Genomic DNA, 62,858 nt, shown 5'->3' with positions numbered 1-62,858 from the left:
ATGTGGTGTTTGGATTCGTGTGAATCAGAAATCGTGTTGTAAACTTACGACTAAATGCGCTTCGAACCGTTTTCACGCCTCTTCACAGCGCTCCAACATAGTATAGCTATAAATATAGTGTGTGAATAAAGTGCCTCTCTCACATTTGTCTACACTTCAGACTGAAAGCAACCATTGGACCATCCTGATGTCGGTCTCACGCCTCCCTGGGTCCTCCGCTCATCACACACTCATGTCTTCAGCAGCTCAACACCACTGGTGTGGAAGGTTCTCTGCTCACGACCCTCGTCCCCTCGGTCCTGCTCGTCATCCTTATCTGAGCCTGCTGTCCCCACTGCCGAGTTTTCAGCACCTGGGACAGTTCCCAGAGCAGCTCGCTCTCCCTCCGTGGCAGTCCAGGACCTTGGAGAGAGGCACGCCAAAAAGGCAGCAGCTGATCTGAATCAGCCATCAAGCAGCACCACGGGACTTCAAAACAGGAGCACAGCCAGTGTTGCCAGATGTACGATAATTATCGTATTTGTACCATAATTTTGGGCTCTGTACGATCAATAGTTTCAAAAATCCTCAAATGTACGATAATTTCACATTGCACCTTGTAACACCGTCTTTTGCTGTGGCTTTCCCAAGTCGATTACATAATTTTAAACTGTTCTGAAGTCAGATTTCACCTCAGTGCTTACAGGTATATGCTACTGTGTCTATTACAAATACTGACTCTGGGTCTGTACAATAAATAGCCCAATCACATCGATAGGGCCTACTCTCGCGAGAAACTGTGAGGTTATATAATGTGGCAGTGGCCCGCCAGTTTTTGCTGTTTTCCCGCGAGCGCGCCGAGTTAAGTCTAAGCTAGGAGGACAGAGCGACGAGACAATGGCTTCTGATCTTAAAAGAAAAACCAGAGAAGGGACGGATTAAACAGGGCAATATAAAACACCTTCTTTGTTATATTATATTGGAGTGAGAAGTCGTTTATAGAACGTTATTATCAAATTTATAATGAACGATAATTTGTACTGAAAAACGATAATTTAAGCTTCTCTGTACGATATTGTGGAATTTTGGATCTGGCAACACTGAGCACAGCAGACATTCGAGGAGGTCCAGAACTAGTCTAAAGCCTGGTTTATGCTTCTCCGTCAGCTCCGCAAGGGACAGACACGCACGGATTGACGGAAGCGTTTTGCGCTTTTACTTCTCCGTCTCCTGGGGAGTGTTGCAAAGCAATTGCCTGACAGGACCACAGAGGGCGTAGCGCTGTTCTGTGGTATCCTGTCATGTATCGGTCCAAGATCGTGTTTATATTGTGTTTTTTGTGTATATAAGAGACTTTTAACACGGACGTATTTGTCTCTCATTCTCCCACCGCTTCATGCGCTCCCCACCTCTAAACCCACGTTTCCTGTCATTTCCATCCACAAATAAAACGCTTGCTGCGCATCTTTTCACTCCTCCAGTCACGGGAGAATTAAACGTTCATATTTTTAGAGTTTTTTTCGCGAGGTATTCTTCAAGCTTCTCCGTGTCTGCCGCTAGTTATCCTCGGCTCTCTTTGCAATGGCGGCGCTGTAAACAACAGCGGCGTCCTGACCAATCACAAGCTTGCGTAATCCGTCTCGTTCGACGGATGTTTAAAAAAGTGGGCTCGACTCCGTACGTACTTGCGTGCCTGCCGGAGCCCTACGCAAGGACGGATAATGGCGTTGCGTGTCTCCGCACTGACGCAGACGGAGAAGCATAAATCAGGCTTAAGATCCTCCTGCGCCGGTGTACTAGTTTATTCTAGTCCGAGCTACTGCTAGGCCTGGACCTCTCTCCCCCTGAGTCTGAGATCAGTGGACTCAGTGGTCTCCTTTAAACTCACCTGTTCAGGCTTTGGTGGGACCTTCATCACCACCCTCTCCTTGTTCTGCCCTTATTCCGCCTTTCCTGGGATCCACCGATTTCCCTCTTTCCCTTTCCTCATATTTTTAAAATAACAAAAATTTATCACATTCTTATGATATTTTAAAAATATTTCTTAAAATCTCATTTTTTTATGTTGTTTTTGTGGAGCACCTTGTGATTTTTATCTTGGAGGCGCTGTATAAAATGAATTAGATGCTTCTGTTTGGTCCAAAGAACAATTATATGTTACGGTGGAACAATTTTAAACAAGAAAAGTGTAGTTTCACTCATTTTTTTTCTAGATGTTTTGATTTATTTCCCACAAGAATCCAGCTGGATCTAAATGACGTTTCAAGCACAGATGAAAGTGTTTGAAAACAACCGTGAAAAGAGAGTTCTTACTTCTTCATCTGTAAACTTTTCTCTTCGTGAAGCTGATTCCTGAGGCTGCTGGGGTCTCCTCATTCATGAAGCAACACTGGCTCATTCCCGGAGCTGCTGGTCAAAAACAACACACACACACACACACACACACACACACACACACACACACACACACACACACACACACACACACACACACACACACACACACACACACACACACACACACACACACACACACACACACCGGGATTCCTCGTGTCCATAACTCAGGCGCCACCGCCGTGAGCGTGGAGGACGACAGGAGGCGCACCGCACCGCACCGCACCGCGCGCGCCGCGCCGCACAGCAGCGGCTCGACACTGCCACTGCAGCCGCTGCTGCGGAGGACACCGGTGGCTCTCTCCACATCCCACATAGAGGAATGGCTTCGGATCAGACCTCATGGGCTCTACTCACGCGCACGATGCGCCCCTGAACGTCCGCCTGTCCGTGCGCGTCCGCCAGTCTAGCCGCGGATTGCTGCATTGCTGTTTTTCCAGGTGTTGTGTGTGTGTGTGTGTATGTGTGTGTGTGCGCGCGCGCGTGTTGTAGACTAGTGTAATTCTCTTACGGATCGTTCTGAGCCGAGAACGGAGTCTGATGTCACATGTGCTTCATCGGAGGAGACGGGGCGTCTGCGAGCCGGATTCTGTGGAGGATGCTGCGGCAAGTGATTCACAGAGGGCTCAAGGCTTCCTTCTACTGGCTCGGGCTGTTCGTCAGCAGGCACCCCGTCTTCTTCCTCACCGTGCCCGCCGTGCTCACCATCATCTTCGGTTCCACCGTGCTGAGCCGATTCAAGCCGGAGCGGGACCTGGAGGTGCTGGTGGCCCCGACCCACAGCCTGGCCAAGATCGAGCGCAGCCTGGCCAACAGCCTGTTCCCCATCGACCAGTCCAAGCACAAGCTGTACTCGGATCTGCACACGCCGGGCAGATACGGCAGGCTGATCCTGCTGGCCAAGTCCGGGGGGAACATCTTGGAGCTGGTCGACCAGGTGCTGGAGGTCCACAAGCAGGTGCTGGACCTGCGCGTCAACTACAAGGGGTTCAATTTCACGTTCGCGCACCTGTGCGTGCTGAGCCACCGGGACAAGCGCTGCCTGCTGGATGATATCATCAGCATCTTCGAGGACATCCGGCAGGCTGTGCTGTCTAACAGCAGCTTCCACAAGGTGCCCCTGAGCTACCCCAACACCACGCTAAAGGTGAGCAGCCGCTGCATGCATGCCGGGCTCGTGCGCGCCTCACGCACGCGCGTGAAGGCTTACCGTCAGAGCTTGCCATTATTTGTGAATGAACGGTGTGTGTGTGTGTGTTCGTCGCAGACTGCTGCATCCATCAGACGGGTTCCCACCGCTCCGCCTCCCTATTGCCGCAGGTGGAGCAAGTGGCTGCATGTTGCACCGCACGCGCGCGCACGTACGCACACGCACGCACGCACGCACAGGGACATCCTGGGCTTCTTAACCACCCCCTCCCCCCGCTTGCAGGGTCTCCCTTCCTCTCTCCTGACATGGCCACCGTGCAGCTGCTGTGTATTCTCCCTGATCTGAGACCCGCAGCTTCTCTAGATCGAGGGAGTCAGCAGCAGCTGCTGCTGGGGCACAGATGTGCAGCGGTGCGTCTGATCAGGTGTTTGTGATGGAGGTCTGAACCTGAAAATCCTCCACAAACATGAGTCCCAGCCTGGAGAAGCTGAGGCAGCATGCAGAGGAGGACAAGCTCGGTCTGATGAAATGCTCTGTTAAAGGAATGCATGTCTTTATGTGGTTGTGTTGCAAAACATCTGGTGATCACAAAGATCCCATCCGAAGCTTAAAAATCTTATTTCTCAAGTTTGTGAATGCATCACAGCAAGCAGTGATTCTGCAGATGATGTTTGATGCACCCGTGCTAGTTTTAGTTGTTTTGTTCCAAAAATGTATTTTTTTTCATATTTTAAAATATGTAAAATATTATAAGATCACTTAAAAATGAAGAATCTTGAAGTTAAAGTTAAAACTATTATTGCATATGAGCAGAAGCCAGGAGAGACGTCAGCTGACTGAATACCACGCTGTTTCTGTTTTATTGATCTCCAATGGCTGTTTGTCAGGATCTATAAACACCAGCTGGCGACGTTAAAGGACCCAGCCTTACTTATAAACAGCGTTTCAAATGCTGTTTACAAGCAAGTAGAAAAACGTGACTGGAGGCAGCTCGATGAGGAGTTTGGACCTTTTTGACCACCTGACTGGTGAGCAGAGGTGGGAAGTAACATTTACTTCAGTTACTGTAATTTATTCTTTTTTGTGTTTTTATACTTTTTCAAAACATTTCTTGAGTTTGTAAATTTACTTTTAATTGTGTATTTTAAAGGATTTTTACTTTGATTCCTTTTCAGTCAACACATTGTCACACCCGAGTAAAAAATACATTTAATGGTCTAATAAATGAAAAGTTTTGTGCTGTGGAAAGACATCAACAGGCCAGAATGAGACATCGGCAGGAGGGCGGAAGATGGCGGCATGCCAGCTAGACCTAAACACGGAAGTGCCGAGGTGACGCGGTTAGTTCTAGTAACGCCTGAGTGACCAAAGTGTTTTCTGACAGAATGGTCATTAAAGGGGAAGAGCAAGGAATGCTACTGATTCCAGTTGGAGGATAACGATCTGTAAAGTTGATGTCAGAGGTACAGGCCGGTCTACAGGCTGGTCTAGAGGGTAAATGAAGGAAAAATACTTTGAGATTTATATCTGTTGTATTTTTGCACTGCTCAGAAGAGGCCGCCCTCAAGCTGTCAAAAAGTAACTGAGTAACTTAAACTTTAAGTACATTTAATTTAGGCAACTTTTTTATTTTTACTTGAGTAAATTCTAAGACAGTCACTTGTACTTGAGTAAAAGTATTAGTACTTTTACTTACCAATAAGTAGAACCTTCTAGACTTTTTTCCAGCTCTGCTGAAGAGGAACAACTCAAACTGCGGGAAGAGGAGACGAGTTCCTTGTAGTTTTGTTTTAAATCAAAGTAAAAGTGAAACTAACACCGATGTTTATCTGAGAAACACAGTTTAGCACTTCTGGCCCTCCCAGTGGGAATGTCTGACAAGAATAACTCCCCTTTTCCGTGTTTAAAACACAACATCTGATGGAAATGAGTAAAACGTAGAAAGTCAGAGGTCAGAGGTCACAGGAAGGCAGCAATCCTCTCTGGCTGTGGGTCCATCTGAAAAAATGAATGCTCTCTTCTGATTAGTCTTCTTCCACCTAACCACAGGATTCCAGACCGATGGGGTTTGGCACGGCAGCAATACGCTCTGGTCCTGACTCCTCCCACACCAGCCATTAGCTCATCAGTACTGCAGGATGTAAACTCATGTTCTCTGAGCTGAGGCTGTTCAGGATTCTTCAGCTGTTGTAATTATTTAAAGTTTTCATGTGGAAATATTTTTGAAAATAGCAGAAATATTCTTTTAAAGGGACCATAAGGAAGTTTAACAACCAGAACATGTTTAGAAATGTAAAATGTCTTCCTCATCCATTCTCCTGCAACGCTCCAGTCCTATCGAATGATCCCTGGGATTTTTACTGGGATTGCCTCTGTATTCCTCAAATTGTTAATGGATAGATATAACTGAGTATCGTCAGCATAACAGTGGAAGTTTACCCTATGCTGTCTAATGATTTTACCAATTGGAAGTATATATATATATATATATATATATATACATAATAAAAATAATTGGTCCAAGCACTGAACCCTGTGGTACTCCACAAGTAACCCTGGAGTATGAAGATTTGTCATGTACGTTTACAAAATGAAATCTGTCAGACAGGTAGGATTTAAACCAGCCTAACGCTATTCCTTTGATCCCTACAACATGTTCAAGTCTTTCTAATAGAACATTGTGATCAACTGTGTCAAAGGCAGCACTGAGATCTAACAAGACTAGAACAGACAAGATTCTTATCTGAGGCCATGAGGATATCATTTGTAACTCTCACTAATGCAGTTTCAGTGCTGTGATACTCTCTAAAACCAGACTGAAATTCCTCAAACAGATCATTAGTGTTTAAATGCTCACATACTTGGATGGCCACTATTTTCTCCAGGACTTTGGATAAAAATGGAAGGTTAGATATTGGTCTATAATTCATTGGGTCATCTGGATCCAGAGAAGGCTTCTTAAGTAAAGGTTTGATTACAGCAACCTTAAAATCCTGTGCTACATATCCATTTACTAAGGATAGATTGATTATATCTAGAATGGGGGCAGTAACCAAAGGAAATGCATCTTTAAATAATTTGGTTGGGATTGGATCCAAAATGCAAGTTGAAGGTTTAGATGAAGCTAATATTTTTGATAACTCTGAAAACTCAACTGGATCAAAACGGTTCAAGCACAGATGAGGTTCTACAGTTACCTCTGATGCTGCCTCACTTACTGAGGAAGAATAAATCGCATTAGGGAGGATGCTAAAGATTTTGTTTCTAATAGAATTAATTTTACTCGTGAAAAATCCCATAAAGTCATTGCTACTGAGGGCTAAGGGAATAGATAGTTCAGAGCTATGATTCTGTGTAAGTTTGGCAACTGTACCAAAAAGAAATTTAGGATAATTCTTATTATCCTCAATTAGCGATGAAAAATATGCGGTTCTAGCTTGTCGATGCTTATTTTTATAAAGCACAAGACTATTTTTCCAGGATAAGTAGGACTCCTCCTGGTGGGTAGAGTAACATGTTCTCTCCAATTTTCTAGAGTTTTGTTTTAAAGTTCGTAAATGAGAATTAAACCAGGGAGCCAACCTCCTGTGCTTAATTACCTTCTTTAGTGAAATTTACTTTCATGTCTCGAGAAGTCAGTTATAAAAAAACTCAAAGGTTATCAGAAAGTGGTCCGAGAGGACTGGATAATGTGGAAAGATCATTATTTCATCACACTCTATGCCATAAGTCAGCACAAGGTCTAATGTTGATGCAGGAGTGGGTGGAGCTATGTATTCTTTGAGTAAAATCAATTGAGTCTAAGATATTACTAAAGGCTACATTGAGGCTATCATTTTCAATGTCCACATGAATATTAAAATCCCCCACTACAATGACCTTATCAGTATTTAGCACCAAATCAGATAAAAAATCAGAAATCTGATCTAAAAACTCAGAGTAAGGGCCTGGTGGATGATATAAAACTACAAACAAGAGTGGTTTTACAGTTTTGCTATCTGGATTAGGCCAGAACCGTCACCTTATCATGGTGGAGGAGTTTAAGTGCCCTAATCGTCCTAGGAGCTATGTTGTCTGGGGCACTTTGTGCCCCTGGTAGGGTCTCCCATGACAAAAAGGTCTTAGGTGAAGGGTGAGACAAATAACGGTTCAGAGGATCTTTCATGAATGTAAATTCAAAGAGTCGGAGTACCCGGCCCGAAAGGTTACCAGGGTCCCACCCTGGATCCAGGCCTGAGGTTGGGGCCCGTGAGCGAGCGCCTGGTGGCCGGGCTTTCGCCCATGGGGCCCGGCCGGGCCCAGTCCGAACCGGATATGTGGGCTCATCCAACTATGGACCCACCACCCGCAGGAGGAACATGAAGGGTCCGGTGCAGTGTGGATCGGGTGGCAGACCGAGGCGGGAGTCTTGGCGGTCCGATCCCCGGACAACAAAACTGGTTTTTGGGACATGGAACGTCACCTTGCTGGCGGGAAGGAGCAGGAGCTTGTGGCAGAGGTTGAGCAGCACCGGCTAGATATAGTCGGACTCACCTCGACACATAGCATTGGCTCTGGAACCCAAGTCCTTGAGAGGGGTTGGACACTCTCCTTTGCTGGAGTTGCTCCGGGTGAGAGGCGGAGGGCTGGGGTTGGCTTTTTGTTAGCCCCAAGACTCTCTGCCTGTGTGTTGGGGTTTACCCCGGGGGACGAGAGGGTAGCTTCCCTGCGCCTTCGGGTCGGGGAATGGGTCCTGACTGTTGTTTGTGCTTATGGGCCAAATATCAGTTCAGAGTACCCACCCTATTTGGAGTCCCTGGGACGAGTGCTAGATAGTGCTCCATCAGGGGACTTTATTGTCCTGCTGGGGGACTTCAATGCTCACGTGGGCAATGACAGCTTGACCTGGAAAGGTGTGATTGGGAAGAACGGCCCGCCTGATCTGAACTCGAGTGGTGTTTCGTTATTGGACTTCTGTGCAAGCCACAGTTTGGCCATAACGAACACCATGTTCGAATATAAGGATGCCCATCGGTACACTTGGTACCAGGGCAGCCTAGGTCGCAGGTCGATGATAGACTTTGTAGTCGTATCATCTGACCTGCGGCCGTATGTTTTGGACACCCGAGTGAAGAGAGGAGCTGTCAACTGATCGCCACCTGGTGGTGATTTGGATCAGATGGCAGGGGAACATGCCGCGTAGACCTGGCAGACCCAAACGCATAGTGAGGGTCTGCTGGGAACGCCTGGCAGAAGAACCTGTCAAGACGGTCTTCAACTCCCACCTCCGGCAGAGCTTTGACCACGTCCCGAGAGCAGTGGGGGACATTGACTCCGAGTGGGCCTTGTTCCACTCTGCGATTGTTGAGGCGGCTGTTGCTAGCTGTGGTCGCAAGGGAGCCGGTGCCAGTCGTGGTGGCAACCCCCGTACCCTCTGGTGGACACCAGGGGTTCGGGGAGCCGTGAGGCTGAAGGAGGAGGCTTACAGGGTGTGGCTGGTCTGTGGGTCTCCGGAGGCAGCAGACAGGTACTGGATAGCCAAGCGGGGTGCAGCAGTGGCAGTTGCCGAGGCAAAATCTCGGGCATGGGAGGAGTTTGGTGAGGCCATGGAGAAAGACTATTGATCGGTCCGGGAACGCCTTGGGGTCCTACCGGAGGAGCTGGTGGAGGTGGCCGGGGAGAGGACGGTCTGGAGCTCCCTAGTTGGGATGCTGTCCCCGCGACCCAGACCCGGATAAGCAGAGGAAGTCGACGACGACGGCTATCTGGATTAGGAAAACTAAGAATAAGATGTTCAAAAGAACTGTAACTATTACCTGGTAAGGGATTGATTAATGGGTCTGAATGAAAAATGGTTGCTACTCCTCCTCCTCGCCCTGTATTTCGAGCAATATGATTTAAATAATTAGAAGGAGTTGACTCGTTTAAGCTAACATAGTCCTCTTGCTGCAGCCAGGATTCTGTGAGAGAGAGCAAAGAAATCTGATTATCACAAATCAAGTCATTAACTAACAAAGTCTTGGAAAAAATATACATAATGTTCAATAACCCACATTTAATTTTTCTAGTTTTCTGCTCAGTTGAATTTGTTCTAATATTTATGAGATTTCCATGATTTGCTTTATTAAGCCTGATATTTAATCTTTGTGGTTTTGGCCGTGGGCAGGACACTGTCTCTATGGGGTAGTGGGTGGGTAACAGTACAGAAGCTGCAGAGGGGTGTGTTAAACTACGACTCTGCTTCCTGGTCTGGACCCTGGGTTGTCATGGAGGACTAATAAAACTGGCCATGTTCCTAGAAAGAAGAGCTGCTCCATCCAAAGAGGGATGGATGCCGTCTCTCTGCATCAGACCAGGTTTTCCGCACAAAGTTTTCCAATTATCAATGTAGCCCACGTTGTTTTCAGGACACCACCTAGACAGCCAGCGGTTGAAGGACAGCATGCGGCTAAACATGTCGTCACTGGTCCGATCAGGCAGGGGGACAGAGAAAATTATGGAGTCCGACATTGTTTTGGCAAACTTACACACCGAAGCAACATTAATGTAAGTGACGTCCGATTGGCGTAACCGGGTGTCTTTACCGCCAGCGTGAATAACAATCTTGAGCCCTTTTCAGACAGACATTCTGGAACATTTGCGGACAATTCAATCCGGTTTTTAACCGGAACTGTGCTTTCAGACACACCACTTTTGTACCGGAACTTGTCCTTTCGGCTGAGTTCACACAGCAGGGAAAAGTTCCAGATGTCTGACGGCTGCGGGGGGTGGGGTGGGAATCGGACTTATGTTAAGAAGAAGAAAATATCATTTCTATAGCGCCTCTCAAGATAAAAATCACGAGGCGCTTAAGCATAATTCTGCGCACACGAAGACGCACAAGAGAACTGGATGATGAAGCTCAATGGTTAAAGGAATCACTGAAGCGGTGTGAAGCGCTCCGTCGCGGGTCTAGGCGGTACCGTAGGAGGCGAGCTGCCGTGGTTCGCCGCATGCTACAACAGCGGGCCATCTAGGTGCGCACAGCGTCCCCCGGTCCCCTCCTCCTCCCCCTCCCTCTTGTCCGGAACTTTACCTCACCAGTCTGAAGCAGCCACCCTGTCCGTAACAAGTCCGGACCTGTTACTAGGGGCTTCGTCCGGATAAATTTCGGAACAAGTTATCCGGATGTTTGTATTCAGACAGAAAGGTCTTACGGACAGATTCCGGAACATTTCCGTTTTTCATGGCCTGTCTGAAGGGGGCTTTACTGTATTTACGCTTATCCTTAGCCAGCAGTTTCAGATAAGATTTAATGTCGCCCGCTCTGGCCCCAGGTAAACATTTAACTATGGTTGCTGAAGTCTCTAATGCCAAGCTTCTGACTATGGAGCTGCCAATGATCAGAGTCGGCCTGTCGGTGGGTGCGTCACTGAGCGGGGAAAATCAGTTTTTTTTTCTGTGTCCTGTCTGGTTGCAAAGCAAACAGAATTGATGTCTGAATGCTGGTGACAAGCCTTACAGATTTACTCTCAGGTGGAGCATCAAAGCGTCTGCTTTTAATGTCACGCCTGATACTTAAAACTTTATTGCTATTGTTTTTTGACTGCTTTTTAACACAGAGACAGAGGTGAAAGAGAAAGGAAGAGACAAAGGGGGAGGGGGGGTCCAAAAAAATAAACAATCAATGATGAACAGGAGTCTGCTTCTAGACCTGCAGAAAGAGAAAACAACACACAACAATACAACAGGAGCAAGCTATCATTGCGTCAACCTGATGAGGAAATACAAAATCAACATCGTTTAACTGAACAATCACACGATAATAAATCACGGTGCATTTAGTGCCAACCACAGCCTTTAGACGTGTGTTGAAAATGCCCAAGTCTATACTTATGAGAGCACCATGTGCGTACTTACGCTTGTATATGTAAGGTTTCTCTATAGGAGCGTCCAATAGAGAGTGTGAGGGTCCACCAATCCGCCCCCAAAGATGTGTAGGAGACTTACAAAAATGCATGCCGGACACCCACTCATGCTCCCCATACACACCCTCTTCACTCTGGTCCTGCTGCACAAAGGGTACAACCATTACCAGTTCCCAGAGTAACTAAACATCCGACACAGAGAGCAAGAGATAGGAGACGGAGAAGCAGAGACAGAAGTAGCCGTAGCCGTGCTGAGGCTAAGCTAACTGGGCGAGCAACCCGTTCAACACCAAATAAACTGCCTGCGAACTGAAATGGTTCCCTAAAAGCTAGATGGAACAATAGAAAATGTGTGCTTTAGCATGCTTGTGTGCTACAATAACTCAGACATATCCTAGTACAGAGAAATTTAATCCATTTTAGCGAGCCACAAACACCGAACAGCTACACAGAGTGCAACACTGAAAAAAGGAAGTGACGATGCCAGCAGCAGGTCCCCTGAATCAGAAAAAAACCTTGTTGCCGGTGTTGAAAGGGAGTTTAATGTTCTTGTTGTTTTGCTGGAGGTTGCACTTCCAGAGATTTTTTATCCTAATGGACATCCGTTGGTAAGGGCTTACTCGAACACAAGCGTAGCACACATGCTTCAAATGATTTTGGAATGTACTGCCCCCTATCGCCAGGGAAAATACACACTGTCACTTTAAAGAGACACAAATATTTGGCTGAATGTGCCAGTGTGTGAATGTGTGTGGGTGAATGACTGTGTTGTGAAGCACCTTGGGGGTCTGTGATCAGTTACCATTTTAAAATGTAAATGAATGAAAACTCTCAAACATAAATGGGAACAAACAGGAAAAGCCCAATATCAGTGGCGATCCCGTCATGGTGACTCGGCTGTAGCTGTGTAAGGTCCCTTTAGTTGTTGTGTAAGAGGATCTAAATCCTAGTTAAAGTTTGTGATGAATGTTTATGTTGAAGAGTCTTCTCACCAGATTCACAGACCTCAGTTTTCTCTGGGATGCCGTTGCAGCTGAATGCACATGCTGCTGCTGCTGATGGTCAATAGATGCTTCTGCGTCCTTTAAATTCGCCACTGAACATGATGAGATCCCTAGTTTGCCATTTAGATAGCTCTTAGTGGTTTATGTCTTTTGAAGCCTTGTCAGCTTTAGTGTTGGAGTCCTTGACGTTGTGTCTCCTGCTGTCCTCTCCCTCGGCCTCCTGCCAGTTAGAAACATTTGCTCTCAGAGTTTAAAGAGAGAGGGAGTTTGATCCTGGGGTTCAGTCTGAGGATCACAGGAAGTGGTTGCACTGAAAACTGTTCACACACCAAGTTCTGAGATTAAGCCTGTTGAATGGGCATTGGACTGAGTGTGTGTGTGTGTGTGATAAGGGCTTACTTGTGCCATGGAGAAGCTCAGAGAGCTCGTACGGGGGCTGTTTTCAGTCACTGCCTCAGTGCCAACTCTTGGTCTGTCAGGCCACGCCTACTTTCGGTGCATTTTTCTCACTAGAGAGTAAAAACCTTCACATGGACGTTTTTAACTCCAGAAACTTTCTAATTCAATCATCGATTTAAAAAGTAAACAGTGTTCTGGTGATCACCGCAGCTCAGAGCTGTACAGTAATCAGACATCGCTGTAGGCCTTCAACACCAGAACGGGTGAATCTGGAGTTCACGTCTCTCCAACACCAGTAGTAGTTGTTCCTCCGTGAAGGCTCCGGCATCCTTCCTCCCAAACTCTCCATGTTCCTGAGTCCTCCTCGCCTGCCTATGAGCCGTCGGTACTAGTTAAATTGCCTGATTTCTCACACCTCATCCATGCCTTTGATGCCACAACTGGGATTTATTTCTGCTCTTGTAAAAGAGAAACTTTATACATTAAAGCATTTTTTGCTGAGCTGAACTTTAGTTCTGCTCCTTGGAGAAAATGCTTAAATTATTTTTCTGTTCCTCTGCTTTGTCTGCTGCATTTGAAGTTGTGTGATCTGTATAAGCTGCCAGGTAAATTAAAAATACATCAAAGAACACGGCGAGTGCAGTGAACAGGGCCAACCGTGTTGTGTGAGGCTTGGAAAAGGTGAACGTTATCGGCGTATGAATAATTAGCACAAAAGCACAGTGGTGGTGTCATCATATTTAGAAGAGACTCACTCACATCAGCAGCAGTTGTGTCATTTAATGGAGATTATAATTTATTAGATTACAATAATGTTTACTCACAAGGATCAGACATGAACAGACGGCGGTGCTATAAAAGCAGAGAAGAGCTGCTATGGGAGTCCAAACAGGAAGTCTGTGAATGAAAACCATGTTTTTGCTACTTGTGGATGTTAATAGTGACCTAAATTTAAGGCCAGTGTGACTTTAACAAAAACACATGAAATGGAAGAAGGCACGACCCTTCACAAAATAAACGTTGCTCAGTATACAACCTTCCTGTTGAAATACTATATTTCCGCATTTTCATGGTTGCAAGTGTGCGCCTCATTTTCAAGTCCAACCCTTTCCATTCTGACTCCAGCATTTCCAAACCAAGTTAAGGTACATAAAACGTGGTTTATGCTTGACGCATTCACTTTCCGCTTGGTGATGCGGCTCGCAGATGGAACACGCTTCACAACTCGCAGCGTTTATGGTTCATGCGGCTTGTCTCTGTGGTGAGCCAGTACTCTCCCAAACTGTAGGGGGCAGCATGGAGCTCTATGGCATGCATCCAACACTACACCATAGTAGAAGTAGAAATTACTGTTTACAACATGGCATTCCAGCATTTTTAACAGCGTCCTCATCTTTTCCGACAGTGCGAGCTATTTCTCTCCAAGAATTATTAACAACATGATGATCACGGTGATCTCTGAGAGCTGAATCATACAAATGTCTGTATTTACCAACCTCTGCCATACTAGTTCTTGCCAGTCCGCCATGTTTTTCTGCGTCCGACCGTCCGCGTGGTTGGAAAATTTCCTAGGTGCGCGGTGCGGAAAGTTTGGGCCGTGCGGAGACGCGGTTATTAAAATGACGCAAAATGACGCAACTTTTCCGCGCGGAGCCGTGCGAACCTCGCGGACGCGTCAAGCATAAACCAAGGTTAAGGCAACAGTATACGTTTCTACTACAGTACCACAAAGGTATGTTGTACTTTACATTGAATCAATGAGCTGATTTCTCTGGAAAAGGAAAACCTTTCTATTATGCGTACCTGTTCCCACATTATTAAATATTTGACAGTATGTATGGGCAAGTACAATAGTATATGTAGTATGTATAAAAGTATATGGGAGTACAGCTCAACCCAGTGGAAAGCCCCAACAGCATCAGTGTGCACTTTGGCGAAGGGTGTTACCCACAATCCATTGCTGCGTGGGAATTTTGAGATGATGGCAGCACAATGGCTTGAGTGCCCTTTATGAAAATATGTACTTTCAAGTTTAAGCACTGAGTAAAAAAGGAGTATTTTACAATTGTGTAAATGTATGATTACAATAGAAGAAGAAAAATTATTCGCAATTTTTGCATTTCACGATAAAAATCACGAGGCTCTTCACGAGAACAAAATAAAAATTTTTTTTGAGAAAATAAATAAAAACGAGAAAAAAAGGATACATTTAGATTAAAAATAAACAACAACATGTTTCTCTATTGGAAAGATGTACTACATGTCTGCTGAAAAATATGAACTGATAACAGTGCTGGTGTGTTTTTTTGGATACGACACACCCGTACTTTAAAGGGACCATATGGAAGTTGAACAACCAGAACATGTTTAGAAATGTAAAATGACTTCCTCGTCCATTCTCCTGCAACGCCCCGGTCCTGTACAGCGATCCCTGGAATGTTTTACTGTGGTTGCTTCTGTACTCCTGTAAAATCACAGAAAAAGAGCGTGCTGCTTCCCCAGTGCCTTCCAGAGGCAGCGTAATCCGTGATGATGTCATGCGTATTCACGCTCAGGCATAGCCTGTAGCATTTGCTGTCTGTAGCTTAGCGGCAGAGTGAGGGGCAGCGTTGCCAACTCAGCGACTTTGCCACTGTTCCTTAGCCTGGCCTGCCAGACTCCTCCTCTCTTTAATCCTGCACAGAGAAAGTCTGGGAACTCTCCTATTGAAATAGCCCCACCCCCTGAGAGTTCCAACTAAGCCAATCAGCACTGAGCAGCGTACGTCACACACCATAACGCTGAGTTTGTCATAAACATGGCGACTGAAGCGACGTTCGCTGCGGCTCTTTGCTCTGTTCTACCCAAGTTTCAGGCCCAGTTTTGTGCGTAAGCATGGGGGTGGGGGGTGCGCATGTCCACCTGTGTACTTGACAGTTCTGCATTCCTGACATTGAATGAAAGGCTGTAGTTTTATATATATTTTTTGTAAATAAAGACCCCCCCAGTCCTCATACCGGTTGTGTTCCCCGCACCTCTAAAGCCAAATATATGTCTCTGTGCATAAGGCAAGCTTCATAAAAGAGGCCCTGGTAGGTAATTTTTCATTTATCCCATATTACCTCAAAGGATGACACACACACACAGAGAGTAGATTGATTATTCGTAATTTCCATTACCCCGAATCGTTATGCGAGAGCTGGGCGCTGAAAACCCTTCCATGGAGCCAACCAGAAACCTCCCCCACTCTGCTCCAGACAAAGCCCTCAGCTCACCAGCTCTGCATGCCCGCATTCTCCACCAAAATGTTGGGTAATTTTTTACTTATCAATAACCCTTGAACCTGAAATAAACACACATCACGAAAGGGAGACATTTTACACTGATTTAGCCAAATGAGGGGGAGACCACCAATGACAGTAACCCTCTCCAGAGCTCGATGCCACGCGACTCCCCCTTTCTTCAGAGTTTCCAGTGGCTTTAATCAGCAAAGGATGGAGAAGGCGGGGCCTTCTCAAGTTACAGGTACACCCATCTCCTAGGGTTACCATGGTTACCACATTCCAGAGACTCTCTGGCCTCAGGCATTACAAATTTCACAGGAGCTCCTCAATCTCACAGAAAGAAAGATTCACAGACCAACCAACATGAACATTTAATAAAAATACCTAACAGGCCCCAGCACGGTGAGTTAACCCAGATCAGGAAGTTTTAGAAAACCTGTTTTGATTCAAAACTTTGATGCATAAAGTTAACCAGGAATGGAAAAGTAAGAAAAAACAGGTCCGCTTGCATTCCTTCCGTCTAAGATCTGCGTTCTCTTACGTTTTTGCAGAACGGCCGAGTGTCCTTCATCGGGCATCAGCTGGGTGGCGTGTCCTTCTCGCCCAACAGCCGTGACCAGCAGGTCAAGTTTGCCCGCGCTGTGCAGATCACCTACTACCTCCGTCATCATGGACCGGTGGTGCAGGACACCATTGCAGAGCGCTGGGAGAACGAGTTCTGCGCTCTGGTGAACAGGTTATCCACGGCTGAAGCTCCACATGCAACTGACAAGCTCCACATCCAGTCCCTCACTTCCTTCAGCCTTTGGCGGGACTTCCACCAGACTGGCATACTGGGCAAAGGGGAGGTCCTGGTCAGCCTGGTCCTGGTGCTCCTGGCTGCTACCATCTCCAGCTCCATGAGGGACTGCCTGAGAGGGAAGCCTTTCCTCGGCCTGCTGGGTGTGCTGACCATCTGCATTGCTAATGTGACGGCAGCAGGGATCTTCTTCATATCAGATGGGAAGTTTAACTCCACACTGCTGGGAATCCCGTTCTTTGCCATGGGTGAGTACTGGATGTGATTGACGGTTTGTGTGTTCGTGGTTGGGTGAGGGTCTGTCAGAGACTGACTCACAGCAGGATGCTTGGAGAGGAGGTTAGTAGAGTCCCAACAGGGATGCTGGCAGATCACTGTACACGAAGCTACAGACAGGTGTGTGTGTGTGAGTGTGTGTTGGGTTGTTTGGTGTATTTTTATTTGACTTTATGTTAAGTTCGGGTCAAGAAAACTTAAATGTTTAATAAAAGAATAAAATAGAAGAATTTGTTTTTTAAGAGAAAAGCAGAAACTGAAGATTTTGTTTTAATCCTGAACTCTGAAAACAAAAAAAACTATTTTTTAATTTAAAGTATATATTTGTGTTTAATTTCATAGACTTGTGCTGAGGTCAAAACGGTTCCTGGTATCAAAGTTTAACAGGGCCGAGAGACTCCTCTGAGTGAAAGCCTCAGTTCCACAGAGTGGTGATCAAACTGAGTCATCTCTAGTAAATCGTGTCTGTCGAAACGTTTATCAAGCCTCCCGCGGGCCGAACAATCAACCACACAGCAATAATCTGCTTCCCTTAACCCTCCAAACGGGGAAAAAGTTGAATTATACGCCAAATGGGCTGTTTGTTGTCTCACAATCCCGTGATGCAACACAAGAAGCATAAACACTGATGTTACAGAAGATCCTCCTGTAAATATCTGTGACCACGAGGCAGACAAGGACAGCCTGGAGGAAAAAGGATGGAAGGGAGGAGGTGGAGGGAGACCGAGAGGACTTGCTTAAGCTTTTGATTCCATCTGAAAAGCAGCAGATGTTACCACCTTCCTCTTGGGAAGGGCTCACCGAAACGCAGCAGGACCGACGCTACTTACTGAATCAGGAGCTGTCATGGGAGTCTAGCGCCCCCTGTTGACCCTTCAGTGCAGCATAAAACTGGATTTGTTTGGGTTTTCTGGATGTTTTCTGTGTCTCAGTGATTTTCCACAGGAAGCTACGTTTGAGTAGTCTCTGATGGGTCACCGATAGCCCTACAGAACAATCCACTGCCCAGAGAAATCCACCTGTGTTGTGCTGATCCAGCTGAACTGCGACAGGATCTCAGAACGTACGTTGAAGACTAAGTTCACTAAGGAACCGTGTACATTTATAAAATACGATCAGTCGCACGTTTAACCTGCAGAATGAACATGAAAACAGCCTCCTACACTGTCTCCTGCATTCGCCTCAGAGAGGAAAGAGATGGCGAAGCTCTAGGATTACTGCTCTACATTATTATTCTAGAAATGCTATCAGAGCTAGTGGTTGCTGCAAATGGTGTTCAGGCCAAACTGAGGTCCTCCTAGACGCTCACCCCCCCATTAAATCCTCTTGACGGCAGAGGATAAATGACCAAGTTTTAGACTAATCAGGGGAACCATGCTCTCAGGGGTAATGATCAGACATTCAGTTTTTTCAGAGTTCAACTGAAGGAAGTTATCTTCTAGCCAGCTGGTGATGGCTGATAGACACTCTAGTAATTCAGACAGTTTGTAGAACTCAGAATCCTTAAAGGAGCAGTACAGTTGAATATCATCTGCATATAGGTGATAAGAGACATTATGAAAAGAATCAAGTATCTCGCCAAGAGAGTGTATGTACAGTAGAAACATTAGTGGACCCAAAACAGAGCCTTGTGGTACCCCACAGAACAGATCAGTAGAATCTGACATGATGTGGTTTCTACAGACACCGTAACTTGTGTTAGAAAGGTACGATCTAAACCAGTCTAGAACAGTTCCAGAGATCCCCACCGAGTCACCAAGTCTGTTAATGAAGGTGTTGTGATCAACGGTGTCAAAAGCTGCAGAAAGATCTAACAACACTAACACTGTGAACTCCCCGTTGTCTGCAGCCATCATGATGTCACTGGAAACTTTAAGCAGAGCTGTTTCTGTTTAACGCTTCTCACCAAAACCAGACTGGAATTCATCTAAACTGTTGTGTAGTTCCAGAAAAGTAATCAGCTGATCTGCCACAACCTTTTCCAGTATTTTAGAGATAAAGGGTCCTTTAGAGATGGGTCTGTGATTTTTAGGCTGAGATGAGTCCAAACTTGTTTTTTAAGGATAGGATCAACATGCATGATTGAAAACAGATGGTACAGAGCCAGATTCAGAAGATTCAGCCAGATTAATGAAATCTACAATGCATGGGCCAATTTGGTCAAACATCCTGATGAACAAAGTAGAAGGAATTAAATCAGCAGGGCATGAGGTTGGGTTCATGTGTTTCATGTGTATGGTGAACCAGAGCTGTGTGTGTCATAATTCCCCTTTATCTGTTTCGTCAGAGTAAAATGAATCCACGATTCCTCTCAGCAGCCTAACTAGAGCACGTCTGGCCTGTGGTTGTATCGACGAAGCAGAGCGGCTGAGCACGGGCCAGGTGCTGCCACGTGCTTTTGGGCCTGCGTTAACATAAAGCTGCCTGTTTTTCTCGGCTTCCCCTGTGGATTGCTGCCGTGTCGCTTGCCAGTCGGCCAATTACTGTTGAGCCGAGCTCGTCGCTTCCTTCTCTCTCTGGATGTGTGATGGCTGGTAAAAGTGGAAAAGCAGGGAGAGGAGGATTGGGAGGGAGGTAGAGCAGCATTCACGTGTGTGGGAAGCTGTTCAGACCTGGACGTGGGAAAAGACCATCTGGGTTTAGTCTGATCGTAAAACTAATCAAATACCGATTCAGACACAAAACACGCAAAATGACACCAAACAAGTCAACTCTCAAGTCAGTGTGATTAGTGAAAATGACAGGAGATGTCAATGAAGCACAAGTGCATGGACTCGCTAAAGTTACGGTCACACACAAACACACGACAATAGCATTGAAGGAAAGTATCAGTCTGGGTTTAAATGTAGACAAATGTAGCTGCTGATCTACTAACCAGGGAGACGGGGGCTCTGTGCTGCTGATTGGACTGCAGCCTTTGACATCATGGGTAAGGAAATCCTTGTGTCACACTTGAAGGAACCGGTCGGCATCTTAGGCGCAGCACTAAGTGGGTTTAGATCCTACATCACCGACAGAAACTTCTCTGTTAGCATGGGTGCATTCTCCTCTTCTGTAGCTCTCCTTTCCTGCAGTGTTGCCCAAGGGTCCGTTCTTGGTAGGGATGTCCCGATAAAACTTTTTTCACTTCCGATACGATACAGATATCGCAGCCTTCAGTATTGACCGATACTGATATCAATCCAATACAATATCAGCACAAATCACACATACTTTTACCTATTTCATAGTGTGGAATGTATGAAAGGCCTGACCAAGTGATATCACTCAATCAGAAAACAGTTTTTTTTGGGATCCTGCTTCAAATGCACGATGAGGTTGGACGTATACATCTTCCCCGGTTCTGTTCTACCACGGGAAACTGGTGCATAACAAGTGTTGCGCTGAGCCAAGCTGTCTTTTTCAGACTTTAAAGAAAAGTAGGACCACATGGCCGACATTGTTCCTCGCTGCTTTGCTAGCACACACTGTTCCGATCACGTGGACTTTGCACGCTGGATCTGGGCGCTGCTGGACAGAATTGCTGGACTGGAATTAAAAGCGGAACGGACTGCTAACATTATAGAGTTTTGATGCAGTCCAATAAATTTACGATACAGTGTTTTTGGGCCGATATCAGTATCGGAACAAGACATCCCTAGTTCTAGGTCCACTTTTGTTTTCCTTTGTATATATTGCCTGTGGGGTTTATTATAAGGAACAGCCTGCTGGTCAGTATCAGAACTGCCTCCAATCACTCTTAAACATGCACTTCTATTCCTTGGTTTTTAGACTGTGACACTGTCCATGTATTTCTACATTCTCAAATATATTTTCATTTATGTTCTTCTGTTTTATTCTTGGACATTTCTTTATTCATTTACTCGACTACCTTGGCTAATGTCCTGCTCTGCCCTCATCAGTTTTATGGTCTTTCATGTTGTGTTTTATCTTAAAGAAGCACTTTGGTCAACAAGTTGCTGTTTTAATGTTCCATCCATCCATTTTCTTCACCCGCTTATCCTCAAGGGTCACGGGCAGCTGGTGCTTACCTCAAGCTTTCTCCAGGTATCCAGGCAGGGAACACCCTGGTCAGATTGCCAGTCCATCACAGACACACACAGAACAAACAACCAAGCATGCACACACACACACTCATAACTAAGGACGATTTAGAGAGACTAATGAACCCAACAGTCATGTTTTTGGACTGTGGGAGGAAGCTGGAGTACCCGGAGAGTACCCACGCATGCACAGGGAGAACATGCTAACTCCATGCAGAAAGACCCCAGGTCGGGATTTGAACCTAGGACCATATTGCTGCACGGCAACAGCGCTAACCACTGCACCACTGTGCAGCCTTGTTCAATATTCTAGATTCAAAGTGCCGCACTCTCATTGGCTAATGAATCCAGAACACCTGCAGAGGCTTTAGATGGTCTCTCAGTCTGGGCTGGATTACTGACATAAATGGACTTTTGCACCATGTTAATGTTTATCAGTTTCACCTGTTTCAATAATTTTTAAATAAAAAATATCTAATCTGGCCTCATTTTGTTTTTCTCGTAATCATAACAGCTATTGGGTTGGATGACTGTAGGGTTGAACTCCAGATTTCCCTTTAACGGGGACAAAGAATCTAAACCAACATTTTCTTGTTGTTTGTGAATAAAGACAGCTTGGGTGGTAAAACGTAGCACGCCAAAAAGCCAAAGCTGGGTGTGACCTACTTTTTATGTGAATTAGAAAGTTTAAAAATAACAGAGAAAAACTTATTTTCTTAGAAACCTCATAAAAACGTCACAATGTGGAGCCCTTCCTCCTCCAATCTGCCGTCTCCAGTGTCCGAGGCCTTCTGGTTTAAACCAACCAATCAGCAAGCAGCTCATTAGCATATTCATGTCCTGGCCAAGTGGGAGGGGTAAACCACTCTTCTCACAGCAAGGCTGATTTAAGGTTGGTTTATGTGTGACGCGTCTGCGAGGTCCGCACGGCGAAATTGCATCATTTTAACAACCACGCCCCTCCACCGCGCCTCCGCACGTCCCAAACTTTCCGCACCGCGCACTTAGGAAATTTGATAACCCCGCGGATGGTCAGACGCGGAAAAACATGGCGGACTGGCAAGAACTAGTACGGCAGAGGTTGGTAAATACAGACATTTGTATGATTCAGCTCTCAGAGATCACCGTGATCAACATGTTGTTAATAATTCTTGGAGAGAAATAGCTCGCACTGTCGGAAAAGACGAGGACGCTGTTAAAAAAATGCTGGAATGCCATGTTGTAAACAGTAATTTCTACTTCTACTATGGTGTAGTGTTGGATGCATGCCGTAGAGCTCCATGCTGCCCCCTACAGTTTGGGAGAATATTGGCTCACCGCAGAGACGAGCCGCATGAACCATAAACGCTGCGAGTTGTGAAGCGCGTTCCATCCGCGAGCCGCATCACCACGCGGAAAGTAAACGCGTCAAGCATAAACCAAGCTTTAGGGGGATTCGCATGACCTGTGTGAGGGCTCCTGGGACAGACGAAAGCCAAAAGAAACTTCTTTTGCACATTCTTGCTGTGTTTGTCTTCAAATTACATTTTTGGTTCTTTTTAAACACAGATAAGATTTTTCTTTACCTTTCTGACGTTTCGTTCACGGCTGCAAACATCTTCAGAGCTGACGCTGATGGTGGCGTCACTTCCTACTCTGTTTATCCGTCTTTCTGGGTTCCTGGTACTTGTGAGAAAGAAACAAGTCGAAAATACACAAGAGCAGCAAAACAAGAAGCAGAAAGCACAATAAAGAAGTCAGCCGTAACAGATCACTGCACAAGAGAAAACCATATAATGGACTCGGACGACACAAGGATCATAAACACCAAACAACAGAAATACAAAAGATGGATAAAAGAAGCCATAGAGATAAGGAGACGTGGATGTGGGACCATGAACAGGGACGATGGAGTTTACACGTTGGATCATGCATGGGACTGCATAGTCAGAGAGGGGAGAGCGGGCAGCAGAGGGCGACAACGTCCCCTGCTAGGAAGTGACGCCACCATCGGCGTCAGCTCTGAAGAAGTTTGCAGCCGCAAACGAAACGTCAGCAAGGTAAAGAAAAATCTTATCTGTGTTTAAAAAAGAACCAGAAATGGAAGCCAAAAGAAACTTTCTTATGCTCCTGAGAGATTCAAATATCTGATTTAGATTGCTGCTGAACGGCATTCTTTGTCCCTTCTAATAAGATTCAAAAGTCAGCTGAAGATCACACACTCCTCTCACTCATGTTCTCCTCACCAAACATGGTGCTAAGCACACCTGGGAAACAGGAAGTATACGCCTACTACTTTCTTAAAGGATTCTCTGTGACAACTGTCAGTGTTTGGGTTCCAACAAAACCCAGCATGTTACGTTTTCCACCATGACTGGTAACCGCTACAGAAACAGTGCGTCTGCTTTTATGCGACCATCTCGTTGTGCAGGTGTGTGGCGTTCCACCTGCGGTAGTCCAAGCTGAGATGTTTTCTGACACATCGGTCTGCATCTGTGACGCTGCTGCATGATGTACAAGCTGCTTCCCCTCTCTCTGCTGAGAGCTTTAACAGAATGATTTTTCCTTTTTCCTGCATGAGCGACGTAAATAGTGATGCTCAGTATTCACAGCCAGTCGTGCGCCACAGCTGTCTCTGCCACTGGTGAGAAGCCTAGTGGGAATGATGATCACATGGCAGCTCCTGTCTGTTTGATGATGTGGCCTAAAAAGTCCAGTTTCATTTGAAGCCTTTTTGATACATGATTAAATTTAAGAGCTGCTTTTATTCATGGTACAATTTCCTGTTTCCAGAATAAAGAGAGAGAGGTGAAGAAGGTCATACAAAAGCCTGAACAGGTGAGTTTAAAGGAGACCACTGAGTTCACTCATCTCAGGCTCAGGGGGAGAGAGTTCCAGAGTCTGGGGGCCACAGCAGCAAATGATCTGTCACCTTTGACCTTTAGCCTGGTGCTGCACAACCAGTGGTCTTTGGTCACTGGACCTCAGGGACCTGCTGGGGGTGTAGGGACTAAGAAGATCACCAATGTAAGATGGTGCTTGTCCATGTAAGGCCCTGTAGACCAGAACCAGGATCTTGAAATGAACCCTGAAGTTGACTGGCAGCCAGTGAAGCTGGAGGAGAAGCGGGGTGATGTGGGTGTGTTTGGAGGACTTGGTCAGAAGCCGAGCACAGGCGTTCTGAACCACCTGTAGACGGTTCAGGGAGGTTCTGCTCAGACACGTGAAAAGAGAGTTACAGTAGTCTAAGCGTGAGGAGATGAAGGTGTGGAGAACTGTCTCAAGTTCAGAGCGGGACAGAATGGGACTCAGCTTAGCAACGTTCCTGAGATGGAAGAAGGAAGAGCCAACAAGAGAACTGACATGAGAATCCAGGGTGAGAGCTGGGTCAAAGGTCACACCAAGATTCCTGACGGAAGGTTTGGTGTGAGAAGCAAGCTGACCAAGAGAGTCTCTGACTTTGGGAACCAGCTTGTCTGGGGCACAGATGAGGATCTCAGTCTTATCTTCATTCAGCTGAAGAAAGCTCCCACCATCCAGGTTTTGATAGAGTCTAAGCAGGTGTGTAACAGCTGCAGCTTAGACATCTCATGGGACTTAAAGGAGATGTACAGCTGGAGGTCATCTGCATAAAGATGGTAGGAGATTCCTTTGAAGGAGCTCAGGATGTGCTGAAGAGGAAGCAGATAGAGGAGGAAGAAGAGAGGCCCCAGCACAGAACCTTGTGGGACACCATGGGTAAGGGAGGTAGTGGAAGACCTAAACTTGGAGACGGCCACAGAAAAGGAGCACTCAGAAAGAAAAATGCCAAGTTGTTGAAAAATATCAGCAGCTTCTTAACATATAACCATAAAAATCAGGTCTAAAGTACATGGGAGCAGTTTAAGTCTCTGGGCGACGGCATATTGGATGCCATGTGTTGCTCCCTGGAAATATTTTAGTTATTGTAGTTGTAGCGTTGGCAAATTGAGTGCTTTAAGAGCTCAAGATATATATTACCTCTACTTATGACCAATAAGCTGTGATATTCTATTTAAATTAATTAATTAATTGTTTATCAAATAAATTCTTACTTTTATAAACCTGACTCTTTCCCGTATCAAAACGAAGTGTGTACAATTACTTAATAAAGCAAAACTCCTAGAATCTTCTGATGAATACAATAAAGACCAAGCAGGGTGGATATTTTATATTTATGTTTATGTTTATGTATTTAGCAGACGCTTTTGTCCAAAGCGACTTATCACTTCTCACATTGCCCATTATGATCGATGGAAGAGATGGTTTGAATTTCTTCTTTCTCTGTCTCCGTTTTGCTCCCGCTCTGCACCCACGCTTCTTGCGTGTTAGCTCATTTGGGATTTGTGGCTTCAAATGAGGTATTATTGCAGCCTTTCCAATGTTAATCAGCTGCTCCAGATTGTAAACCAGCTTGTTGCCATGGTTACGCATCATAACAAATAGTCAAAAAGTGAAAAAAGCTAAAAAGAATAGCAGTAAAAATCCTCCAAGCTTCACAGCACCAGAAACAGAAAAGTAAAGTGTCCAAAATAATACAGTTTTTCCTGAGAAACTAGAAGAACAAATGCCCAAGAAAAGGCAAAACTTACATATAGTCAACAGAGCTACTCCAACTTGCAGCCACCCAGAGCAGCGCAGTTCCGGTTATCTTTTTTTTATTTTATACATTTATATTTTCTGATGAAGTTCAATTATTGAAAGCAACTTTAGTTATTTTTGTTCAGGCACAGAAGTGACTAAAAAAGGTGATGCTACGTCACGAGAGAGGTTCTAAGTAGCTGGTGTGTACAGGTTGGTTTATGCTTGACGCGTCTGCGAGGTCCGCACGGCTCCGAGCGGAAAAGTTGCGTCATTTTGCGTCATTTTAACAACCACGCCCTTCCACCGCGTCTCCGCACGGCCCAAGATTTCCGCAACGCGCACCTCGGAAAATTTTTAACCACGCGGACGGACGGACGTGGAAAAACATGGCGGACCGGCAAGAACTAGTATGGCAGAGGTTGGTAAATACAGACATTTGTATGATTCAGCTCTCAGAGATCACCGTGATCAACATGTTGTTAATAATTCTTGGAGAGAAATAGCTCGCACTGTCGGAAAAGACGAGGACGCTGTTAAAAATGCTGGAATGCCATGTTGTAAACAGTAATTTCTACTTCTTCTATGGTGTAGTGTTGGATGCATGCTGTAGAGCTCCATGCTGCCCCCTACAGTTTGGGAGAATATTGGCTCACCGCAGAGACGAGCCGCATGAACCATAAACGCTGCGAGTTGTGAAGCGCGTTCCATCCGCGAGCCGCATCACCGCACGGAAAGTGAATGCGTCAAGCATAAACCAAGCTTAATGGTGTCGGTTCGTGCCCGCTGCTCCAGAGAGAACAAGCCCAAAAAATCAATGCAGCGTGGGGCAAATAAAGTAGCCAAACAGAAAACGGAGTCCTGTCTATTTTAAGAGTGCAACACATGTTTCCTCTACGTGAGGACAAAACACATTTACTGATTTGTAAAAAATTATTACAAAACTTTCACCAATAATAAACATGTTTGCTTTACTTCTTCACTCGCTGCCCGTGACGAAAGAGAATCTGATGTTCTTGTTATTTTGCTGGAGGTTGCACTTACAAGGATTTTTGACCCTAATGGTCATCCGTTGGTGAGGTCTTACTTGAACACAATAATAATCAGGGATGTGTATTGTTGAAATTCTGGCGATACGATACATATCACGATACAGGGGAGATGATACGATGTGTCACGATATATTGCGATACATTCAGTCAGACGTTACAAGCAATTTTTTTTTACTGAATTTATTGTAAGAATGTTCAATAAACAGTCCAAACTGATACGTAACATGTTTAACATGAGGTATATGAACCATGATGGAGGGATTTACATTTCAATGGTGGAAACAAAACCCGTTGCACACTGCTGCCAACTAGCGGGTGGCGAATGAATTGCACAAAATGAAAAGAAAATACACAAATGTTTGCATGTAAATTCTTTCAAGAATTAGATACACGGCTTTTGAATATCGATGTAATAATCGCAGGAAAAAATATCACGATATATTGCCATATCGATATTTTCTTACATCCCTAATAATAATGCTTGCAGTGATTCAGGTATTTACCGCCCACTATCACCAGGGAAAATACACACTTTCACTTTGAGCTGTTTATTTTTGAAATTAATGATTGAAACATATTTAATGTACGCAGCTTTACACACACACACACACACACACACACACACACACACACACACACACACACACACACACACACACACACACACACACACACACACACACACACACACACACACACACACACACACACACACACACACATACACAAACACACACACACACACACACACACACACACACACACACACACAGCTGCAGCTTCTCCTCATTATGTAAAAAGAATTGATGTTCACATTACTATCGAGGCTCTGTGGTTTAGCTGACCTGCACACACTCCCATGAAGGTAATCAGCATTCAGGTCTCAGATTCTGTCGGCTCATGACAAAACAGGACGGCGGCTGATGGATTTAGGTAAACACACATAAAAATGTCACACTCAGCAGAAAAACATTGGATGAAAATAGCTCAGCTAGATGAGAAGCATTCTGTTTGAACAGATCTGTGCATCCTCCAGCTAACAATGCTAATGCTAACATATCTAAACTGAGATTATAGTGTGGCACTTCCTGGCAGCATGAACGTTTGCTGGTAGCTCTGTGGTCTTTGCTCCAGGCCAGACAGGAATGTGTGCATTCCTCCAATTAGTGTCCATCTGTGCACTACTGCTCATTCACTCCATGTCAGAGGAGCGAGCAAGCAGTCTGCCCCAATCCAGGCTATAGCCAGGTACGGCGCCCACCGTCCTTTGTCCCTTGAGAAATCCTAATTGACTCCCATGTTAAAAATTCCACCTTCACAGCCTGGTTCTAAACCATTTTATGTTTAATAAGTCTACGTTACAGACTTCTTGTGACAAATGATAAAAAAGGAAATAGTGTTCACTCGCCCGGATGCAGGTCACCAGGGCCCCCCTCTGGAGCCAGGCCTGGAGATGGGGCACATCGGCAAGAGCCTGGCCGGGCACAACCCGAAGAGGAGGCGTGGGTCTTCCTTCCCATGGGCTCACCACTTGTGGAAGGGGCCAGGGAGGTTGGGTGCAATGTGATGAGTGGTTGCCAAAAGCGGGGAACTTGGTGGTCTGATCCTCGGCTACAGAAGCTGGCTCTGGTGGGGAAGGAGACTGAGTTGGTGTGTGAGGTTGAGAGGTTCCGACAACATATAGTCTGAATCACCTCAACGCATGGCTCTGGCTCTAGAACTAGTCTCCTTGAGAGGATACGCCACCACTCTGGTGTTGCCCCCACTGAGAGGCGCAGAGCAAAGGTGGGCATCCTAGTCGCCTCCCATGTTGGGGCCTGTTGGGGTTTACGCCAGGGACCAAGAGGGCAGCCTCCCTCCATCTACATGTGGGGGGATGGGTCTTGACTGTTGTCTGTGCTTATGCATCAAACTACAGCTCAGACTACCCAACTTTTTGGAGTACTTGGAGGTGGTGCTGAAGAGCACTCCATCCAGTGACTCCCTCGTTCTGCTGGGGGACTTTAAGGCTCATGTTGGCAATGACTGTGAGATCGGAAGTTTGGTGGGCAGGAAAGCCCCGCTGATCTGAATTTGAGCTGTGTTTTGTTATTTGGCTTCAGTGCTCATCATTGATTGTCAATAATGAACACCATGTTAAAGCATAAAAGTGTTCATATGGGCTCTTGGCACCTGGATACCTTACGTTGCAGCCCGATGATTGACTTTGTTGTAGTTTCATCTGATCTGCAGCCACATGACTCGGGTAAAGAGGGGGCGGAGCTGTCATTTGACCACTATCTGGTGGAGAGTTGGCTTTGATGGTGGGAAAGGATGCCCGTCAGACCTAGCAGGCCCAAACGTATTGTCAGCGTTATAGAAAAAATAATGCATATGCAGGATTGGCAGCATCATAAAGCCCAGATCACACCGCCGTCAGGAGCAGAATCGGGTAAAGTAACGGTGAACGTGAGGGTGATTTGGAAATCTGTGGTTGTCCAGCGTGACCGGCTCTGTGACAGCTGTTTGAGTCGCCCCACGACCAAATCAGCCTCCGACAGTCTACAAGCATGCTTGAAAACCAGCGACTCCTGTATGTAACCGACCAATGAAAACACACCTTTGGGACGCCGCAGCAGCGAGACTCCGCCTCTCTGAGCTACGGTTTCAATTTATGTTTAAAATGCGGATTATGAACTACACACCAGTTTTTATTTCTGTTGACAGCCCAAGTCAAACCGGAGTTATACAAAAATAATTAAACTACCTTTTTAGACCATCGGATAAATGGTGAAATCCGTGATTTTGCGACCTGTGAGGGTGAGAGGAAATGAGCTCACAAACTTAAACAATAAAGCACAAAAACATGAGATCCCTTTGCTGTTAGTGGAAATCTCACATACTCGACTGATTTCTGGAGTTCTCGCTGTGTGGCAGGAAGATTCCTGTGCGGGCTCTAATCAGCACCGTCACTACATCGAGTGCTGCAGGGTCCTGTGGACATGGTGTTGTTCACTACACGCTAAAATCCTGCCGCTAGTGGGTTACCTTCTCTGTTACGGTGACTTGCTTTAAACTTTTTATGGAGCCACAGCGGTAGAGGAATTGAGGGCCAGGCCCGTAACCCTGGGGTTGCAGGTTAGAGCCGTCTTTCACCATCGTCGTGTCCTTGAGCAAGGCACTTCACGCTCCTCGGCTGACGGTGGTGGTCGGAGGGACCGGGGGTGCAGGTGCACTTCAACCTCAATACTGTCAGTGTGCCCCAGGGCAGCTGGGCAACATTCACCATTAATGTGTGTGAATGGATGAAGGACTGATTGTGTTGTAAAGCACTTTGGGGGGTTGTAGAACTCTAGAATGTTCTATGTCAATACAGGCATTTGCCTTTGTTAGGGACTATTGGTCAATGAATAATTTGTGAGCTTTTACTAACTTTTTGGATTCTTCAATAAAATTTGTAAATATGGAAATAATTACCAATTTTATTACTTAATTAGGATATCCGGAGATATCCTTGGGGCACCACCCTTTGAATTAGAAAGGGAAATGAATCCAAAACTCTTATCAATCTCATCTAAACAGTCCGTGAATCCTAACGAGCTGCAGTTGAATTTTTATATCACACAAACAAATAACCTGAGACAAAATCTTCATTGGCAATGACCTTTATTAACTAATATATTCACTTCAGCTCCTTCTAAAGTGTTAATCAATCAATGTCAACCAACTGATTTTATCAAATGAATAACAACAATGAAACAATGAAATGATTCCGTAAAACAATCTGACCCCAATGGATGGGTGTGTTTTAGTCTTGTGTCCTCCTAAACACTGAAAACAAGTATGTGTGTGTGTGGGTGGGTGGGCAACTTGCACTTTAAACTTCGAAGCACGTTCAATCACAGTAACTTAAACCAAACTTCAAAAACCGCTTCATTTAAATCAAGAAACAACACAAACGTTCAATCATAAATTAATATCTAATAGTTTGTCAGCCTGGCCACAGCATAAAACTATTTAAGATATTAAACAATGACAAACAAAACGGCTTACTCTTTAAGATGATCCGAGGGCGTTTTTGGTACGGAGAAGGAAAGCCGTCTGGTAATTTGAAGCAATTGCGCGGTCTGATCGCTCATTCTGAACTTATTAGAAGAAACGGAAGGACGAGAAATAGGAAAAAAACAAAAGCTTGCGTGTCAAACCCCAAGGCGTCCCTTTTTGTGTTCACGCTGCAGGTCAGATGGTTTCTCCATTGATTCCAGCGGCTCGGCCTCCGTCTGTGCGTTCAGAGTCGTAGCAGCGAGCGATCTCTCCAAACATCAGCTGAAGCTGAACACAAAGAGAGCAGATCTGATGGTTTTCCGCTGCTCTTCAGCCGTCAGGCCTCGTGCCTGTGTCCGGAGCTGGAAAACGAGTGCCTCTTCACGCCAGTTGAACTGGAACAAAAGACGGAGTTAAGTTTCATTTCGCTGGGATTTATAGCTTTCAGCTGTCAGGCGGGAAGACTCCGTGTGGCTCCCGCACATGCGCAGAACTTGTGTTCCGGGGTTCGACGGCGACGTCATCACGTTGCTTCCGGCTCAAGGAATCATGGGGAATGAAGTCTCTCTTTGCGCTGGAATTTATTATCTGCTTTTTCAGAGCGCAGATGACACAGTTTTTGGAGAAAATGCTGCGTAGCAATTTTCTCATGAGGGCAGACGCTCCAGGGCAATTTTGGCACAGTCTTTTGGAGAAATTACTGCATAGTGATTTTCTCATGAGGGCAGACCCTCAACATTCCCTGTTTTGGTTTTGGGGATCACGCCAGAGCTCGATCGTCGGAAGCGCAGATGGGTTCTTCCCTCATGAACGTTGGTCGACTTGATTGTCGGAAGCACAGATGGGTTCGTCCCTCATGACGTTGGTCTCCTTGGACGCCTTTGGTCTTTGTCTTTGGTTTTTGTCTTGGATCCTGGTCAGGCACAAAAACAAAACAGGATAGGAAACGGGATAGTCCCCACGCACATAACGAGGAGGAGCCACCCACGCAGGTGGTACGCAATGATGTCGTCGTCCATGCGAGCGGTAGTAGTGTGGAAGGAGGGAGGCCGGCGGGCGGTTGATTCCATGAGGGGACAAAAGGGGCAAGGATCAGGCTGTCCATGGGGACAAGGGGACAGGGATCAGGCAGTCCACAGTCCATGGGGACAAGGGGACAGGGATCAGGCAGTCCACAGTCCATGGGCTTAACAGGGGCATCCGTGAGGGATAAAAGGGGCATATCACCGCCGGCCATACAGTTCAGTTCATGGGGCACGCGGTGATGTACGAGGTCCATAGTTTGCAAAAGCGCATTGACTTATGTGGTCCCAAGATTCCACCCTTTGTGGTCCAAAGGGTGGATCAGGACAGTCTTTGGGCTAAAACAAGAACCATAAAACTAAGAGGTACTACATTGTGCTGGGTGGCTGACAGATTCACTGACAGACTGAGCTGGGCTGGCGCATAACCACTAGCTAAAATGTGACCAAGTAAGAAACAAAAATATAGAAAACCCCCAAAAAACATATCATAACGTCCAAGAAAATTCATAGCAACCCTGAGGTATCATAAAATACATTCTTAGGTAATACATTCAGTGTGTAGCTTATAAAGAATGTGACATAATGCAACACTCAGATAAAAATGTGAGGTAGACTAAAGTGAAACTACTCTTAGGGTTACAGAATAACAAAGAAAATGTTGTTCACCCCCTTTAGACCGATGTGGTACACTCACGCTTGGACTCTCTCCGAACGCGGTCGCGAGGCACACCGTAGTTGAGCAGGTGCATCTTATCCTGGAGTTTCTTAACACGCCTGTAGGCGGAATAAGCTATCACGGCCGTGACGAGCCAACCCAGCCCCAGGGCGACCAATGTGCAGATTAAGGTGGTATAATCTGTGTCTATGTAGCGTCTTGGGTATCTATTCATGGGCGTCAGAGTAAGTTCATGCGGGGTTTGTGTGAACTTAACAAGTTTGGTTCCTTCAGTCAGCAGTTGTTGGACAATTTCTAAATCGATGGTAAAGTTATAACCCTGGAAAGCGTCCATGATCTCAGTCTCTGAGTCATGCTGTTCGAGGTTGAGATGATGGAGTGCCAGGTTGCCCAAGTGTACGATTGCACCTGGCGGAACTGAGAGGAAAAAGGTTTGGTTCGGCAGTTGTAACTCAATGGCAACGTTATGCTGGTCATAAGTTACAAGGGCCGAGTCTGCTGGGGTGCTGATAAGCCATCTGTCACCTGCACGTTCCACTCTAGTATCCATGTCCACATCTTTTAATATAACCGTCGCTTGGCAATGCTGCAGGGGCGCGTCGCTACTGAGGCCACACTGATAATTGGCAACGTCCTGGACAAATGGGTTACCAAGACACACCCAGTGAATATCCTTGGTTTTTGTGCATAGATCTATTAGGAGTTAGATAGAGTTTGCTATCAGCATCTTGGTAAGCTAGTAAGCCTCTGAGCAAGGTGGAACTTCAGTTCTCAGACTGCGAGAGAACTCTCCTTTCTACAGTCTGGGCCGTCGAACACTTTCGTAGTTACATCGGAGGACAGAAAGTGATCATTGAAACGTGTCATCAGCCCGTCACCTTCCTAAACAGCCAGAGACTGCGTGAAGGAAGAGTGTCAAACAGACGCATTGCGAAGTGGATGATGGTGCTCCAATGATACAACATTGAGGTCAAGTATGGTCAGAACACAAAGCTAGCGCTAGGACAAGGGCTAGCAGGCTGCCAGCACTGTGACTCTGATTCCGTCATGGGCCCCCTGGACACCACTGCCGCAGTCTACCCAACCGTATCCAATCATCGCTACTTTGATGAGAGTGTTTGCCAAGGGCTTCCGAAAGTCTACACTGATGGATGCACCTACCTTCACGAAGGCCAGTTCTGTGCTGGGGTTGGAGTCGTTTGGGTGGACTGTGATACCAAGCAACCAAATCACTACCGGTTGGGCCAAAAGTCTAGTCAGTACGCCAAAATCGCTGCAGTGTTGATAACCATCCAGCAGGCGGCAGCCTTGGACATCACTCAAATCGTCCTTTGCTCGGATTCAAATTACACTAGACACAGCTTCATTTCTCACTTCCCCATGTGGAAGGAGAACCACATGAAAAACGCCAGGAACAAAGATGTGAAACACTCGGAGTTATTCCTAGCGTGAGAAAGGCATACTGGTCTACTGGAAAAGATCAAAGGTCACTCCAGGACCCTAGTCCGGAGAAAGATGGTAATGACGAAGCTGACCGCCTTGCTAAGCTCGGTGCTGACCAAGGAACCTGCTGGGAATTCAAAGACGAGTGGCTTCCACCCAAGGCCGTTCACGAGGTCTGCGCGATTACTCGTCGCCATGCTAAACAGGCAGACAAACCTCAGGGCAGACGCTCCAGGGCAATTTTGGCACAGTCTTTTGGAGAAATTACTGCATAGTAATTTTCTCATGAGGGCAGATCCTCAACACCTTTCATTTAATGCTTTGCTCCAGACCACGGTGTGGATCTTCCTCCTGCTTTCTAAAAATGATCCAACGTCCTGACTGGACGTTAGATCTGCGTCCTCTAAAGGTTAAAACGGTTCTGGGACCACCATGTCTCATTGCTTCGCTACTAAAACACACACTGGAGTTTTTATTGGTCGCACCACCTGATTAATGATTGAGTTTTTAAAAGCTGCTGCTGGACTCCCCACCTTCACTTCACTCCGATTGGATCAGGCTTCTTCAGAGAGACCTCCTTGGCCCTTGAGGCCACTACTTATGTGCTGTCTGTGGTTCTCCGCATGATGATTATGATTTTATGACGGTTTTATTTTGTTTTGATCTATGTGAAGCACTTTGTGATTCTGTCTGTGATAAGTGCTATATAAATACAATTACTTACAATAATAAAATACAACATTTTTCATGAATATGGTCATTGCTTCACCTTCTCAGAATCCCCACACAGCAATGGATTGTAGGAAATACCCTTTGTTGAAGTGTGCATCAGTGCAGAATTCGGCAAATCAAGAGTACCAATGGGGCAAGGTCAGCTTCCGCTCTTGAGGATTGGGACACCTACTGCACCCCTGGGTGAAAACGCCCAACTAAGGGGCGCAAGGGTGGAAGTGTGAGTATTGGCCTATCCTGAATTTTATACAGCACTCTCTTCTTCTGCAGTATACATCGGAGTATCCCAGTATACTGCCCCTAGTTGTTCAGAACACAATGGCCAGGAGAAGCCAAGTCATGCACTCAGTCCCATCAAGTTTGGGTTTTAGGATTTTAGGTTCTTCTCGTCTTCGTCTTCCTCCGCTTATCCGGGTCGCGGGGGCAGCATCCCAACTAGGGCGCTCCAGACCGTCCTCTCCCCGGCCACCTCCACCAGCTCCTCCGGCAGGACTCCAAGGCGTTCCCAGACCAGATTGGAGATGTAACCTCTCCAACGTGTCCTGGGTCGACCCGGGGGCCTCCTGCCGACAGGACATGCCCGAAACACCTCCCCAGGGAGGCGTCCAGGAGGCATCCTGACCAGATGCCCAAACCACCTCAGCTGACTCCTTTCGATCCGGAGGAGCAGCGGTTCTACTCCGAGTCCCTCCCGAATGTCCGAGCTCCTCACCCTATCTCTAAGGCTGAGCCCGGCCACCCTACAGAGGAAACTCATCTCGGTCGCTTGTATCCGCGATCTCGTTCTTCGGTTCTTCTCCACAATTCAAATCTATGTGTTCAATTGAGCTTAGCTCCAGTCATTAGTCAGCCTCGGCCAAGCTGCATTTATAAAATAATTTTTGGTATAAAAGCTGAGGTCACAGATGGAAACATGCTGAGTCACGGGATAAAGTGCTTCTTTAGGCCAGAGAGACACGAGTAGCAATGACTTAGCAGGTCGTTATGAAAGCATGAGTTTACCAGGGAGAGGGTCCTGACCTGATTTTAGTGATATGCCTCAGCTGAGTCAAAGCACCACCTTAATGGCCTGAGCATCATGGTGCTCATCAGAGTAAAGTAGCAAAGGTTGCATCTGGATCAGATGTTAAACACGGCTAGGGTCACGAGACCGAGGAGTTGTGTTATAGTGGTCATCAATCGAAGCAGGGACGCGGCTATGTGTGTTAGCCCACCCAATCAAATGGCTTCCACTAAAAAAAAAAATATGTGTAAATTGATTTTAGTCTTGAGGGATGCTTTCAGGCCACCGTACAGTGAATTTAAACTAAATGAAAATGTAATTGATGTATACACACACACACACACACACACACACACACACACACACACACACACACACACACACACACACACACACACACACACACACACGGGGTTCATGACGGGGAGGCGTTGACTGCTCTAGAGTCGGACTTTCAAATATATGATCCCAAAATAGAAGCTCATGTTTGAAATTTGACCTTGAATTAAAATGTTTAAAACCTCTTAATTACATTTTAATCACGGAGGAGACCTGAGGCAGAGACGAGCGCTCCCTTAAGTCTGCGCAGCGCTGGAGATGGTTAGGGTGTGTGGTGCAGCTCTGTGAGAGCAGAAGATGCTGTTGTCACTGCCAGTGTTGGGCAAGTTACTTCAAAACTGTAATGCATTATTTATTACTTGTTACCCTCATTTTAAAGTAATTCATTACATTACAATATTACTGATTTTAAAATGTAAGGCATTACACTACTTTTGCATTACTCTAAGTTACTTTCAACAAAACAACTCCAGTATGAGTTTGGTAGTCTGATGCCTGGTGAGCTCATGACACATCCGGTGGAAGGTGATGTGGTGTCTGAGCTAGGATTGCTGTTAAAAACAGTTCTTTAGAAGGATTGTTTATGTAATAAAAGCAACAACAATCTGTACTCTCAACACGCTGCCATCTTAGATTAACTGAGCGGCGAGTGAGGTGGTGGGGGCTCCAAGCCTATTTGCCTTGGTCCCCAAATGCCTTGATACGGCCCTGGATGTGGGACTGACTTCTGGGGTGATCTGATTCTATCACATGTATAAATATTAAATGCTTATATATTATTGCTTTTCACTGGTAAAAATGTGTATTGGGGATAAATCTTCCTACTTATTTCTTTTTTTCTTGATTTTATTTGAATGATTTCCTGCCCTTTCTCTCTCTAACCTTCCTGCATGCTGCATGTTTTCTCCGTCTTCCAGAAAAACTGTTTCCTAGACTTCCTACTTTCTAACGATCAGCCAGAGGGATCTTCACATGTGCGGCGCTTTAGCAGAGTTGAAATCACCGGAGCCCAGATTAACTCAGCTGAGGCAAAGCATGTCAGAAAAGCACAGAATACCAGAGAACATGCGCTGATATGAACGATCGCAAGTGAATTATTTTGTTTTAGTGGAGCGATTTTGTGAATGTTGCAGCGGCCGCGTGCAGGAGCAGCAGGAGTATTTGAGCCGTTACCGCTGCGTCCTCTCTGTCCGCAAAGCTGAGTCCATAAATGACGTAATATATGCAGATACTGGATCTTTCTTCGGGTTTCCCGCAATTTGAATTTTTAAGAAACACATCTTGATTCTGGGTTTAAAAATGCATTGTAATTACCGCGTTACTGACAATTGTACCGAGTAAATATTACCATTTTCTTTCCCTGTAATGCCTTACATTACCACATTACAGCAAAAAGCAATGCATTACAGTAATTAATTACTTTTGTATCGCGTTACTCCCAACACTGGTAACTGCATCTCGTCACTTGCACTACTTAAGCCAAAGTTTTAAAATGCCTCATTGCCGTCTTCGTTCTTGTGCAGCTGTGGTTAGGGTTAGCTCTGCTTCCCCTGGAGCACGTCTGGGACCTTCGGCAAATGCGCTCCGAGCTCCTGTCCACCGATTTCAGCGTACTGTCGATAGTGTGATGTGTTGGGGATGGTGTGCCCGTGGGAGATATTGTTCAGATGTTCTGATGGGAATCTTTTCCTGATTGATGTTGTGTAACCTTCATGGGTTAGGGTTAGTATTCTGTTAAAATGATGGATGACACCATCGCCTGTGCAGAGTACTGGAAGCTCCGAGGTCTAAGTGGGTGACACCCCTTAGGGTGGTAGAGAACGACAAAGCCAAGCTCCTGTGGGACTTCCAGATCTAGACTGACAAAATGGTTACGGAGAACCAACTGGACATGGTGGTGGTGGACAAACAACAGAGGACAGCTGTGGTGGTTGATGCGGCGATACCGAGGGAAGAGGAACACGAGAAACTAGAGAAGTACCAGGGCCTCAGAGGAGAACTTAAGGCTGGAGAGTGAAGAAACAGCCTGATCGGTCTTCTCTGACATTTCTATCCACACAACAGCTTACTGGGTATTTTTCTCTTTCAAACCCTTCTCTGTAAATGAATGGTTGCGGGTTCAAATCCCAGTAAATCTTCAAGCTCTGGAAAGCATCGTACAATACCAGATCGTCCGGAAACAATAACCACAACACAGGTGTAGTGCTGACTGTTTGCTCCTCCTCCCCTGTTAGCATTGTTAGCTCAGCATTAGCTTCTAGCCTTCTTCACCCGATATTAGAGTAAGACATAAAGATGCCGTGGCTTCTTAGGGGTACGAGGAATAACTTCTGGGTCGCTCCTGTTTACCGGCTTGAGTTCTTTAAACAACTCCGGAGCTTTTTGCCTGCCAGTGTTGAATTCTAAATGCTGCTAGCTTGGCGCGGATTCGACACTCTCACAAACTACCAGAATGTGAACAGTGACTACGTCCCTGTTTTATTTTTGTCAAAAGGAGAAAAACGGATAATCCCCCAAATGACTGAGGATGAAATCTGTTGTGGAAGGCTGTGCCCTTCCTTCCCGCATGACTGAGATATTAGACTGTTGTGCAGCTGTTTTACTGCAGAATTCTTACATGTTGCTCCTTTAAATCTTTCCTCTCCGTGCCGATTCTCAATACAGATGTGAATTTTTCTAAAATGTGATGAAATAATAAAACAAACAGGATTAGGCAGGAGAACACGAGTTCACTGGTATATGCAAATTATAAGTTGCAATGTTGATCATTTCTCATTGTAACTCACAAGTTATCCGATATCTAAGTCTGTTTAAATGTGTAGCTAATAAATGAAGTGCTGCATTTACCTATTCCTGCTGAGAAGTGATACTAACTAGAGAGGATTCACCCGATGGGCTGTCGGCTGCATTTACGTCATCACCTGCAGGCAGCCTGTCAGCATGAGGAGTCCTGGAGCCTTTCTAATCATGTCTGCTAAATGACACGCTTCTTTACATCCCATTTGGTAATTGGTGAATGGAAAGGCATGCCGAGCGAGGCCCCTGGTGTAGAGATGCAGGAAGGAGGGCTTTGCATTTGCTCTCTCTCCTCTCCCTCTAAACCAAGTGGCACTAACTGATGGACGTGCAGCAGAGCTTAATAAAACTAAAAGCAGGACGAGACATCTAGCTGACTCATTACAAAGGCTTAATCCTTTATAGTTAATTAACTTTTCTCCTTTGTGTCAAACATGTGGAAATGTATAATAATGTCAACCCCCCCACCCCCCCCACCCCCCTCTCACACACACACACACACACACACACACTTTCCTGCTCACTGCATAAATCTGTAAGGTCTACTTTAGAGCAGAAGCCGTGCTCTCTGGTAAATTTTTTATACGACGCAGGAACATGAAGTTGTGTGCTGACAGTTTCATCCGCGAGCACACTTACTCCCAGCCATGGGGCTTGTGCATTTCTCCAATCCAGGCGCAGTGCGTGGGAAAGCGGGTGTTCCGGCGTGGGTGGTGTTGCTCGGCGCCTTGGGCACGCTGCTTTTATGTCTATATTTTTTGACCGGTGAAAAGCCCACAGATTTGACTCACATGAATGAACATCATGCAGATACTTTGGGGTTCTGGTGGATGGCTGAGTAATCCGAGTCCCGGCTCTACTTGTGAAGAGAAAAGAGTAGAGGCTGAAAATCAGCGCTCACTTTTTGCGGACAAGTCATTTAGCAAAGAAGTTGCTTTAGACTGATGAGTAACACCACCCATTCTGGACGCCATGGTGAAATAAAATATGGCTGCCAGCTTGTTTATATTTCTACCTACGTCTCAGGGATTGTGTCTCGTAGGACCCGATATGGGTCTCTACCTCTGGTACCTGAAAAAGCTTGGTGATGTCAGAACTTACACCAGTGGTGGACTATTTGGTTTTTTTGAAAGGTGGCAGCACCTTGAGCTCTTTCTATCTTTCATTTATAGCGAGTCCCATTGCATTTGCAGTGGAAAATGCAACTCAAGGCTATAGGAAAACAGTCATTAGCCTTGTTTCTACTATCAAAATGTCCAGGTAATTTTAGAGGACCTCTCTGCATGTGCAGTAGAATGGTCTGAAAGGGTGACTTTCTTAGCCTAGAAATCTAGACGGACTGTAGCAAAGGCAAAAGGATGTCAAAAGATTGAGGAGGATGGAGAGGTTCATTGATTGAATAGTTTTTGTAAAGTTTCCATATCATGAAAAATCAACTTTTAGTGATTTTTTACCATTTTTAGAAAACTGCAATGATTACGATAAAAAAGTCATTTCCTCAATCTGAAACACAAATACTGAGTATCTCAAACTCCAACTGGGATTATAACATTTCAAAATCTTCTAAGACTGTGAATGTGTTTGTGTGGGTGAAGGGTTGACTGTGTTGTAAAGCACCTTGGGGGGTTGTGGAACCCTATATGGCATTACACACCTAATTACCCTTTTCAAACAACAGTTTCGGTGGTTTGAAACCTCCCCTGTACTTTTAATGCCATGCAAACGTTTTCCTTTACCAGCGCTAATCGCGTTTTCTTGTCTTCTAGGTCACGGAACCAAAGGTGTGTTTGAGCTGCTGGCGGGTTGGAGGAGAACGAGGGAAAACCTGCCCTTCAAGGAGCGAGTGGCGGATGCTTTTGCTGATGTGATGGTGTGCTACACTATGACTAGCTCACTCTACATCATCACCTTTGGCATGGGAGCCAGCCCTTTCACCAACATCGAGTCCGTGAAAATCTTCTGCCAGAGCATGTGTGTGGCCATCCTGGTCAACTACTTCTATGTGTTTTCTTTCTACGGCTCCTGCCTGGTGTTCGCAGGACAGCTTGAGCAGAATCGCTACCACAGTGTTTTCTGCTGCAAGATCCCCTCGGTGGAGTACCTGGACCGCCAGCCCACGTGGTTTAAAACCATGATGAGCGACGGCCATGACCTGTCCACGCATCATGATAGCGTACCGTACCAGAATCACTTCATCCAGCACTTCCTACGAGAGCACTACACCGAGTGGATTACCAATACTTACGTGAAACCCTTTGTGGTCATTCTGTATCTCATCTATGCCTCGTTCTCCTTCATGGGATGTTTACAAATAAGTGATGGATCAAATATAGTGAACCTGCTGGCAAGTAACTCACCAAGTGTTTCGTATGCATTCACCCAACAGAAATACTTCAGTAATTACAGTCCTGTGATTGGGTTTTACATCTACGAACCCATCGAGTACTGGAACGCTACAGTGCAGGAGCACCTGAAGACGCTGAGTCACGGCTTCAACAAGATCTCCTGGATGGACAACTTCTTCCATTACCTACGAGTGGTAAACGTGAGCGCTTCAACAAAGAGTGACTTCATCGGTATTTTAAAAAGTTCTTTCCTGCGCAGCCCGGAGTACCAGCACTTCACCGAAGACATCATCTTCTCCAAAAACCGCGAGACAGACGAGTATGACATCATCGCCTCACGGATGTACTTAGTAGCACGGACGACGGAGAAGAAACGAGAAGAGGTGGTGGAGCTTCTGGAAAAGCTTCGGCCCTTGATGCTGATCAACAGTATCAAGTTCATTGCCTTCAATCCCACGTTTGTTTTCATGGACCGCTACAGCTCGTCCGTCATCTCACCCATCCTGACCTCAGGTTTCAGTGTTCTCACCATCCTCATCCTCACTTTCTTCCTGGTCATCAACCCTTTGGGAAACTTCTGGCTCATCCTCACAGTCACGTCCGTTGAGCTGGGTGTTTTGGGTTTGATGACCCTCTGGAACGTCGGCATGGACAGCATCTCCATCCTGTGCCTTATTTACACACTCAACTTTGCCATGGATCACTGTGCGCCACACCTGTACACTTTTGTGCTCGCCACAGAGCACACGAGGACGCAGTGCATCAAGCTGGCACTGGAGGAGCACGGGGCAGCCATCCTGCAGAACGCTTCGTGCTTTGTGATCGGGATCATGCCTCTTGTGTTTGTGCCTTCCAATTTGACCTACACGCTGTTCAAGTGTTCTCTGCTCACCGCGGGCTGCACTGTGCTGCACTGCTTCGTCATCTTACCCGTCTTCCTGACCTTCTTCCCGCCCTCCAAAAAGAGACACAAGAAAAAGAAAAGGGCCAAGAGGAAAGAGCGAGAGCGAGAGAGGGAAAGAGAACGAGAACGGGAAGAGATAGAATGCATAGAGGTCAGGGAGAATCCTGATCACGTGACAAACATTTGAAGAGTTATTCGTACCTGTAGGCAGGACCCTCCTGTTTCTGGTGGGCTGGATAGACTCAGATGCTGAGGCGCCTTGTCAGGTGTAGTCTGAGGTGTCCCCTGAGGAGTGCTCACTCCCAAACTAAAGCAGCTAAGCTGGCCAGAGTCAAGTGCAGCCGCTTTGGTCAGCAGTCAGTGCTTCGGTCCGGACGGTGCATCTCATTTGCTCAAATTAGCATTCTCATGGTTCCAAAGCTCGTTCCAACTCCAACCGTTTGGCGTACAAACCAGATTTTGTGCCAAAATCTTCTTGCTGATTCTAAGAAAAATCCAAATGCATTGGTTTATTTCACTGTTGTCAATTCTGTGTTCATCGGGCGTGGTCAGAACTAAGAGAGGGTAACGGAGGCCGTTCGAGCCGAGGACACTCAGACACGAAAGCGGTCAGCTGTAACCACCGTTTTGACACCTTAACCTCTCACACCTGGACATCAGCAAGAGGAGACTAAACCAAACAGAGTGGAAAAGAGCAGCACGGTGGGCAGAAAGCACACTACACACTGAGCCTGGCAGATGGCGTACACTGTGTCCATTATGAAGAATTATCTTTGCACTTTGCGTGGATGGAGCTGTCACAGTTCCCAGCCGAGAGGGAAGCATCATTTCTAAAGTTTGCAGCGTAGTGATAGAGCTGCCGCGGTGTGCAGCAACCAGAGGCGGATTTAGTCAGAACACACACGTCGTGTTTCAGACGTCCTTAAAAGTCACAGTCAAGACTACAGATGAATCACAGATATGCCAACTCAATTCTTCCTTATCCCGAAGAAACGTTGTGTTTACTCGTGTGCTGGTTTCTAATTCAGAAACCTTCATGTTAGATGGTCTCTAGTTTTCTGTTTGATGTTGAAACAACACTAAGCTCCTAAAAGCTCTGAAGACATTTGTAAAAAAATAAAATAACTAATTTGCTCCTTCTTATGTCTGAATGAAACGTTTACCTAATTTGGACCTTCACAATGATGTTTCTTTAAAGCTGAAATGCTCAGTGTGACCGGAAGGATTTGGTTCAGGTAGCTGTACTTAAATATCGTATCTAATCATTTTATTATTAATTGGCTTGCCATAGTACCTCGACAGGAAGATTTTGGCAATAGGGGTAGTCGCACCACCTGTGATTGGCAAATAGGTAGCTAACCTTAAGTAGCATTAGTAGCTGCTCGTTCTAATCCTGGTGTATCTGTGTCTAAACCGGTCGGTGAGTCCGACTGAACACACTCACTCAGAAAAACGGACGTTTTTGCTTGACTGGGGTTGTCACGAGTCTGTTCGAGTCTTCATCCCGAGGCTGTTAGTGAGTTCGCCTCCGCGTGAAGACCGTTGGCTTCAGAGCTTCCCAAACCCGTTCGTTCCAGAGGAGTGAAACCATGGATGTTTCAAGGCTTATACTTTATTTACTGTCAGCGTTTTTCTCCATCAGATAAAGAAACAACATCAAATGACATCATTAAACCATATATGAACTCACAATTGTTACCTTGATGTTTAAATGTTGGGTTTGTGACGCCGACTGTTCAGGTGGACTGAACGATTTAGAGTCAGATTCCTGTTTTGTTTTGCAAAATATTTAAATTTCATTGATATCATTTGATTTACTGATGGGTTTTAAATCTGTCCCCACACCAAACGCTTGCTCTTCCATGCGTACTGAGGATTTGTGTTACTTCTGTGTGTGAAAGGCGCTGATCAGAGTAAGAAGACGTTGCTCCATAAAGCCCTAAGTAGAATAACAAAGCCAAAATATCCTTTTTTTTATTAGCCACCTAAAAACAGATTTTTTTTTTATTCTGCGAACCGGTGGAGACCAAATAAAAAAATAGGCTAAATGGAAAACTCTGATAAGGCAGAGCCGCCACTTGAATGGTTTTCTTTTGTGAAAAGCAAAAAGAAAAGTGGAAGCCCAGCTGCCCTCCTCAGATAAATGTGAACTCACAATCATGTTGACATCATGCTGGCAGGACGCAGAGACGGGCAGATGCTAGCGCTAACGATTAGCCACTGTTACCTAAGACGGTCATTTCTTATCTTTAGGTCAAACATTTAAGGATCGTTTTAATTTTGCTTTAGGAAATCTTGGTTTTTTCCCATATTTAGCTCATTTATAATTATTAAGAATTCATTTTTGTGACTAATGGTTAAACATTTAATTAAACTCAAGAAGGCTAATAAAAAAACACAGGCTGTCGAACCCAAACTAACCTGTAGATGGAGTCGACACTTTAGCTTTCAACAGCCTGATTGGACAGATTTGGCCATGAGGGGATGTCCCAGTAAGGATATCCAGACCAGAGTTATTTCAGATGAAGTTTTTACCTAAACGGAGTCTGAATCCAACACCTGTCTCATTTAGCTTCCCAAGAGCACAAAATACATTCAAATGAATAACACAGAAAGGTTTTGAGGATGAGGAGGAGGTTTATCTACACACATCTCATGAGTTTGTCTGGCTTTTCCGGCGAGCAGATGCGTCGTAATCACCATTCTGTTTTCCAAACCACAGTCGCTGCTTGTAAACACCTTTTATCGACCTGTGGTTGGTATTTGTCAAATATTCCTGCAAACTGAACTAAATCAGCCAGTGATGTTTTAAAAGCAGACCAGATTTATAAATGGTGTCCTGAACGGTGTTTATAACTTCAGCAGCAAACTGCAACTGAAGGCTGCTCGATGCAGTGTTCTGAAGCGTTTTAACGGCCTGACTGATGCAGGAAGGCAACTTTTGACTCCTAATTCATTTACAGTTGATTATTTTGTGTTAAAGGAATTAGAATTAACGTGAAAGTGAGATTTTAAAGATTGTTCTCACGAACTTTTCCTCGGTTGTTGAACCTGCCTCCTGCAGCCCAGCAGGAAGCCACAGGTCAACAGCAGAGCTTTGATCTGTAGCCCGTTACTGCCCCCTGCAGGCCCGGCGCTGCTCTTCAGAACTCCTACATTTCTTTTCACAAACACTAAACGTTACTTGGTCCTACAGGGTAAACACTATTCTACTCTTCTGCGTTGACCTGACCTCTGATGCAGTCGCAGAAGAACAACACGATGGTCAGCATCCCCATCAGACTCGAGTCTCACGCTGCACTTTGGCAGGCAGGCAGGCAGGTCTGCGCTGCGCTGATGAGGCTGATAATCGGCTCATCAGGATCGTACAGGGACTCGCTGTCGTTCAGAGAAAACTGCTCTTCTGTTTTTTTTTTGCTGCTCCCACAGGAAGTCAGTGTGGCGGATTTCACACTGAAGCTAATTTCAGTCTGAGAATAGAGAGCTGATGTTTTGTGATGATCCACTAAATACCAAAACGCCGTGTTTTGGATTAGCTTTAGCAAGTTCTAGCTAAACACGCGAGAGCAACAACTGGAACAAACGCCGTGTTTGTGGAGTTTGACGCTGTAGGTGTTGAAATCTCACTGATACTGTCACTTTCATCCACGCTGAAGCGAGGCGTTTTTGCAGCTTCGTCCTGCAGCAGAGGAAGTCGGTGTCACATCATGTAAAAGCCATGTCATGAATGTATAGCCAGAGGCATGAAACTTCGAAGTACGGAAACGAAAATCCAATCATAAACAATTTACTTCCCAGAAACAGACTGTGTTCGCATGGCATTACGTCACAGGAATGCATGTATTTATTATTTCTGTATGAAGTTTCTGTATCTTTGTTTTGACTTTGCTGAGATGTGGTGACTTCTGTTTGCTGTTAAAATGCATATGCTGAAACATCGTGTGCTGCAAAAGATCACAAACGAGTCGTGTGGGCTTCAAAACAAAAGCCAGAGAATATTTCGTGAGTAAAAAAAACCTGTAAATCGGTCTTTTTTTATGTTTTCTAAGAAAAAAAGATAGAGAGTTTTTATGAGAATTTTCTTAAAAAAGAACAAAAAAGGAAAAAAAAAGCTGAACAGAGTAGGCCAGTAATAAAGGTGGAATGTTACACTATCCTGTTTGTTGCACAGCCGTGTCCATGCTTGTGTCTCTTTCACTGTTTCTAAATGGAAAATTATTCAGACACGTTTTGTCTTGTGTCCATTTTCTCTAGTTGGCGCTCGGCATTAGAGGTCGAGACCCGGGCTCTGTGCTGATCGTTCAAACAGGGATGTAAAAGCAGGGTAGAAACAATTAAACAGGTGTTGCTACACAGCAGGTCCAACCTGGCAGCAAAAATATGCATATTTCACTCAGTTCTTCTGGAACCTCTGCTCTAGCCATTAGAAACCATCTTCAGCTAAAACAGAAACATAACGCTAGCGTCTACATATCTGCAGCACAAACCTCAGCTGTGCAACCCCAGGCACCTCCAGGAGGGCTATTTCTGTTGAATTTCCTGCACGAGATGCGATAAACAAAGGTGCGATAAGGTAACATCGACATGAACAACTGAGATTTTGGAGCTGGAGTTTTTTTAGGATGGCAGCGGTAGCAGTTAGCTCATCAGTCCAGTCAAACTTTCTCCTTTTCTTCTGGTTTCCCTCTGTACCAGAGTGGATCAACTGTGCTGTACTAATTATTTAGATATGCAGCGGTGGTCACCTGTGGAAGCTCGATAACCTGTTCTGGAGACAAACTGGAGGAACAGTGAAAAGGTCAGGGGCCTCATTTATCAGGCTAGCTTACGCACAAAACGGGGTCGGAAAACTGCGTAAGCAACTTTCCACGCAAACTTTGGGATTTATGAAAGAAAACTTAGCGGAAAAATGTGCGCAACTTTAAGTTGCCTAAGGACCTGGCTTACACACATGCTGGACATGGAGAGCACCTGCAGTGCTGCTGCTGAGAAGATACAATTATGAAATCCTGCAGCATTATCACTTGTACCGCTTCGTTTTCACACAGAGCAAGACCCCCCCCCCCCCCCCCCCCACACACACACACACACAGCCTGAAGCACAGCATATCAGCAGGGGGACAGATTGAGACAGAACGTCATGCGTCTGTGACGGTGTGTGTCCTGTCACTGTGACCCGATTGATGATGTGTCCTGGCTACTTGGACAAGGAAGATCTCCATTTGGCTGACTGGTTAGTGTGTGTGATTTTCACCCGGGAGTCTGGGGATCGAATCCTGATTGGACCATTTTTTATATCCGCCACAGATCTCTCTGAAGAACTCAGCATTGACGGCTTCAGCAACGCTGTGCCACTCCGTGGATTTTCTCTTATTTGTTTTGCAAAAGCACTTCCTTTCATTTCTCCATCTCACCCACAGGTACCTCAACTTCTGCTTCTGTGAAATAGCACTTCCTTGATCTGCCTTGATCTACGGTCGCCATGTCATTGGCAGAGCGCTGCAACAGCCGCTTATGTATATGCATGAGGTCCACAAGACACTTTGCATCGACCATTTATGGCAGTAAGTGGGCGTGGTGAGGGCGGGATGTGACTGAAAAGCAGCTGAAAACCTTTCTAGATAGTTTCTGATTGATGAAGCTGTAGCGCAGAAATTCCTACATTTAATTAGAAACCAAAAAATGTGAAATATCAACTTAATGGATCTTTAAATTTAATCAGAAGATTGGATCTTTTTGTTGCAGGGATTAAGAAACACTCTGTATTAACTTCAAGAAAAAAGAGGGAGTCAAGTTTTAAAAGTTTAAAGATTTATTACTAAACAAATTAAAACTAGACTAACTTCAACACTAGGTGTATGGTGTAACTAAGGTGGATGAGACGGAGAATGGTGTATGTGTGAATATTTCAGAACCAGCAAATCCGGAGAAACGACTAATTCTGGTGGGAGTGAAGGTGATGTCTTCTCGCTAAGCTTTAATTCAGAGATTCATAAACACATAAGACGCCATCCCCTCAGCCTACATACCCTTTTGGAAGTCCCCGTTAGATCAGGAATGTCGAGGTCCAGCTGGACCCTCTCTGGAACCGAAGCCGGTAGGAAAAGCAGCGGTTGCCGACCAGACCAGCCTTGAGATACTTCCGGGTCACGACAGTTTTGTTGGCATCTAGCGAGACCCAAACCTGGGTCTTGATGGTTCAGCTTTTATTCTGAAAGGAACCGTTGCAGCAGGTGGAACAGCAACAGATTTTCTCCAGCGTGTCGTTGGTTCTTTCGGCTGAAGAGGAAAGTTACGGATTGGCCACTCCGACAACTTCTCTAGAACGCTTTGAACTGGCGTTAGAGATGGCGTGGGCACAGTTTTATACTTCGGATGTTTTGGTTTATGGTCGAATGAAAAGATGACAGATTTACCAAGCACCACCAAAACCACGCCTCCATCAGATCTGGCAGATTCTGATTGGATCAGTAAAAGCATTGTGTCATCTCTTAACGCTACGTGAGATCAGTCCTAGTGGAAACATTTAAAGTCATATTACTTATTATATTCTATAGGATTATAATAAAGTAATTAATATTTTGATTTCACAGATGGGTCACATCTTATTATTGACTAACACTTTGTTTGATTAGCTTTATTAAAATAGAGTTCTTTGTTTCATTAAAAAGAAAGAGTCCTTTGTCTTCATTCTTCTCATGGGCTGGAAATGACGTTTAGGTGGAAAACAGTCATTTCATTCCGTTACAAAGCGGTGACTGCGTGCAGCTGTGCGTACTCCATGTTCGATAGATCACAAACCTGCTTGGCGTAAGTACTTTTTTTTTTTGCTGAGCCTAAGCACGGTTTTAGTAAGGATTCTTCGCAATATTTGATAAATGAGACCCCTGATGCTGTGTCCTTAGATGACTTCAGTGTTGTTGCCAAACTCCAATTTTTTCCCATTTCCACGCATTAGCATAGCCTCTGTTGTGGATGCCACCTGGTGCATTTGTTATCTCCAGAGAAAACCTGTTCATGTATTAGAAATGAATGTTCAGAGACTTGAAACTCAGTCCTTTCAGTGGTTAGGGAACATTTTGTTGGTCCATTTGAATTCATCTGCGGTCATTATGTTTGAATTATTCACATAAAAGCTGTTAACAGCAGCTTTCTAAAGCCCTTGTTGGGACTGCAGTGGTGATGGTCACACTGGTTCTCATCACCAGAATCAGGTTAGTCATTCAATCATGTCCATGCAGGAACCCACCTGTCATTGTCACTCAGTCAGCCTCGGGCAGCGTTTTCTAATGTTACACCTGAGCTGGATCCGCCGCTGTTCCCTGGAAAGAATTGCTCTGCGTGTAGCTCGCATCAGACTGACAAGCTAATGGGTAGTTTAAGCAAATATTCATCCGTTTCTGTTGCTGTGTTATTAGAACTGACCTCTGCTAACTGATTCCTATTAAAAAACCTGCGTGGTGGCGTAGTTTGTAGTGCAGTTGGCTCTCAGCCAGCAGGGTGCAGGTAGACTTATTCATGAACTTCTCATCTGAAACGTTTTAGCTCAAAATAAAAAGTTTGAAGTTTCTGAAGGGAGTGTTGAATCTGTCTGGAGGTTAGGTTGTTGCAAGTCCGAGCAATCGGTCAAGGCTTAGAAACAGTGGTCAGAGACAAGGGTCACACAAGGGTCAAGAGGACAAGAGTTCAGGACTTGCTGGTGAGGACAGAACTAGGCAAAGGGTCAAAAGACAGGCTGGCTTCTGTGGATCCGCCCATGGACCCACCCCTGGGCCCGCCCCTAACTCCACCTCTGGCGGGAAAAGAAGGACTGGCATGGAGTGAGGAAAGTCCAACTGGACCCAGAAGCTCTCAGGAATGCTGGAGGAAGATCTACAATTTGCTACCAACATGAAGATTTATGACCTGTGCTCTCATTCCAGGAGTGCAGAATGTAACTTTTGTGCCCTCATGTGAATACTGCATGTAGTGAAAATGATACCAAATGTCTTATGTAGAGCTAAAAAAGTGTATCTGGTAAATGACCCCTTGACCTAAACTGTCAGGAGAGAATGACTTGTGACTCTTACATTGTTTAGAGCAGTCTCAGAAATGATATAAAAGGATGCAGCTCAGATCGGGCTGGGAGAGTTCTTGGGGAGATTCTGAGAAGACAGGAGCTAGTGTAAACTAACTCTTATTTAATCATTTTGAACTAATTCCTCCGTGGGGGATAGCAGTTGTTTTTCACTTTACCCATTTTTGTATTTTGATTTTGTAATAAACCTTTTTTGAAAAAGAAACATAATCCTGATTCTTTCAGGTTTTCTCTAAAGCTTCACGTTTGGGGCCCTGGCCATAATTGCACAGAGGTAAGCATATCGATGATCGGTCTCTGAATTATCGGGACTTACTTTACAGTTTATAACAGAATAATATAAATAAACCTTAAGATAAGGGAAGTTTTAACTTTCCCCTCCTTGCGAGTAACGAGTTGTCTTAAGGGCGATAAAAGCAGAATATTCGAGGTTATTTTGGCTCTGATTGCAGGTTGAAAAAGTCTCTAATCAGCTGGAAGGTTGGATTAATAAATAAATTGATAAAATTATGATAGCCTGATCAACTAGCATAAATCATTTTATAGTTACCAACCTCCCACATAAGCTGTTAGAGGCGCAATTAATTCCGGGTAATCCAAACAATTGCTGAGAGGCTTGGCTTGCCTCCAGACTTCTCTCTAGTATCTTAACCAAAAGGTAACGAGTTTAAAAGAAGTGGAGTACTCTGGGGCTGGCTATTCGTGCAAGTCATTTCACCTTTAAAATAAAAGACAAGATTCTAATTAGATGGTCCAATCCAGGATCTAGTACAATTATACTCGCCGACATCCCCCCGAACCCTGATGGATGCACCGTCTCATAAGTTCTAACGGAACTGGGTTTTAAAGGAACCGGTAAATGGGACGGGCACGCGACAAGGTCACACCTCAGAATATAAACACAAACACTTTCAGGAAAACAACCGAAACCTCTTGCATGTGGACCAGGATCACAGAAACCGCTGTGACCCTCAGGAGGGGGGGGTTAAACCTTACCACAGTTTAAACTTAGCCTAGGAGTCTAGACCAGCTGTAGCAGGATCTGCAGGTCAGTCGAGCCTCAGCAGCTCTACCGTGACCAACTGCAGGTAAAGCCACAGTGCTCTATGTTGGTAGAGAGATGTTGCGCAGGCTTAGCACCAGAGCTACAGTGTAAAACAAACTACAAAGACTGTAGTTCAAAACTCATTTGAAATGTCATTGCTACAGCTTTGGACTATTTAGACTTGGGCTTTGGAAAAGGGATGCATTTGTGTCTTCGATGGTGTTTGACAGACTGTCTCGCTGACTGATTTCCGTATAGTCAGGGTTTCCATGGTCCTAGTCCTGTCCAACAGCGTGTGGAGACTGAGGCCCTGTCCACACGTAGCCGGGGATCTGCCAAAACGTAGATATTTTTCTACGTTTTGGCCTGTCATCCACACGAAAACGGAGTTTTTTCACACGAAAACGGATCTTTTTAAAAACTCCGGCCAAAGTGAAGATCTGCGTTTTCTCCGTTTTGGGTGTCTGCGTGTGGACAGACAAAACCGGAGTTTTAAGGTCCGCAACGTCACTTTCTGCGACAAAAAATGCTGACATCACGTGTGTGACCTGTGTTTACACTAGCCGACATCATGGATGCCCTCAGAGCTGCGCTCGCTTTATCAATTGTCCAAGCGCTTTCTGCTTGTTTGTTTTTGCAAGTGGAATTACTGCTCCTTGCGGAAGACCACAGACGAAGGACGAGGTTAAGAACGGGGGAAGTACTGCCGCCTACAGGTCTGGCATGTCCTTAACAACGTATTTATCCGGGTACGTGTGGACAGAGCTTTTTTTTAAAACGAGGTGGTGTGGATGCAAGTTTTTGGAGGGGCGGATATTCATTTTTTAAAAAACCCGGCTACGTGTGGACTAGGCCTCAGATCTGTGAATGAGTCAGGGCCAGATGAAATAAAGGGTGGTTTGCTTGGCTAGTTTAAAAGTTTTACACCTCTACTTACTCCTTCTACGAGGAGGGAAATAGGAACAATCCAACCATCTGTGTTCCTACGGAGAATGTGACCACTGGGATGGGTTCAAGAAAACTCGGTAAATGTTTACTATGGCTCACCCTGTATTAAAGGGTGGCAGCGCGAGCTGCAGTCTAAACGGTTAGATAGAACTGGTCTAGGCCTTGCTCACACTAGCTGGTAGCTTACCCTTTCACTTTAGCTGCTCATGACCGTTTCACAGAACCCTACTTCTAAAAGTACGAACTACAGAGAGCCCATCTACTTCCGGACCATGGCTCCCTGGAAGAAGGAAAAACGAAAGTAAGGCAACGGGGCTAAAAACGCCACTTTCTAATTCCGCTTGTTATGACATGGATTTAACATATGATGCCTGTGGATTTTAAAGTCACACTTTGCTGCCAAGAACGAGGTTATTTTTGAACGGGGGAAAAAGGTTATTTTAGGTTTAGTGTGAAAACGAGTCCAGGACTACAAATGCGCTTCAGCAAAGTGATGTCATCGAACCAGACACGGATAAGAACAGAGGGCAAAAGGCTGTAAGTTCAGCAAACTTCAAATCCTTCCTCCGGGAGGAAAGAACCGCCAATAATCTGGCTTCCATTCATTTCTTCATTCTTCCGGGGACCCATGAGCTGACCGGAAAGGGAGGAGACTTAGGCTCCCTATCGGTTTAACCCTCTGGAGGCAGGCGTTGCAGATTAGCAACGTTAAAACCTACCTACCTGGTTACTCCGCGTACGTATTTCACGAGCATTTTTTAACTCAGAAGTACCCCTGGAGGACTCAGTTGTTCGTCCTTTTATCAAAACTTAATTTGAGCCTGAGAGGGTTAAGGTTGCATGTTTGGTCTATGTGATAAATGACAAACACGCATGGACGTAATTTTGGGGGGGGACAGGGGGGACATGTCCCCCCCACTTTTTCCAAAGTCAAGTTTTGACCCCTGCACTTTTTACCATCCAAAAACAATATTACGATATATTAAATTGACACTGGTTGAGCTCTAGGACCAAGCAGAAAACAACCGTTTGTGTTGAAGCCTGCTTCCCATTAGAGCATAATTTAAGGACCCCCCCCCCCCCCCCCACTTCTAAAGTGAAAATTATGTCCTTGCAAACACGAGTTTATAGGTGAGAATACTTAAGAGTCTTTTCTTTTCAATTTAAGTAAACAAACAAAAATGGATTGATTTGCATTTCAGAATTGGTCCTTTTCCCTCTCATAGAGCTGTTTGATCACAGAGTTGCGCATTTTCTGTTTGCACTTCCATGGACAGCACAATGTCCCCTCAACACCAGGCTATACAATCATGCAATCTCCGATATGCTGGTGAAATGATCTGTTTCAGCTTTAGCCTCTGAGGACAAATTGCTGTTTTACTGTAACTCATCCCTCTTGCACATCAAGCTACGAAGCCACCAAAGGAGGCTGTTGCTGCCCTTATTCATCAAACCTGCTATTTAATGGCAGCCTCGAGCCTTTAATGACTTTATTTATCCCGTCCGTCTGTCTGTGTGTCTGTCTGATGACAGATAGAGGACTCTCTTCAGAAGAAAAACGAGTTTCTGACTCTGTCGTTTGTAAACTCTCAGTTGGCAAAAGAGTGAGCCTCATATTCGATGTCTTAAAGGCCGAACCATGCAGTTTGTGATGGCACATGTTCTATAAACCATCTATTACCTCAGCACAAACTCCTCAGTAAGCAGTGCCTAGCAGCTGTAAGTGCTGGCGTGAACTAGACAGCAAAGGAGTCAACAGTGTGTAAAGTCACAGAAGGCACACTATCCGGCCAAAAAAAGGTCACACATTGTAACATGTCCCCGGACCGCCTTTAGCTTTGATTACAGCAAACCTTCGTGGCGTTTCTTCGATAAGCTTCTGCAACCAGTTTTATCTCCATCCAGTGGTGCATTAATGATCCACCAAGATCTCACATAGACGATGGAAGAGTTTGACCTCTGCACAAAGCCTTCTCCAGCACATCCCAAAAATTGTCAGTGGGGTTAAGGTCTGGACTCTGAACCACTCTTTCACCATTTGAGCCTGATGAATCCTGGCATTGCCATGTTGGTATATGGCTGTGCCACCAGGGAAGATGGAATAACCTGGTCATTCAGGATATTCAGGTAGTCAGCTGACCTCCTTTTTGGAGCACATCCTGTTGCTGAACCTAGACCTGACCAAGTGCAGCAAGCCCAGATCATAGCACTGCCCCCACAGGCTTGTACAGTAGGCACTAGGCATGATGGGTGCATCACTTCATCTGCCTCTCTTCTTACCCTGATGCACCATCACTCTGAAACAGGGTCCATCTGGACTCATCAGACCACATGACCTTCTTCCACTGCTCCAGAGTCCCATCTTAACCTTTCTCAGTGGCCTAGTGGTAGAGTGTCCGCCCTGAGACTGGGAGATCAGGGTTCGATTCCTGGTCGGGTCATACCAAAGACTTTGAAAAAATGGGACCCAGTGCCTCCCTGCTTGACACTCAGCATTAAGGGGTTGGATTGGGGGGTTAAACCACCAAATAGTTCCCGAGCGCGGCCGTGTCTGCAGCTCACCGCTCCCCCAGGGGATGGGTCAAATGTGGAGAACAAATTTAGCACACACACCTGTGTGTGTGACAACTAATGGGACTTTAATTTAACTTTTATGTTCCCAGAAAATTGAAGCCCCTTTTTCTTGTTAGCCTCACTGATGAGTGGTTTTCTTACGGCTACACAGCTGTTCAGTTCAGATCCCTCGAGTTCCCTTCACATTGTGTGTGTGGGAATGCTCTTACTTTCACTGTTGGTGCCATAGATCCAGTGGCATATACAGAAGGCAACTTTTTCCTGTCTTTAAGACTTTCTTAGATTCTGACTGAGCTTTAATGCATCTTAAAACCCAGGTAGAACAAACCATTGTTTTGTTTATCAGCCTTCAGGCTCTGAAGTGTCTCATTAACAGATTTCTTATTCACCAAACCGCAATCTGTCTCTTTTACATGAAAATTTACTTCGAAAGTAAAAAAAAAAAAAACATTCACATACCCACACAAAACATTATTCACTAACAGGAATCACTTCGTCATTATTACACCCTTGTAACCCAGAGTGCTCATCTTTTAAACCCACAACCAGCTTTGATTTTTCAGTCATTCGTGACATTTTATCCGCTCAACAAGCTTATCTCATTTGGTGGGAATAATGTTAAAGGTTCAATGTGAAAAAACAGTGAAAAAGTCACTAAACAGTCAAACGCCTGGATCGTGTTGGAGGGAAGGCAACACTGAAACAGATTTCCTTCTTGGCCGGCTCAGGGGTTGTTGGTTTTTCTCATTTCAAAAAGGCCGATGGATTACCGTTAGTTACCGTTTACAATCTACGAGCTGCAGGTTCTGAGCAAGCTAACGCTGCTGAATTTATAAAAAAAACAAAGCCAATGAACAGGAGCGACCCAGAAGGGCTTTCTTGTATCCTTACGAAGCAACTGAATCTTTTTGTTTTACTCGGAAGCCTCTTTTAGAAAACAACGCCACCAATTTGCCGCAACGCCGAGCCGGCATCTGGGAGCTTCAGGTTGTTTATAAGTGGTCAGACCGTGGCGATGAAGTGGCGCAGTCGTGTCCTTTTTACAAATAATCATGCGGCGGTATAAAGGGGTATGGGAGCAGTCTCTGCACAGGAAACTGCTTTTTATTGCGATCAAAGCCACGTTCAGTCCATTTTTTAGTCAAGCCTCTCCTCTTCGCTTGTCATCTGGAGTCCTCTGGTGCTGAAATGTAACTGGCAGCAGCCATGGAGCTCATAGAGTGGGAGTGAGCAAGGGACTGGAGTGTTTGGAAGATGGACTGCAGTACCCAAATTTTACCACAGGATGGTTATTTAATTCCTACATAATGCACCTTTAAGAGAAGGGAGAGGGGATTGAAAATCAGCATGAAGAAGGTTTTTCAGGAAGAAAAAAAAACCCAATAATCTAGAGCGGCAGTACTCAATAGGCGGTCTGCGGACCAGGTCCCGCCTTACATCAAAGGCTTGTGAGTTGTGTGCAGAACCGCCACCACATCACACACACACCCTTTGGTTGAGTGGCCCTCGGACCATTCCACCTGAGTAACCCTGACCTAAAGATCTCAGAACGGAAAGTTACCGGCGGCAGAAACAGCTGAAATCAATCGGCTCATCCTCACCTGCAGATATTTAAGCCGACTCCCGGAGACATGCGAGGACACAGGCCTACTCTGTTGTGCTCCTTAGCTGTGCGTTACTAATGATTTAGAGATTAAGCTTAACCAGCTGGATTTTGTTTACACCCTAGTTCTTTTGGTTTGTAAACAGAAACGCAAACAACATTAGAGACATAGCATAGCATGTTTGTGCAATTACTGTAACAAGGCCGTTACCGTGGGTCACACAGAACTACACACCACACCGGCGTTGTCACTTTCACACGCAGTTATTTCTCAGGACTGACCTGCAGCACAGCTCCTCCCCGCTGTGTCATGGTCTGCATCTCTCCGCATGCGTCTCCTTGTGTTCTCCATTCCTCTAGTTTCTCCTTTTGTGTCTCATAGCGCCCTCGTGTGTCCTTTGTCTGCGTCTCATTTATGTGTCTCTTTGTGTTCTTTGTGTGTCTCCTGTTTGCAACCCTTCAGATCATTCCTCCCAGGTCCTGTGTTCATTCAGTCATCCCCAGCCCCTCCAGGTGTTCCTTCAAGTTCTGTGTCCTTGTAGCTCCAGTCTTTTTGTCCCCAGCTCCCTCCTGGTTCTTCATGTCTCAGTCTCCCCACCTTAGTTTCTATAGGTCTTTTATTTCTGTGTGTGTGTGTGTGTGTGTGTGTGTGTGTGTGTGTGTGTGTCCTCCCCTGCTCCTTTCTGCTCCTCCTCTCAGTTAAGCTGGGCGTACACTGTGCGACTTTTTCACTCGTAGCACTCAGCTTCAGCTCAAACTGTACGACTTCCTCGCAGGGCAGATCTCACGAGTCATGTGCTCACACTGTACGACCCAGTTCTCGGATGCGACCTGACTGCTCACATTGTACGTCTGGTAGCAACACGTCTGACCTAAAGATATGCTAAAAATAGCAGTTTATACTCAACACGTCAGACTTTTTTGTCTTGTTTTGCCTGTTGTCCTTCGGGAGCGCTGCAGGAGGACACACAGGGATTTATGGGGGTTGGATGAGGAAAACGAAATAAAGAAAGTAAATCTGTGTTCGTGATCAGTTTAATTTGACACGAACACGACAAACACGCTTTCTTGACAATCTTTGTGAGTAAAAAAACGTGTAGAAACAAAAACGAACAGCGTGTGTTATTAGGGAAATAGCGAGCGAGCGGTGCTGATGCAGGATTGCGCATGCGCCGTGAGCGGTTCTGATACTTTTTGGGTCGCAGCTGCTCGCAGCGCCGCTTCAACAGTGCGATACCCTCACGAGGGACGAGCGAAATATTAAACACGCCAGAAGTCCGTGCGACCTCACGACTGCTGATCGGTAGCTGGTCACGTGGTGTTAATCGCCTCTCGTAACCCCTGTACACTACACGACGCTCAGCGCAAAACTCGCCCCGATCTCGTGGATTCTCGCACGAGTGGAAAATCGGCTCAAAAAAGTGAAAAAGTCGCACAGTGTACGCCCGGCTTAACTGTTTTCACCTGTGCCAGTTCCCCACACACCTGCTCCTCGTCTCCTATCACTCCAGCCCCGGTGTATAAAACCCAGCCTTTGTCTCAGTGTTGTGTCGGCCCATTGTGGTATTCTGTCAGTCTTCTCGTGTCTCTAGTGTTTAGGATCTCTAGTTCAGTAATTGGACATTTTAGGATTTTTGGCTCCCAGCCTTTGGATTTATTTTATCTTCTTGGTTCATCCTAAATGAAGGACGTTTTCATTTCTTCACTCCTGCCTCGTGTCATCCTGGGTATCTGCATTTTGGGCCCTAACCATCCTCTTGGCTCATATCGTGACACGCTGCTGGATCCGCTCGGTCGGTCGGTTCTCCCCGGGCCGTTTCCTCATTAGCATTTAGCTCATTAGACGGCTGTAACTTGTTTGCTTCTGGACATGTGAGGCAGATATTAGACTTTTTTATTCTGTCACAAGACTTTGTCTGCCACCATGTGGCTGGTTTATCCACAAGAATCAGCCATTAACCACTGCCTTCAGTGTGTTTTCTCAGCTGGAAACCTGTAAAGTGGAACTTTTCTGTCCTTCATTCGTCTACTTCGCAGTCTACAGCTCTACATGTGTTAACTATGTGGATAGATTGAATTTAACTGGTATTTACCTCTGTTTATTGACAGCTAACAGATAAACACAACTGTGGTCAACAGGGAAGTGCCATCTTCTGGCCCTCCAGCCTGGAGCTGGGGGCGGGGGTGTGGGCACATGATGCAATGGGTCTACGTAGTTTTGCGTGGAAGTTTTCATTTTAGTCCTAAAAAATGTTTAAAATAGTTTGTTTACACAAGGCATTATGGGTATTGTAGGGGCTGAGTTTCGTTTTTGGTTTTATTCTGAAATGCTTTAGCAACTTTCTGGCTTTACTCTGAATTTCATTTAGCAGAAATTTTTACTTTGACTCAACATTTATCCTTTAACAGGGTCGGGGCCTTTGGTGTGCATCGGTTTGCTTTCATCCGAGTGGCCCCCATCCTGGCACACCGCTGCTGATGTTAGCTTACAAGATTTGAAAATGAAATTTGACTTTTCATCGGGTCCCTCCAGTGAATCATCTGTTCAGTAAGAGTTTGTAGATTTTGAAAACTACACAGAGGCTGAGAGCAGAAACCAAAGGCGTGTGAATGATGAGTCTGTTTTCTGCAGGACACCAGGCTGCTGCAGGGAGGTTACGTCTGTTTCAGGAGAGAAGGTTCGACTTCATGCAGCAGCTTCTCCTAATCCCCCAAATGTTTTCCTTCCTGAGCTGATGGAGACTGGCAGCAGGAGTTGCTGCCGTCATGTTGTGCTCTGTTGCAGCGTTAGTGCGCCAGGCTGCCTAGGCTGGGGATATTTTTGGCTCCCCCGTCTTCTTAATCCTGTCGTGCATCCCTGATGGATTATTCATACTTCCTCTCTGCTCCCCCCATACCTTCGCTTTCTTCTGACCTTCTCCTCTTTCTTACTTTCCCACCGTCTCCTACTGCACACCCCCTCTAACACCAGTCTGTATTTGTAGCCTCGTTAGTGCACACGCCTGCACTGCCACCAGCCACTTCTATCATTTATTCATTCTTCATGTTATATAAGACGTTTGATGCTATTTTCACCTTGTGGACAGAGTGACAGAGCCAGCATCTCACCAGGCTGTGACTGTAAGGAACTGGATGGAGGCGCTAAACTGTAGACAAAAGGTGCTACTCTTTAATGGGGTTTCTGGTTGAGTCATGGTAGACATCTTGTGTTATCCAATAGAAATGGTGCATTTACAAATATTTTCCAGGAAGCGGGGGAGGGGCTACACCCCTCTGAATTTCCACTACAGAAACTAAACTGAGCAGGTTGTCCCTAGTAGGGAGGTTGTACCCCTAAATCAGGAAGTTGTGTTTCAAAAGGGTGGTGTAGTCTTCCATCTGCATCCCTCCTCATCCTGTTGTGTTTAGGCCGCCCCGCAGACGCAGAGTCCATCTTCTCCTCCTTCTGTAAACGTAGATGTCTTTAACTTCACACGGAGTAAAGCTCTGACTCAACCTGTGTTTTGTCAACTTGTTGGCTACATACAGGGTCAGCCATTTTGTTCTGGAGTTCTAAATCGTGTCTATTAGGGATGCACCGATACCGATACTGGTATCCGTATCGGTGCCGATACGGATACCAGTATCGGTATCGGTAAAGGTTAACAGATACCTGTAACAGATACCAATGCAGATGCTTGAAAGTGGCTTCACCCCAACTTGTCATTTCTGTTCAGCTAATATTTTAGTTTTGTGATCATTTATTTTAACATATTTTACTTTTCATCTACCTCACAGTACTTTCCTGTTGAAAGCAGAGAAGAAACTAAAACCTGTATTCTAATTCATAGCATTTTTTTTGTGTGTTAGAAGTAACGGTATCGTATCGGTTTGGAAAAAAGTGGTATTGTTGCATCCAGGGGCGGATTTAGGACCGAAGAAGATCCGGGGCTTAACACGCGCGCGCGCACACACACCCGTGACACACTAGTCAACATCATATATATATATGTCTTGTACCACATAATTTTTAATCTGAAGCTACATATTAAGCATATTCAGGGCAGAGTATTGTTCCTGTTAGTGTTTAGTGTGAGATGATAGTAAATATTCCCTTTCTTTCTCCAACAACTTTACCTGATAGTAAGCTAACTTTAGGCTAACCAGCAGCACAAACAAATATTTTCTAATAAGACTCACAAACCTGAGTCAACACCAGTCTCATCAGAGCTGGGGTTCTGTCGCCGTACTTTTGGTCTAAAAAACGTCCTTATGTCCATCTTCACTCATGCGTTTCAGGCAGAGAGTGTAGAAGAAGCCGGCTCCAGGGGTGGACTGGCCTATCTGGCATTCTGGCACTGTCCCGGTGGGCCGCTTAGCCAAGTGGGCTGCTTGCCCAGCTTGGGCTGACACTACTCCACAGTTGGTGATCTGCAGAACATTAGCTACGTGGTAACCCGAAGCTAACAGAGCTTTTCTAGGCATCTTTAGCAAGAAAAACGCGGTAGAGCAATGACGTGGGAGTTGTTTTACCACGTTAGCATGTAGCTAATGTCCCGCTGATCTCCACTCGTGGAGAACGAGCTGATCTGGAAGGCCAGGGCTCCTGGTCGCAGCGGTCTGGCCCTGCTTGTATTTTAACAGTCCCAGTCCATATTAGATCTCACATTCAGCCTAGAGACGAGTCCACGGGCGGCAACACCCCCCACCCCCACCGCTCTCCCAATGGGGAGGGCCGACGATTCGTTAAAATGCCAGGGCCGAACTTTGGTCCCAGTCCACCCCTGCTGGCTGCTGAAGGGCTTCTTCTTCAGTGGTGGAGGCTCAGGCAGGCTGTATACAAACTACTGCCAGCTGCTCCCTCTCTGGTGGACTTTGGTACTGCATGTTACTTCTACGTTTTAGATCTGGGGGCTTTTCATAAAACATTCGTGGCTTGAGCCCAAGTAGCCGGGCCTAACGCCGCCCCTGGTTGCATCCCCAGTATCTATCATGTAAGATTAATTGTAAGCTTGGTTCTCCGTAGCTTTCTGAACAACCTCTGTTCAGAGAAATAAAGTCTATATCCATCAGGGCCGCTGAGCTAACGGCTAGTCCGAACACAGTCAGGACCACAGTGTATTGTTGTCATCTTAAAACAGCTAATCAGTTAGTGTGATGTTTTCTATTTACATGCCTGTTTACGCAGAATTCACCAGCAGCAGCAGCAGTGAAGAGTAGCAGACCATCCCTGTGGTGGAGTGCGTCAGTATTACTACTAGACAGTACCACTTCCCCAGGGTCCTCTAGTTTCCTCCCACTCACCAAAAACACACCTGTCAGGTGCTGCTGGCTTGAAACAGCGTCAATCTCCATCTCACCTCATCGTATTCAAAGATTATTTTATAAATGTTCGCCTTCATCTTTGCATCAAGGAGTCATTTGACAGCTTTAGTTATAAAAAGAGACTTGAACCCACCACGCCCCAGAAGAGCTACATGACGACAGTTACACTTGTTAGAAACCACAGACGTCTGTGGAAAAACTGCGTGACGTGTTAGCAGCAGATCGACAGTGAAAAACACGATTGTGGGAACGTCTGTTAGAAAGCATTTTGGACTGAGTTAGCTTCTGTGAAACTCTGACTCAACTTACATTTCTGAAGCACATCGAACGCCTAAAACATTCAAATATTTTGTTACAGACGATAGATTTTAAAAGTTGTGCTAAAACATCTAATGCACTCTGGCGCCACACATCCCTTAGGGTTGTCAGTAACTGGATATGTAACTGATACCATATTCCTTTAGCTGTACGTTAGCATTTAGCATCTAACGTTTCTGAATTGGAAAGTGTTCAGAAACGTTACACAGTCTGCTAGCGTACCTAGCTCAGGTCATGTTCCACCTAGACTGAACTTCCACTCAGATATCAGACGTCCAAATCCAAACCTTCCATATGTAGCTACATTCTAACACGTTAGCAGAAGATAACACCCACTGGACACTTCTCGAGTTTGACATTCCTGCTGACAAAAGAAAGGAGAAACAAAGGTTTTGCAACCGACCGAGCTCCCCATTAGCCTAAACCAAGCACATCTACAGACGGACTCTGGTTGGTGTTGGAGCGCAGCTTCATTGTGTCTCTGATCAAACCAGCCCAAACTAAAACCACAGCAGACTACAGGAATGTCTCCTTTTCAGTTTACTAGAATGCTGTTGAATGCGCAGATTCATTAAAATGTGAAATTATTTTATACTGCCTGCAATGTCGCTTTAAATAGAATGCGTATGATCAACCTTTTTGTTTTTGTACTTAAGATAAAAAAAACTAAAACGATTTTCATTAAAGAGCTTTTGTCTACGAAACAAGTGACTTCTGTTGTGTTTTTTATCTATCTCAGTGTTTCCCAACACTTGTCCTCATGGAACACTGACCTGCATGTTTTCCATGTCTCTGCTTCAGCACACCTGATTTACATTGGCTCCTCAGGAGGACATCAAGTGCTGCAGCTGCCTGTTAATCACTCACTCATTTAAGT

At 45.5% G+C, this 62,858-nt stretch overlaps 1 protein-coding gene across 1 annotated transcript; it reads left to right on the top strand.

Moving 5' to 3' along the window:
- The first annotated feature begins 2,786 nt into the window (after positions 1-2,786).
- ptchd4 (patched domain containing 4) lies at positions 2,787-43,804 on the top strand. The gene is made up of 3 exons (XM_015975533.3): positions 2,787-3,523; positions 16,630-17,125; positions 40,630-43,804. The coding sequence occupies exons 1-3, from the start codon at positions 2,924-2,926 to the stop codon at positions 42,297-42,299; spliced, it is 2,766 nt and encodes a 921-aa protein (XP_015831019.3). The 5' UTR covers positions 2,787-2,923; the 3' UTR covers positions 42,300-43,804.
- Positions 43,805-62,858: the final 19,054 nt, after the last annotated feature.

The sequence above is a fragment of the Nothobranchius furzeri genome, chromosome 2, assembly GCF_043380555.1.
Source record: "Nothobranchius furzeri strain GRZ-AD chromosome 2, NfurGRZ-RIMD1, whole genome shotgun sequence".
Classification (NCBI taxonomy): Eukaryota; Metazoa; Chordata; class Actinopteri; order Cyprinodontiformes; family Nothobranchiidae; genus Nothobranchius; species Nothobranchius furzeri.
The sequence above is the reverse complement of the archived record's forward strand: the minus strand, read 5'-3'. Positions and strand labels throughout refer to the sequence as shown.

Bases quoted from the DNA above. Each gene is read 5' to 3' on its own strand.
- ptchd4 (XM_015975533.3), top strand. From the start codon at position 2,924: ATGTGCTTCATCGGAGGAGACGGGGCGTCTGCGAGCCGGATTCTGTGG. The intron at 3,524-16,629 runs GTGAGCAGCCGC...ACGTTTTTGCAG, and splicing joins ACCCCAACACCACGCTAAAG to AACGGCCGAGTGTCCTTCAT. The intron at 17,126-40,629 runs GTGAGTACTGGA...CTTGTCTTCTAG, and splicing joins AATCCCGTTCTTTGCCATGG to GTCACGGAACCAAAGGTGTG.